Genomic DNA, 72,089 nt, shown 5'->3' with positions numbered 1-72,089 from the left:
GCTAACTAGATGTGCTAGGCCTCGCTCAATACAAGTGAAATTAGCAAAGCCGAGTACAATTAGTCGGAATGTGTACACAAGTACAGGGACACGTGTTGTCTGTAGGATGCCAGAGCGAGTGGGATCAGAAGCTCGCCCATGACTACCTTGCTTGGGCATCTTACACTGGGACAGATCCCATATATCAGTTAAACAATGAAGGCCAGGGGTCCTCTGGGAACTTTTAAAGGAAGTCTGTCAGTATAGAATGACTGTTCAAACCAAGTACAGTTGCTTGGTGCAGCCTTGCAGTGGCCAAACATTTAAGTGAACCTTCCCACTTACTTTTCCTCTATGTCCACCCCCACACCCAGATCTTTGATTGACAGCTGTGACTTCATAGAGCCAGACAAGGACCGAGATTAATGGAAAACAAGTAGATCGACAGGTGCACTTAAATGTTAAGCCACACCAAGGGTGCACCGAGCACATGTACTTGTTTTGAGCAGTCATTCTATACTGGCAGACTCTCTTTAACTGGAGTAGTTTGCACAAAGTCTCTCCATGAAAGCGACACTATTAGGAGCAGCAGGTCTCCATGCACAGTTTACCCTTACACAAAGAATATAATAGCTCTTTAAAAAGTGCTGCTTCACACCACTTATCTGTACTAACAATCATATGAGTAGACTGCTCACTGTCTGCAAAAAAACAGCATTCCAGATCATATTTTAAAGAATGGGTACAAAAAAAGCACAGATTTGTTAGCATTTTGGAAATTACTAAGCTTCTGTTTCCTCATATTTTAATAAATATAGAGCCTTTATTTAACTGGTGGCAAATTTGACACTTGCATAGGCCCCCAAATTCCTAAGGAGGCTCTGAGTGCGACACCAATGGGAGCTATCTCACTACTCTAAACTACATTAGCATTTGTCACCCTAGACCAGAGGTGGGGAACCTCAGGCCCCAGGGCCATTTAGGGCCCTTAATGACCTCTTATCCGGCCGCCGGGCAGATTCTCAGGGACTGCAGTGCTTTGGCAGGGAATTGTATTTTGACTGCCACCAGCTCATTAATTTCTTCTTGCTCTGTTAGCACACACGCAGCATTCACTACTGAACACTGAAGGGTATGCAATGAAAGATTACGTCCTGACACCAATGCCAGGGTCAGGATGTACTTTGTGGGCGGAGTTTGTACGGCCCCCGAAGGATGGTACAAATATCCAAATGGCCCTTGGCAGAAAAAGATTCCTCACCCCTGCCCTAGACAATCAAATATGGTCAGCTTTAAACCTAATACCCCTCTACATTAAACTTAACACCAAAACCAACTGTCGTTTAATGTAGGCTGCATTATTTCAGTCATATATGGTAGTATTATGCAGCCACTAAATAGAAGGCTTAGCTAGGAAATGTGTAGCTGTATTATTATATGTGCACACAAGACTTCTTAATTCCTAGCATAGAGCTGTCACCCAAAATGGGAAATTCTGATGTCAGGTTTCCTTTCCATATCTACAAAAGGCAGCCTCTGCAAAAGCAGCATTTGGCTCTTTGAACTGAACTCTAGTGCATCCCCAGCTAGTAAAGACAAGACATAGTGTCTAAAGTAGAATGTCGCACACAAAACAATTAAACAAAACCTCAGCAATTCCTTCTTGAATATATTTCCTTTGATCCTCTCCTGTGTTAGATTAGGAAACCAGCCCCTGGAACGATCAATTCAAACTCATGGGCGGCTTCAACAGAATGACTCTGGGACTTACGAGGGAAGCTATGACGCACCGATGACTTGGGGCAATAGATTTTTATACCAGTAAGCACATTTTAGATATGAATTTATTATAACGCAACAGCTAAACAAAATATAAATAAAAAAAAATCTCTATTATGGAAATTACATTGACAACAGGACCTTGGGGTCAGCTTAATAAGTGAAATTCTGATGTCAGGTTCCCTTTCAAACCAGATTGAAAGAAGTTAGGGTAATTGCGACACACAAATGTCTGTGCTTTATTCAGTGCTAAAAAGACGTATGAGACCTCATCTACATATCCTGGTCCATAAAAATCATACCTCTGAATTACAAACTAACCCAAGATCATAAGCATTAGTTTGTGTTATAACGTAGCAGACAGAAACATTCCATTTGATGAAAAAAAGAATGGACAGCACCTCCAAAACTTATACAACGATCTAATGCCGCTAGGCAATAATATATATGACTGAACATGAGGTTCTTAGTTTAGCATTCTGATCAGACTGTAGGAAACCCACTGCCATGTCACGGCGAACCTCTTAGTGGGTCCCTATCACCCTATCGGAGCAGAGCCATGCACCGACCACCGGCAATGCGGATGGCCTGGTGCCCCACAGCGCCCATGCTGCAAGACAAAGTCTCTATGACTCCAGACAGCGCCGCCCCACCAGTACAAAACCACAGCAACAATGGCCGCTACAAAACACTAACACTATATGAAAGGAGCATTGAAAATCACCTTCATTAAGCTCTCAAGAGAAAGCAAAACATTCCATTTCATGCTGGATTCGGTATAGAAAGCAATTCGTAGGTTTCCAGTTTAACAGAACTACATCAGATCTAATACTTATTTCAGAAAAACTTCCTCATTCTTACAGCTTAAAATAGTGCAATCTAAATATACCTAAGAGCTACAAAGACAGAAGGACACAAAGGGATACCAAGCTCATACACGGGGTAGCCTATTGTCTGGTAGCTGATGGCTGTTGTCCTAAAAGGTACAGTATGGCTGGAATAATGACAGCTATAGTGCTCCTTAAATAGACTAAACAAGTCCAAAAATGTGACACCAGCTCCACAGCACTTTTTATCTGTTGACATTTAGTTTGAGATAAAGACTTTCTGGCTCATCTCCAGAATATTTAAATAGGTTGAGATATGACAAGGTTAAATGAAAAAAACATTATAGTGTGTCATAAGGACCCTTTAAACAGTTTTTCTTGGTAATGAAAGCTGCATGACCATCAACCTAAATATGTTTAAATTGTCTTTTCCCTGAATTACATCAATGTAAGTAATTCTGCCATAATTTGTAACCTTTTCTCCTCAAATCAATTTTCAAACGGTAGATATAATATGGCCAGGGTTTACTGGAATGGAGCAATGTTTCAACTAGGCCGACAAATTTACAATAAGGCCTCATTCAGCCTTCCATTTTTCAGTATGTGTTCTAGCTGTGTTCTTCACAGATAGAACATGTTCACATTATTGCCTATGGAACACTCCCATGTCCATATTTTTTGAGGCCTATGTGACTGCAAAAAGAAAAAAATCCCTGACGTGTCCATTTTTGATCAAAATATCCCATACAAGTCTATGTGTCTGTGAAAATCATGACAGTTGCCATATCCAATTGGTGTGCTGTTCATTTTAAGCATTGCAATGAATCGGAAATGCTTTGTAATTCTATTTTGGATGGAGAAAATCACTGATGTAAAAACTGACACATTCACCAAACACTGATGAAACTTGGATCCAAAACACAGAATAAAACCCATTTATTTTGTCACATATGACATTTGAGTAAGGCCTTACTCAAAGCAGAAATGTAGGAAGATGAACCTGTATCAGATGCTATGAATATGCTTCAATAAGCCATAAATCTCAGATGAAAAGACACCTTTAAAGCACTACTTCGGCATTTTTCTTATTTCACAGCACCCGCAACACCTCCGTGCTATCGCTAATGCCTGTTCCCTGACTCCAGTTAGATACTTACCAGCTGCCGTATTCTGTTCTACCTGGCGCCACTCCGGTCCCATTGCGCCATCTTGTGATCACAGCTCCTGATTGGCCGGAAGTCAGAACTAACGGTCATAACCTCTCAGAATAAGTCTATGACAGCCTCATTCTAGCTCTCATAGACTTACATTGAGAAGTGACTTCCGTCTTGCCCAGCAAATTGCAGAAGACAAGCAGAGCTGCCCCGATAACAGAAGAAGATGGTAGGTGGTAAGTATTTTCCTTCAGGCAGGGAACATACATTAGTGTTTATGTGGCGCCCCTGAGGCTCAGTCGCCACAGAGGTACTGCACCTTCTCCTAAGGTGTAGTGCCCCACCATCCTGGTAAGTTGGGAACTCCTTTCCACGCTCCAACACCCGCACCCCACACACACTCAGGGTAGTTCTGCACAACCACGGTGCGCTTCCTCCTACATATTAGGAGCACCTTTGGTGGTTCCATGCATGGAACACTGGATGTGCTGGGAGGTGGGTGGAGTTTAGATTCATATAAAAGATTGGGAAGGTTTAGAATTACAGGTCAGTCCCTTAGGGGGCCATCTGACTGAAGGTCGGCGGAGTAGGAAGTCACTCAGAGAGAGAGGAGTGAGGATCCCTGGAAGAAGGGATGGAGGAAGGAGTGCTGCAGCTGCCTCAGTGACCTGAGCCAGCTGGCACGGGAAAGTAAGAAAGGTGGAGAGACGTAAACCTGTAACCTAAGCATCCATACGAAGGAGAGACAAGTACGGAACGAAGGAGTAGAGAACAGAGAGGAGTGGGTTGGATAGGAACCCTGCCTATAGGTTCTCAGCACAAGGCCGGGGCCCAGTCCCCAAGGTTGTATGGACACTTATGGTTCTGCAGCAGACACCGGTGGAGTAGTTGGCTGTAAATGCACTACTCCCATCTAAGACTTGGGACACAACAGCAACACAGATAGAGAGCCGGGATCCAGGAGAATCCCCGAGCAGGCTCCAGCTGTCTGTCATACAAGTAGAGTTCTAGGAACATCTAGAAAGGAGGCATTCCAGGGTAACTAAGTACTGGAGTGCTTCACACCACAAGGCGCACTGGAGGAGTCATTCAGGAAAGGTACATGTTGGCGGAGCGTTGGAGAGGAGAGCCCTGACTTGCCCGGGAGGTTGATTGAGTCTCTACCCCGGAGGACAAGGCATGGAGGCCGGCACCAGTGTGTACCACAAACTCTGAGTAAAGCTTTGAAACTGCAAGCTCTGGTGTCCTCCATTGATTTGTGCACTAACACCTTCAGCACCGCTACATCTGGGGACCAGCATCCACACTATCCTGCACTTCTCCAGATCCATTGCACCTACACTGCCCTGGGACTACAGCTCCACCTGTGGGGAGCTACACCATCTTTGCTGCATCACACCATCAGTCCCAGTGGATCTGCAAGCAGCGTTGGCTTAACATCTTACTTGCCAAACACCTCAGGTGGCGTCACGAACTATTCCATTAACTACATTCCCCATTACTTGGGTGCCCAGGGCCACGGACCGAGTCACCGCTGCCACGACACCTCCCCCTGACACCGGCCCGGTACCGAGTACCCCACAGCCCTGGGAGGGCGACCCATTAACACTCCGTATAGTTTACTTAATGCTGACTAAATCCTTACCTTTCTTCTAGAAATCTGTTTTGTTTTTTTTAGAGAAATCCAGAGTTGAAATTGTTTGCTAATGGAGTGGTTGGGCAATGTACGTACAGCTCTCCTCTTCTCTTCCTATTCCCAACCCTCTGCATGCCTCCTGTCTATGACTGACAGGTTAATGAAACATGAGTGAACTGTTAGTCAGAGAGAGGAGTCAAGCAGTTGGAGGGGAAAAGGGAGAGAGAGCAGGGAAAATGTACATGCATTGCCCACCCACTGCTCTTGCAACTCATTAGCATGCAGTTTCAACTATGAACTTCTCTAAACTAGCTAAAAGGATTTCTACAAGGAAGGTAAGGATTTAGTCAGCATTAAAGCACCTTTATGCTCAGCATAAAGGAGTACACCCCAAAAGATTTGTCAGAATACCTGTAGCTTCATTTCAGTATTAATATTTTCTATGGGATACCATACTACAAAATATTCCCAGAAATGTGGACCATTGGTTACAAACAAGATTTGCTATTTTACACAACCAAAAAGGTACAATAATTTTCCTAATTTTCCGGATCATGTTGCAAAAATGATTACACCTCAATGAAAATCTTAGGAGCAAAGCTAAACTTTAGATTAGAAAATTCTAATTAAAATGGTGCTACTTAACAAAGAAAATTCGTTCCCATTGTAAGGAGGAAGAGCAAGCTGCAGGTGCCTGCTTCATGCTGGGTCCAGAACTGCTGAGGCTGTGTCCCATGTTGCCTGGGGTAAAGAATGGCGGACAGGACAGGCCCCATGACCCAGGAAGAGGGGGTGTGGCTAAGCCAGGCAGTGATGAGAAAGTTCGGGGAGAAAGAGTCAGTTCCCTGCCGGCGGCGGCAGGTGTGCGGCGCACTCCACAGCGAGAGAGGCAGCGCGGAGCTATGCTCTAGCAGAACTTCAGAGGGTGCTCTGGTGAGACAGTGTGTGTGCAGAGCGCCATGTGCCCGGTTGTGCAGAGTGCGGTGCTCGCGTGGAGTCTCTCGCATGAAAACCGGCACTGCAGCTGGCACTTGGACTGGAGCGTGCGGCTGCATATAAATACATGTAGCCGCACGCTACGGTCCGAGTGCTGGCGGCAGTGCTAGGTTTTCATGCGAGAATCGTGCAAGTCTCTCGCAAGTGAGTATGAGCCCTAAAACCCATACACCAAAAGGCCTGCCTACAATTTGTCATGGCCCATGCTAAAAAATATGAAAACCACTTGGTCTTTATACTCTAGAGCAGGGGTGCACTACTAATGCTTATCTAACAGTTTAACTATAGGTAAGCACTGCACTAAATAGTCTAAGTTGGTGAAGTGAGAAAAATACAGGCATAAGTTAAATTTATTGGATCAAATAACTAAAAATTGGCTTGTGCATATATATTCAGCCCTTTTGCTATGAAGCCCCTAAAAATTTTTGGTGCAAGCAATTACCTTCATAAGTCACATGCTTAGTGAAAGTCCACCTGTGTACAATCTAAGTGTCACATGGTCTGTCAGTATATACACACCTAATCTGAACCACGGAGGCTGCAACTTTGTTAAGCTAGAGGTACCACTAACCAAACACCATGAAGACCAAGGAGATCTCCAAACAAGTCAGGGACAAAGATGTTGAGAATTACAAGTCAGGGTTGGGTTATAAAAAATATTCCAATTTCTGTTGAGCTCCCCTAGCAGCTTCAAATCCATTATCATCAAATGGAAAGAACATGGTACAAAAACAAACCTACCAAGAGAGGACCGCCCATCAAGAGTCTCAGTCTGGGCAAGGAGGGATTTAATCAGAGAAGCAGCACAGAGACCACAAATAACCCTGAAGGAGCTGCAGAATTCTCAGAGACTGGAATATTCTGGCCTTACGACCACAATAAGCCGTACACTCCAGAGGTGGCCTTCATAGAAGAGTGGGAAGAATAAAGACTTTACTTACACACAAAAATTGTAAGGCTTGCTTTGAGTTTGCCCAAAGACATTTGGGAGACTGTTCAAATGTATTGGGGAAGGTAGTGTGGTCAGATGAGACCAAAATGTAACTTTTTGGCCACAAAGTAACCTACAAAAAGATATATACCCGTAAATTTTTATAACCAAAAAAAAATAATTTTTGCAATCTTATAAATTACCTTTATTACATGAAAATGAAAATTACAAGGAAAAAAACACCACAAGAGGCATACATAAAAACATGCGAGGGTTATTTGTAAAATTATTGCATCATGCACATACCTAATAATGCCACAGATGGCACATGAGGTAAATTTAACAATCAAAAATCTAAATGTACTATATCTGCCCCAAATTAAATAGTGCTATGCTTGAATAAAGTGCATCCTTGTGTCAAAATACTGTCACGGTCACGCGCGGCTGGACACAGCGCCCCCAGCAGGGCAGATTTAGATGACACGCGTGACCCTGGATACACCGCCTCCAGTTGGGCGAATTTAACCCCTTTCTGCCAGCAGACATACTATCCCGCCCATGTGCCCTGGGACTTAATTCCCAGGGACGGGATAGTACGTCATAGCGATCAGCGGCGCCCAAGTGGTGAGTGCCGCTGATCGCGGCCGGATGTCAGCTGATTATTACAGCTGACACCTGGCACAATGTGTCAGGGGCAGTCACGGACACGTTAACCCCTTGTACACCGTGATCAAACACGATCGCGGTGTACCGGGGGTTAAAGGGAAGCTTCCCTGAGCCCCCCACGGCAGCGCAATGTGCAGCGCTGCTGCGGGGGGCTCTTTCCCTACAGGCCCCCGGATCCAACATGGCGACGGGGACCTTCGGGGGCCTGTAGGGAGCTGACTTCCTCACTGCCTGCAAAGCGCAGGCATGAGGAAGTCTGCAGCAGTGCCGGTGACAGATCGCTGATCTGTCACAGTGATCTGTGATGTGACAGACCAGCGATCTGTCACAGGACAGTGATGTCCCACCTGGGACAATGTAATAAAGTTAAAAAAAAAAGTGTAAAAATAATTTTAAAAAAATCGCTAAATAAATTAACCAAAAAAAAAAAATTATATTACCCAATAAATTCTTTTTTTGAAAATAAAAAAAAAACTATAAAAGTACACATATTTGGTATCGCCGCGTCCGTAACGACCCGCCCTATAAAACTGTCCCATTAGTTCACCCCTTTAACGAACCCCTTAAAAAATAAAAATAAAAAACGAAGCAAAAAATAATGATTTATTATCATACCACCGAACAAAAAGTGCAATAACGCACGATCAAAAAGACGCATATAAATATCCATGGTGCCGCTGAAAATGTCAGCTTGTCCCGCAAAAAACGAACTGCCACACAGCATCATCCGCAAAAAAATAAAAAAGTTATAGCTCGCAGAAAAAAGCGATGCAAAAATAATTATTTTTTATATAAAATAGTTTTCATTGCATAAAAGCGCCAAAACATAAAAAAAGACCTAAATGAGGTATCGCTGTAACCGTACTGACCCGAAGAATAAAAACGCTTTATCAATTTTACAGCACACGGAACGGTGTAAAAACCCCCCCCAAAAGAAATTCATGAAACGCTGGTTTTAGTTCATTCTGCGTCCCAAAAATCGGAATAAAAAGCGATAAAAAAATGTCACGTGCCCAAACATGGTACCAATAAAAACATCAACTCGTCCCGCAAAAAATAAGACATGAAATGATTCGGTGGGTCAAAATACGGAAAAATTATAGCTCTCAATATGTGGTGATGCAAAAACTATTTTTACAATAAAAAGCGTCTTTTAGCGTGTGACAGCTGCAAAACATAAAAACCACCATAAATAGTAAATCAAACCCCCCGTTATCACCCGCTTAGTTAGGGAAAAATAATAAAATAAAAAAAATGTATTTATTTCCATTTTCCCATTAGGGTTAGGGTTAGGGATAGGGTTAGGGTTAGGGCTAGGGTTAGGGCAGAGATTAGGGTTGGGGGTGTGTTGGGGTTAGGGTTGTAGTTATAATTGGGGGGTTTCCACTGTTTGGGCACATCAGGTGCTCTCCAAATGCAACATGGCGTCTGATCTCAAATCCAGCCAATTCTGCGTTGAAAAAGTCAAATGGTGCTCCTTCCCTTCCAAGCTCTGCTGTTATGATGTGTCACCGAAGGAGGAAAAAACAAAATACCAGCTAGGTCCAGAAAAACCAGAGAGGTTGGCAGCTATCGGATTGCAGACCCCTGAACCTATCCACAACAACTAGCAGTAGCCGTGGGGGGTTCCTACGGTGCCCTAGACCCCTCGATCACAGCCGGAGAGCTACATAGCCTAAATACAGAAAGGGGAAAAACTAAACTGCCCCAGAGCAGACCCCGAAGCAATAGGTAGCCCCCAACATATAATGACGGTGAAGCAAGATGAAAACACTAACACAGATAGAAAGATAGGTTGAGCAAATGATGGGGCCCAAGCTAACTACATAGGACAGGATAGGAAAGCTGCTGTCTGCCATCCGCAAAAGATCAGACAGAGCAAAAGATCAACAGATCAGAGACAAAAATGTAATTCAGCTCACCCCCGGCCGGGGATGGCAGAACTCCCAAAAAACAAGGCAAAACAAAAACAAAACTGAAGAGTACAAAGCAGAGCAGAAAAACTTAGCTTTGAGACGCAGGAATCAGACTGGTCTCCAAGAATCCAGCAGGAAAATCACCAGCCAGGAAGAAGGGCGTCGGCAGCCTTATATCCAGTCCTCAATTCCAGCCACCCAGTTATCATCTAGCTGCCCAGGTGTTTGGTAATCAGTCTCACTACCTTCCTTCACCAGAGGAGGGAGTTCATCAGACCTTAATGGTGAAGGGAAAAATGAACTCACAACACTCTGCCATGCGCCCAAACAGTGTTTTACCCCCACATATAGGGTATCAGCATACTCAGGACAAATTGAAAAACAACTTTTGGGGTCCAATTTCTCCTGTTACCCTTAGGAAAATAAAAAATTGTGGGCAAAAATATCATTTTTGTGGAAAAAAATGATTTTTTTATTTTCACGCCCAGGCGTTATAAACTTCTGTGAAGCACTTGGGGGTTCAAAGTGCTCACCACACATCTAGATAAGTTCCGTGGGGGGTCTAGTTTCCAAACTAGGGTCACTTGTGGGGAGTTTCAATAGTTTAGGTACATCAGGGGCTCTCCAAACGCACATGACACCCGCAGACCATTCCATCAAAGTCTGCATTCCAAAACGTCACTACTTCCCTTCCGAGCCCCGACGTGTGCCCATACAGTAGTTTTCTCCCACATATGAGGTATCAGCGTACTCAGGACAAATTGAACAACAACTTTTGCAGTCTAATTTCTCCTGTTACCCTTGGGAAAATAAAAAAATTGGAGACTAATTGATCATGTTTGTGGAAAAAATACGATTTTTTTATTTTCATGCCTGGGCATTATAAACTTCTGTGAAGCCCGTGGGGGTTCAAAGTGCTCACCACACATCTAGATAAGTTCCTTAGGGGGTCTAGTTTCCAAAATGGGATCATTTGTGGGGGGTTTCCACTGTTTAGGTACATTAGGGGCTCTCCAAAGGCAACATGACACACGCAGACCATTCCATCAAAGTCTGCATTCCTAAACGTCACTACTTCCCTTCCAAGCCCCGATGTGTGCCCATACAGTAGTTTTCTCCCACATATGGGGTGTCAGTGTACTCAGGACAAATTGGACAACAACTTTTGGGGTCCAATTTCTCCTGGTACCCTTGGGAAAATAAAAAAAATGTGGACTAAAAGATAATGTTTGTTGAAAAAATACGATATTTTTGTTTTCACGCCCGGTCATTATAAACTTCTGTGAAGCACTGGGGGGTTCAAAGTGCTCACCACACATCTAGATAAGTTCCTTGGGGGGTCTAGTTTCCAAAATGGTGTCATTTGTGGAGGGTGTCCACTGTTTTGGTACATCAGGGGTTTTCCAATCGCGACATGGTGTCCGATCTCAATTCCAGCCAAAAACGTCAAATGGCGCTGCTTCCCTTCCAAGCTCTGCCATGCACCCAAATAGTCATTTACACCCACATATGGGGTATCAGCGTACTCAGGACAAATTGCACAATAACTTTTAGGGTCCTGTTACCCTTGGCAAAATAAGAATTGGGGGTGAAAAGATCATTTTTGTGGAAAAAATATGATTTTTTTAATTGTACCGCTGTACGTTATAAACTTCTGTGGAGCCCTTGTGGGTTCAAAGTTCTCACCACATATCTAGATAAGTTCCTTGGGGGGGTCTAGTTTCCAAAATGGGGTCACTTGTGGGGGGTTTCCACTGTTTAGGTACATCAGGGGCTCTCCAAACGCGACATGGCGTCCGATCTGAATTCCAGCCTATTTTGCATTGAAAAAGTCAAACGGCGCTCCTTCCCTTCTGAGGTCTGCCATGCACCGAAACAGTGGTTCCCTCCCACATATCAGGTATCAGCGTACTCAGGACAAATTGCACAATAACTTTTGCAGTCCAATTTCTCCTGTTACCCTTGGTAAAATAAAAAAAATTGAACCTGAAGTATTTTTTTTGTGAAAAAAAGTTAAATGTTCATTTTTTTTTAAATATTCAAAAAATTCCTGTGATGCACCTAAAGGGTTAATAAACTTCTTGAATGTGGTTTTGAGCACCTTAAGGGGTGCAGTTTTTAGAATGGTGTCACTTTTGGGTATTTTCTATATATAGACCCCTCAAAGTTGCTTCAAATGTGATGTGGTCCGTAAAAATAAAGTGGTGATGCAAAAATGAGATATCGCTGGTCAATTTTTAACCCTTATAACTTCCTAACAAGAAAAAATTTTGGTTCCAAAATTGTGCTGATGTAAAGTAAACATGTGGGAAATGTTATTTATTAAGTTTTTTGTGTGCCGTATCTCTGTGATTTAAGGGCATAAAAATTCAAATTTGGAAAATTGCGAAATTTTCAAAATTTTTGCCAAATTTCCGTTTTTTTCACAAATAAACGCAAGTTATATGAATGAAATTTAACCACTAACATGAAGTACAATATGTCACGAGAAAACAATGTCAGAATCTCCGGGATCCATGTAAGCGTTTCAGAGTTATAACCTCATAAAGGGACAGTGGTCAGAATTGTAAAAATTGGACCGGTCATGAACGTGCCCTTGGGGCTTAAGGGGTTAAATAATAATAAAACGTGCAGCTGGATACGCCGCCTCCAACAGGCGAATTTAGGTAATACACGTAACATGTTAATCAGGAAACCCCGCCTCCAGTAAGGCGAATTTAAACAAAGGGAAAACCTGGGTAACAATAACAATGGTGGCCCTGCGATAGGGAAACGGGGAAGTGGAGACCTCCTGCACTCCGCTGAGACAGTGTCTCTACACTCCTAGCGTTCCCTAGGCTGGTTCCGCACTGGGCGCCGCTCAGGATACCTTTAAACCCTAGCTAGCCCTGCACATAAACCCTCACTAGGGAAATGGTCGGTGGGGAAACTAATCCCACCACTGCACTAAACACACATAAGGAAAAGTGACAAAACAGGGGAACACCACTTAGCTTTGCTCTGTTGCTTACGCTCCCAGCAATAGAGCCCACCACCTGCGTGCATCTTTTCCTCCGACCGGGTCCAACACCATAGTGCAGCATTGGAGCAAACAGAGTCCACCACCTCCGTGCAGCTGTCCAGAAAACAGACTCCAGCATAAGAGTCCAGCTTTCTGCCAAAGAGTCCAGCATGTTGAGTCCAGCTTTCCAGCAACTGAATCCAGCATCATGAGTGCAGCTCTACACCATAGCTTCCACTCCACCAAGCCATGCAAGAACTTTTTGCTGACACCATAGCTGCAACTCCACTAAACCATGCCAGCCCTCCTCACAGACACCATAGCTGCCACTCCAGGACTCTCACTGAGCTGCCCGGGACTCTCTTTCAGCTCCTTCCTTCACCCAGGCTTGCATGTAACTGAGGACTATCACCAACAGTGATTAACACACCTGATACTCTCTTATAGAGCAATCACACCTGTTACATAATTACGTGCACAAACTAAGGTAACCAGAGTGCAATGACCCTAATGGCCACCGGGGGGAAAACTACAGCTGAAATCACCACAGTGCAATGACACTAATGGCCACCGGGGGCAAAACCACCTTTGGCACACAGCCAAGGGAAAAAAAGGTTACTTTGTGCATTTACTCTGTCAGATCCAACCTGGATCATGACAAATACAATAATCATAAATCTTATGAAGGAAATTCACACTATAATATGACAAATATATGTAAGGTGTCCGGAACACCGCACTGCACTTGCTCACTGAACCAGTGCACGTGTCCTGAGTAAGACAAACTGTGCTCAGCGATACCTGTGGAGCGGGCAGCAGCAGAGAAGGTGCATGCTTCAGACCAGCAGGACCTAAAGCACGTGACTACTGGGGGGCGTGGCCTAAACCTCAGAGAGCTAGGAGCTGCAGGAGAACTCCTAGCAGGGTAACTACGGGACAAAGTTACCAAGGGGCATAGGCAGGCTAGGGTCAAAGCGCGAGATAGCACGACAAAACCAGAGGATAGACAAAACGGGGAGTCAGGACGTAGCCAATGAGTCAAACACGGAGATAGCTGCAAAGTACAAGAGAGGCGAGTAAAGAATAGTCAGGTCACAGGCAAGGAGTCATACACAGAGAGGGTAGCGCAATACAGAATCAACAGGCAAACTCACAATGGGGGACAGAACCAGGTCAGAACCATATAAGCAAGCTAGAAGACAACGAACAGGCACAGGCACACAGGGGTCAACACACTCGGCCAAAGGCAAAAGTATAACTGACAGGGATTGGAGTTTCTCAGGGCTATAAGAAGCTCTCCCTGAACCAATGAGAGGCCACAATAATTAACCCCAGGCATGCAGTTCAAGACATTAACCCCTGACGTGCCTGTCAAAACCTGCACTGGGATCATGACAGTACCCCCTTCTCAACGGGGGGCCTCGGGACCCCCAGGCTTCCCCAAGTATTTGGTATGGAAAGCCCGAACCAGGCGATCTGCACGTACAGACTGAGCAGGGACCCATGAGCGATCCTCTGGTCCATATCCCTTCCAGTGGACCAGGTACTGCAAAAAGCGGCGCACCCGCCGAGAGTCCACAATATGTCCGACCTCATACTCCAAGTGACCCTCCACCAACACTGGAGGGACAACAGAGTCTGGATCCTCCTTGACAGATCCTACGTGTTTCAACAGGGATTTATGGAACACATTGGATATTTTTAAGGAGGCGGGGAGACACAACCTATATGCCACTGGGTTGATTATCTCCATAATCTCGTATGGACCAATGAACTTTGGTCCCAATTTAGCTGATGGTACCTTCAAGTTGATGTAACGTGTGGAAAGCCAAACCTTCTCCCCCACTTGAAACATGTGTCCCGGGGCTCTCTTTTTGTCAGCAAAATAATTGTACCTCTCCTGGGCCCGAGAGATATTACGCTGGACTTCCGCCCAGAGGTCTTTTAACCGTTGAACGGACCCCTCTGCCTCTGGACAACCGGAATCCACCTGTGAAAATTCCCCAAAATGAGGATTAAATACATAATTAATCAGGAATGGGGACATGTTGGTGGACTGACTCACCCGGTTGTTAAAAACGAATTCCGCCAATGGTAATGCATCACACCAATCATCCTGTCTAGCGGAGGTCAGACACCTGAGAATCTGTTCTAGGGATTGATTGGTGTGTTCCGTCTGACCATTACTCTCCGGGTGATATGCCAACGAGAAGGAGAGTGAGATGCCCAATTTCATAAAGAATGCCCTCCAAAATTTGGACACAAACTGCACACCTCTGTCAGACCTCACATTCAGGGGTACCCATGCAATCGGACCACATGCTGCACAAACAACCTTGACAATGTTTCTGCTGAGGGTAATGCTGCCAAGGGAATGAAATGGGCCTGTTTTGAAAATCTATCCACCACCACCCAGATCACGGTATTGCCCCTGGAAGGTGGAAGGCCGGTAATGAAGTCCATGGAGAGATGAGTCCATGGCCTATCAGGAACCGGTAAAGGTATGAGTTCCCCAGCCGGCCGGTTATGAGAGCTTTTGGAACGAGCACACACACCACAAGCAGAAATGAATTTCTTGACATCGGACCTCAGTGAAGGCCACCAAAAAACCCTGGCTACTGCCTCTCTAGTGGCCGTGATAAGCACTCAGCCTAGACTGATGAAAATCCTGCAGAAGTCTAGGCCGCAAAAAATCTAGAACAAACAATTTATCCCCTGGCCTGGTTGCTGGAGATAGAAACTGAGCCATTAAAATTTCTTGTTCCAATTCCGATGAGACCCCGCCACTACCACCCCTGGGGGAAGAATGGAGGACGGTGGCTCGGGGGGGAGACACCGGGTCAAAACTTCTGGACAGGGCATCCGCTTTAACATTTTTGGACCCTGGTCGAAAAGTAATGGAGAATTGAAATCGTGAAAAAAAAGTGAGCAACGGGCTTGTCTAGGAGTAAGCCTCTTAGCAGATTCAAGGTATGCCAAATTTTTGTGATCCGTGATAACAGTGATAGGGTGAGCCGCCCCTTCCAAAAAGTGCCTCCATTCTTCGAATGCCAGCTTGACTGCAAGAAGTTCTCTATTGCCTACATCATAGTTTTTCTCGGCTGAAGAGAACTTCTTGGAGAAGAAGGCACAGGGTTTGAGATTAGTAAGGGTAGCTGGACCCTGGGACAGGGTCCACCCCCACTTCAAAAGCATCCACCTCCACAATGAATGGTTTGGACGGGTCTGGTTGGACCAACACCGGGGCGGACATGAAACATCTCTTAAGAGCTGAGAAGGACTCCTTAGTGAGTACAGACCAATTTTTTACATCAGCCTCCTTCTGGGTAAGATCCGTGAGTGGTTTAACCACTTGTGAGAAACCTTTAATGAATCTCCGGTAATAGTTCGCAAATCCTAAGAAGCGCTGGAGCCCCTTGAGATCTCTAGGCTGAACCCAGTCAGCGATCGCCAGCACCTTCTTAGGATCCATACGAAACCCTTCACAAGACACAATCAGCCCCAAAAAAGACAGTTCCTGTATGAAAAACGAACACTTTTCCAATTTAACAAACAACTGGTTCTCCCTGAGTCTCTGGAGAACTGTCGGTAGGTGTTGCAAGTGAGACTGACTGTCCTGGGAATACACCAAAATGTCATCCAAATAAATGATAACAAAATGGCCTATCAGGTCAGAAAACACAACATTGATGAAGTTCTGGAAGATAGCAGGTGCAATAGTTAACCCAAACGGCATTACCAGGTTTTCAAAGAGTCCTTCAGATGTGAGGAACGCAGTTTTCCACTCGTCCCCTTCCCGAACCCTTATCAGATTGTTGGCCCCCTGGAGATCTAACTTGGAGAACCATTGGGCCCCAGCTAGCTGGTTACATAAGTAGTGACACCCAGTACCTGGTATGAAGACGGTCAAAGCCTCCCACAGAAAACACACTGTTTTCGGCGGCCCCAATTAATAGGCAGGATACTTACATCTGATGCCAGCAATGATCTCTTTAACCCCATAAAGTATTCTTACATCAAGCATATTTATCACACTATTGCACCCAGCTTCAAGCACCTAACTGGCAGTATCATTCTGTCTCCAGCTTTCCATACATTTGTGGCCAAAAGTATTGACACCCCTGCAATTCTGTCAGATAATACTCAGTTTGTTCCTGAAAATGATTGCAAACACAAATTCTTGTAGCCTTGAGATTGCTCATGCTTCCTCACAATTTGGTTTCTCAAGTCCTCAGACAGTTCTTTGGTCTTCTTTCTTTTCTCCGTGCTCAATGTGGTACACACAAGGACACAGGACAGAGGTTGAGTCAACTTTAATCCATGTCAACTGGCTGCAAGTGTGATTTAGTTATTGCCAACACCTGTTAGGTGCCCCAGGTAAGTTACGGGTGCTGTTAATTACACAAATTAGAGAAGCATCACATGATTTTTCGAACAGTGCCAATACTTTTGTCCACCCTCTTTTTTATGTTTGGTGTGGAATTATATCCAATTTGGCTTTAGGACAATTCTGTTTGTGTTTTTTCATTTAAAACAAATTAAATGAAGATAATAATACCAAAGAATTTGTGTTTGCAATCATTTTCAGGAACAAACTGAGTATTATCTGACAGAATTGCAGGGGTGTCAATACTTTTGGCCACAACTGTATTTATTCCATTCACCCAATATAAGAATATCCAGATCTGCTCGTCTGTGTGGTGCTACTCAGAATAGTCACCATCTGGAGCCCTACTCTTCATAGCTGTTTGCTAGATCTGGTGGTAATACACCAAGCTGACAATCATGACCTCACATCAAGGGACTGCAATTCGCAGGTTGGTGACCACTGTTGTAGAGTAAAGCCTTTTTGTGGGGGTGAAGCCAGAAGAATATATGTCAATAATTTACGCTACAAAGTGCCCACTGCCATTATGTTGTCACCCTGTTGTCTCCGACACTAAATCTTTTCATTGTCTATAGGCAGCAACAGTGACATCACGTCAGCAGCGTCACGGTCAATAATTAGACTTAGCAGCAAATGCCATCTACTGCTGAAACCAGTGATTGGCTGCAGCGTTGCTTACATAATGTCACTGTTGCATTCTGTACACAATCGCTAGAGCAGCAGCAGAGCGTAGTGTGAGAAGTTTCTGAATTTGTGGCCACAACAAGATTGTTGAAATGAGTTGATATAGGAAAGGCCGGAGCAAAGCCGACCCCCCCTCCCACGGGGTGGGCGGAAGCAGGCATGGCAATGGGTTGGAGTTGGTGGGGAATAGTTAATTAAGAGGTTTGACTTTAGAGGGGTCATTTATAGGGCTGGGTTAGGGGTGGGATCCCCTCAGTTCCCGCTCTCTGGGGTCGAGCTTGGTCTCACCCGCCCTTTTATGTGTCTGGGGGTTGGTTTCCTCTTTTTGGAAAGTTCAATATGGTTTGGATCTGGTGAAATGTGGAGGGGAGTTTCGGCAAGGGTTGTCAGATCCCCATGAAGTTCAAGTGAACACTGAAACCCTTGTGGTTATGGTGCTCCCGAGCCAGTGGGGTAACGGATGAGAGTATTTGTTGGTATTTTTATGTTCACTTTATATTTTGGTAATCACCAGATTTTTCTGGGAGCTTCAAGGACTCCTTTCAGTGTGTAAAATGTTTTTATACTTTAATGTTTATTGTTTTATTTTTTTAATTAAATGCTGCTGTGACCATAATTATCCAAAATAATTTTGTTGTCACTGTTTATTTTAAGGGGTATTATCTTTGGGGTGGTAGGATGGTTTGGGAGGGGACAAATTTTAAATGTTTGTTCCCCACCGGACATTGGCAATACCAGTGTCCAAGGGAAAACCCTGTAACATAAGGTTAATGATCGCACAATTGGACTGCTGACCTCAGGAAATTAGAACCAGATGAAATGGAATCAAAAAACTATTGGACTCTAGCCTGTATGTGAAAGCCGAGATAAATAAAAGCAGACACATAGTAAGCTTTCATGTTTTGTTTTGCATTAAATCACAAGCATATTAAATTTTGGAGCATCTAATCAGTTTAAGACCAGGCCAAATAATCTCTTTCCTGACTAGGCAAATTTTCTGAGGGGGGGTTGTTTTGTTATTTTCTATGTATGTTCTCTTAACTACTCTAAAAAAAATTTCATGTTTGAATATTCCAAAAATGCTTTTAGCTTTATTTTCACAACACATACGGCTTAATTTTTCTGTCACTTTTATATATATATATTTTTTTGCTGATATCATGGGAATATTTAAAGAAAATTAGGAAATGTGTTTATTTTTTATTTTATTTTTGTGTTTTTTACAACAACAAAGAACCGATAAAAAATATTTTAAATTGTGTTCTCCTTTCCATAGATATTATTTTTATATATTGGCCAAGTCGTGTTCCATCCCTTGTGATGGAGAGTATTTGTCTGGTCAGGTTCTGAACAACATCCTGGACAAAGCTAGTGATAGAAAGAAGCGATTTTCCTGTCTGTCTATCCCAGAGTATTAGGGTATGTACACGCGATCAGGAATTGGCAGCGCTTTGGACGCAGCACATCTCCGCTGCGTCCAAAGCGCTGCCAGCTATTGAACGCAGGTGATTCCTCATGTGTTCATTGAAACGTGCAGATTCACCTCTTCCAATACATTGTACGGATGAAATTTATCTTCCGGAGGCTCACGTCTCAGCAAGATAAATAAAGATGCTGCGGTCAGGAGAGATGCGTCGCATGTCTGTCTCCGCGCGTGAGCCGTGGGCATCTCTGGATGCATTCTTGAAATCCCATCCACTATGCTGTAACATCTGGACGCTTCGGGTTGGATGCTGCACAAGTACGCAGCGTAAAACCCACAGCATTTACTGATCATGTGCACATACCCTAAAAGGTCCTTTTGGAGGAGATGGCATAGTCGGAAAAGACCTCCCAGGGATCATGAAAAACGGGAAGACAAAAGAGGAAAAACACAGGTTTGATGTTTGGGGATCCCTCCTCAGGAGGAAAAAAGTCTTCCCAGTGACGCTATTCCCTGCGTAGGGGGAAGACTACTCCTCTTCATTTCTGCATGGGCAAAAATTTTGTCCAGTGGCTGGATTCTAGGTATAATGGAATCAGGCCTGATGTTGAAATGTTGAGCTGTTTCTCTGCGAACATTTGCAGTAACATCCCCCCGTAAATCTTCGGAGCAGGGCCGCCATCAGGGCATTACTGCCTGGAGCAGGCCTCCTCTATTCTGCTCACCGGCCCCAAGCGACAGGATTCTGCTGGTTCACATCTCCCTAAAGCTGTCAAACTCATATCCTGTCGAACAATTGAAGAATGGTAGCTTATATACGTGATTGGGGAAACAAGATCTCGCTCCCTGAGCAACAGAGGAAATTTTCCAGATGGCAGAATTTCTTGTCATTAACAGTGTTGCACATAGAAAGGAAAGAAAATGATAGGGCAGACTTCCTAAGCCACAATCTACTAAAACAGGGGGAATCGGCCCCGAATCCAACAATCTTTCAGCAAATAATAAGCTTATGGGGCTTTCCAAGTACAGAGTTGTTCGCAAACAAAAAATTCTGCTTGCTAAGGCCTGTTTCACGCCTCCGTTTTTTGACGTCAGTCAAAATCCGCCAATTTTCGAAAAAAAACGAATCCGTCAAAAAAAGGGGCGAATCCATTTTTCCCCCCATAGACTTACATTAGCGGCGAGTCTTGACTGACGGTCGTCTGTCCCACCCGTTTTTTGGCGGATCCATCAAAATGTTAGCGTCTCCCGGGCAGTTGGGACGGACTCTGCAACGTTTTTTCCGAGCGACGGTCCACTAATTTCTATTGCGCATGCCTGGCAGATTCACTGGAGCAGGGCTTTTAACCCCTGAATGACGTTCCGGAACAGCCGTGCAAAGAAAAAAAATCTCTCTCCTTTCCAGGCCGCGGTTCCTTTAAATTTCCCCTCCAGCGGATCCGTACACAACACGGATCCTGTAGCATCCATTTAGCCCATGATGGAGGCGGACCCGTTTTTAACCGCTCTGGCAGATTTGCCTCCCGTCAAAATAATGGAAATGTGAAACAGGGCTAAATCCCAGGGAAAAACCTCATGTAGTAGATGCCTTCCAGATTGCATAGAACTTTGATTTAGCCTATGCCTTTCCTCCACTAATAATGACCCCAGCTGCAGTAAGATCAGACAGGACCAAGCGAAGATTATCCTGATAACCCTATTTTGGCCCATTTTGACCATGGTTTTCATGGATGAGGCTGATGTCTATAGCCGATCCATGGATCTTACCAGAGATCCCGGATCTACTTATCCAAGGTCCAGTCTGGCATCCACAAGCAGTGGGCCTTTACTTGACAGCCTGGAATTTGAAAGGTCACTGTTAATCTAAGAAGGGTTTTCATCAAGTTTAGTATCTACTTTATGTAAGAGCAGGTAGGACCTGGGAAAAGTTTCTGTCTAGTTCAGGGGAAAGTCTGAGAGAGGAAATTCCTATTAAGTCTGTCAGGAGGTAGCGGAGGACCTCGATGCTCTCTCTCCTTCCTGTGTGGCTCCTGTGCACTTTATGTAAATATGTTACCATTACCATGTACTAACAATGTATTGCCTTGCACTGTGTTTACGGTATATTGTGTAATATGGGGGGTTCCCCTTTAAGTGCCTATGTATTGCACTAAGTTAGGGACAGAGTTAAAAATGTGGGCTGGGCTAGCAGCCAGAAAAAGGCGACAGGAAGCTACTGCTAGTTCAGAAATTCCTGGTGCAGGTCTGCCCAGGGGAGACACGCAACCACGACCGGGACATTGCCAGACACCAGGAGGGGACAGATTCTGTTGTCTCGAGAGCCACGAACTGTGAGGTGGGCACAGGACTATGCGAGTGCCCCGCCGAAGGGATTATAAGCATCCAGATTCTGGCGAGTGAGTCATCACTACCTCTGATTATGGACTGTGGCTGATACTGAGATGGCCACAAATAAGAGTAGGGCTAGAGCAGGAAGTTTCTATTGTACTTTCTCCAGTCACCTTTTTCTACCTCATTCATCCTACAAAGAAAAATAAAAGTTATCCCTGTTGGATTACTCCTGTGACCCTGGACTGTGATTGCCTGGACTTCAGTAGCTGGGAAGAAGAGGTAAGCCGTGAGGGAGGCTGTGTTTATCCTGTGTTTCATGTACAAGGTGCCAAGATGTCTGTGGACTGTGTTTTGTGGGTAAACTCGGTCAGGACTACCACCCCGGTCGCCCTTGTTACATTTTGGCTTTGTTGGCAGGCTGAACCCCCGCAACCATGCAATCCTGAGAGTAATGGAAGAAATGCCTGAGACTTGTGATTTTCAACATGGGATTTGTGATAAAGAAGTACCTGAGAATTGTGATTTTGAATTTGGGACTTGTGTTTTGTCTCCCGCTGTGACAGAATTGCAGACTGCGGCAGACAGGGATTGCAAGATGGCGTTGATCGATGCTGAAAAGATGGCGGCCGTTGGCACAAAAAGTAAGGATGAGGCTGCCTGTTGTGGGCATCAAGGAAGCATTTTGGCGCTGAAAGGGAGAAAGCCACATCCCTTTGAGAAGAATGGGTGAGGGCGAAGAAAGAGTTCCCATCCATGCAGCAGAACTCAAGGAAACAGGTGGAACAGTGAAGTGTGGTCCCATCCATGAATGGGTGGAACCCAAAGAAGTCAGACAGCATGCTTGTCAGAGAGACGCCAATACCTGTTGACATGGAGAGGCGCAGTATGTCATATCGTGGCGGCATTGGCCGCCAAGATTGGAGGCGATCCAAGGCCCGGGCAGAGGCGGCCCTACGCTTCGAGGCCGGGTAGTTGGAAGAACTGGAGGAGCAGCCCTTGTTCCAGCGGACGTAGAAGTCAAGGAGCATGAGGAACGGAGGATGCCCCGATGGGAAGGAGTGAAGAGGACTCTGGAGGCGCCCCTGCGAGTGATCATGGCGGTCGCTCTGATCAAACCAGTTGGCCACATCGGAGGACTGTCGTCGGACACGGTGGTGAGTAAAGACCCCCCACAGTAGGGAGATGGGAGAAAGTTCCACAAAGTTAACTATCACTGCAGTCCTCCACCAGTTGGGTCTTTATGGCAGAGTGGCCTGACAGAAGCCTCTGCTCACTGCCAGATATATGAAAGCCCGCATAGAGTTTGCTAAAAAACACATGAAGGACTCCCAGACTATGAGAAATAAGATTCTCTGGTCTGATGAGACAAAGATAGAACTTTTTGGTGATAATTCTAAGAGGTATGTGTGGAGAAAACCAGGCACTGCTCATCACCTGCCCAATACAATCCCAACAGTGAAACATGGTGCTTCTACTGAATACTGAGCAAAGGGTCTGAATACATATGACCATGTGATATTTCAGTTTTTCATTTTTAATAAATTTGCAAACATTTCTACATTTCTTTTATCAATCAAGATGGTGTACAGAGTGTACATAAAAAAAATGAACTTTTTTGAATTTGCCAAATGGCTGCAATGAAACAAAGAGAACAAAGAGTGACAAAATTTAAAGAGTTCTGAATACTTTCTGTACCCACTGTACATTGTATAGAATATGCAGGAGACAATTCACAATATACTTTTAATAGGTCATATGCAATATACATGTGTATGTACATTATTAAAAGTGGCAATGATCTCACAAATTTGACAAATGTATTGCACTGACCCAAGGCCTAAAGACAAATTTAGTTTCTGCCCCCTTGCTTAAATTATGCACAACCACACAACAAACAAGTGAGATTGTTCCAATCACAAGTGCAATATAAATCCTAAAGGTTGTTAAATACTGTATTAAATGGTACTTATCCCATCAAGGGCACTGTCCCTGTGCCAATGCATTTCTCCCCACTGGTTGTTGGGGTTCATCAAGGGACTTCAAGTGATCCAAAATTCACGATTGTAGAGAAAGGTATCATCATTGTGGAATTCCTAGGACTGCAGAGTCAATGCCGCGAGCACAGAAATGGTCAAATTCTCTTAAATAGCTTCCACGTGGTAGCCATCAAACCCTCCCCTTTAAACACCTGTTAACAGGTGGAGTGAATTCCACCTGTTGCATGTGACCGGTTAATATGATAGTGTGAATTGTCTCCTGCTTTACAATTTAAAACATTAGTTAGGTGAGGGGACTGACATAGTTTTTCTGGACTTTTGACCACAGGCCTTAGGATATTGCAATATATCTATTACATTATTTCTTGTTTATGCACGTGTTAATTTGCATTTATTGATGGTAAGGTTTTAATATGGCTTAAGAAAGCCAGATGACTATGAGTGGGGGTGCCATTTCCCTTATTTAAGGTACCAATCTCCGAGGCAAGGTAGGGACATTTTTGAAGGATTAGTATAGGGATAGTTTCCTTGCCCTATACATACCTCCCAACTGTCGTGGACCAGCGGGACAGTCCCCATTTTGAGACTCTGTCCCGCTGTCCCAGCCAGGATCTTACTTTTCCCCGCGCTGCACCGAGAATCAGCAAACCTCCTCTTGATGCATCCATGCACCCTATCCTCACCCTCCCAGAGTCCCAACGCAGTCCCTCACTGCTAATAAATCCCAGCAATGACGTCGCTCCATTCCCCCCCAAAAGACAAACCCCCTGTTAGTCCCGAACCATGTGACCGGCACTGTCATGTGATCTCCTGATGTCAGGAGGTGATCAGCGAGTAGAACTGATGGAGCTGCCTGTGATAAATCTGCTTGTAACCGGGTGGTGTCTGTCAGCTCTGCAGATCGGAGGGGCTGGGAGTCTCCGCAGCGCACGGACAGGTGAGGAGCGAGCGAGGAAGCTCTGTGCACTGTTATGTGCCTGTGGCTCAGTGCTGACAGCAGCAAGCACTGTCTCCCACACCACAATGGGCAGCCCATTAAATGGGGGGTCACACTGAGCAGAGCTCATCCTGCTCATGTGGAGGTGCAGTGCCGAGCTGCAGTGTACTTGACATCGTGCAGGAGGAGCAGGTATGTGAAGTGCAGGGCACTACTGGTCCCAGAAATGCCACAGATGGGGATGGGTGTATGATTGTGTCTGTGCATCTGGACCCCAGTCATTGCAAAGGCTGTGAGACCTAATCATGTACAGAGGCAGGCTTAGGGGTGGCAGTCACAGAATATAGGTCCTGTCCAATGTGATGATGATGATGATGATGGCACAGAGCCCAGTTTCTGTCCAATATGATGATGATGGTTATTGCACAGGGCCTAGGTCCTGTCCAATGTGATTATGATGACTGCACAGAACCCAGGTCCTGTCCAATGTAATGATGATGACTGCACAGAACCCAGGTCCTGTCCAATGTGATGATGATGACTGCACAGAGCCCCAGGTCCCAACAGATGTGACGATGATGACTGCACAGAGCCCAGGTCCCAACAGATGTGATGATGATTGCACAGAGCCCCAGGTACCAACAGATGTGATGATGACTGCACAGAGCTCAGTGTGCAAAACAGAAGCCGCGGAGACACCATCACATGTTTCTCAACGCAAGCAATGACCAGGCAGGTCTTTCCCCGGGAAGGAACAACCACGGGAAGGGCAGTCTCCAATGAAGGAAACCACCTATGCCAAAACATGGTATCCATCCACAGACAGCTGTTTCGGGGTATTGCCCCTCATCAGTGTGGAGTAGGAAACTGGCTGGTAGGAGCAATGCCTAGTAAAAGACTGTGAAAAATGAGGATGAATGAACTCATGGAGATCAACATCCAACACTGCGGAGACACCATCACGTGTTTCTCAACGCTGTGATTCTAGAGCACTACCCCCATCCCTTATGGGAAATATGCAAAACATGCAAAACAGAAGCCACGGAGACACCATCACATGTTTCTCAACGCAAGCAATGACCAGGCAGGTCTTTCCCCGGGAAGGAACAACCACGGGAAGGGCAGTCTCCAATGAAGGAAACCACCTATGCCAAAACATGGTATCCATCCACAGACAGCTGTTTCGGGGTATTGCCCCCCATCAGTGTGGAGTAGGAAACTGGCTGGTAGGCGCAATGCCTAGTAAAAGACTATGAAAAATGAGGATGAATGAACTCATGGAGATCAACATCCAACACTGCGGAGACACCATCACGTGTTTCTCAACGCAGTGATTCTAGAGCACTGCCCCCATCCCTTATTATTATTATTATTATTATTATTTATTGTTATAGCCAGGGAAATATGGGAAATATGCAAAACAGAAGCCGCGGAGACACCATCACATGTTTCTCAACGCAAGCAATGACCAGCCAGGTCTTTCCCCGGGAAGGAACAACCACGGGAAGGGCAGTCTCCAATGAAGGAAACCACCTATGCCAAAACATGGTATCCATCCACGGACAGCTGTTTCGGGGTATTGCCCCTCATCAGTATGGAGTAGGAAACTGGCTGGTAGGAGCAATGCCTAGTAAAAGACTGTGACAAGTAAAAGACATGTTTTGCATATTTCCATAAGGGATGGGGGCAGTGCTCTAGAATCACTGCGTTGAGAAACACGTGATGGTGTCTCCGCAGTGTTGGATGTTGATCTCCATGAGTTCATTCATCCTCATTTTTCACAGTCTTTTACTAGGCATTGCTCCTACCAGCCAGTTTCCTACTCCACACTGATGAGGGGCAATACCCCGAAACAGCTGTCTGTGGATGGATACCATGTTTTGGCATAGGTGGTTTCCTTCATTGGAGACTGCCCTTCCCGTGGTTGTTCCTTCCCGGGGAAAGACCTGGGAATTGCTTTGCTTGCGTTGAGAAACATGTGATGGTGTCTCCGCGGCTTCTGTTTTGCATGTTTTGCATATTTCCCATAAGGGATGGGGGGCAGTGCTCTAGAATCACTGCGTTGAGAAACACGTGATGGTGTCTCCGCAGTGTTGGATGTTGATCTCCATGAGTACATTCATCCTCATTTTGCACAGAGCTCAGGTCATGTCCAATTTGCTGATGATGATGATGACTGCACAGAGCCCAGGTTCTGTCCAATATGATGATGATGACTGTACAGAGCCCAGGTCCTGTCCAATGTGATGATGACTGCACAGGGCCCAGGTCCCAACAGATGTGATGATGATGATGATGATACTGCACAGAACTCAGGTCGCAACCAATGTAATGATGACTGCATGGAATCCAGTCTTACTGGAAGATAAAGTCACAGTACCCGAGTCCCATCCAATTTGATGATCTCTGGTGTACAGAACGCAGTCCAGTCCAGTGTAAAGATAATAATGAATCTGACAATGAGTGCACAGAACCCAGTCCAGGATGATGATGACCACAACTGGTGCACAGAACCCAGTCTAGTGTGGTGTTGGTGGTGGTAATGATGATGACTGGTGGACAGAACCCAGTCCAGTTTGGTGACGACTGTTGTGTATCCTTTATCTCATGACTGTGTGAGAAGACAAGAGTTTAGCACCATACTATGTTCTGTGTGTGGCACCCGGGAAATCCTGATAATGCCATGTGCCTACGGTGCCCTGTGGTGCCTGGTATGATGTGTACATGGAGCCCATTTGCATTTGCCATTTTACAGCCAGACAAGGTTCTCTGTCTTCTATGCCAGTGAGACTCCTTTTCTGGAGCCTGACAGTACCAGGCAGAACCCTGTAAGCACACCACCCATCTGTACTTGATGTTGGGCAGTGGATTAGGAATCGGAAACCTGGCGCCATGTTGTGTTTCGCAGTGGGGCATATCCAGAGCCTGGTCATGATTCCCTATGGTGCGCTGGATGGTATTTTTTCGGTGCAGAGCCCAACTGCCAATGAGTGGTCAATTATTGAAAACTAGATAACCTTGTTTGGAATGAGCTCTGGTTTGAAGCCACTAGTGATGAGTGAGCATGCTCAGGTAAGGCGTTATCCACAGCTGCATGTCTCTTGGCTGTTAGACAGCAGCAACACATTGCCTATCAAACAGGAATCCCTGCATATGCGCTGCTGTCTAACAGCTGTAAACATGTAGCCGCAGGGACTGAACATACCATTTGAGCATGCCCGATATACTTGGGATAGCGCCTTACCTGAGCATGTTTGCTTATCACTAGAAGCCACTTTATGGGTCGTTCAGTACAGGGCATAAAACAAATGTAGAAAATCTGTGACTAAAATTCTGCAAAATCTGCATGAGAATCTGCACTGGAGAGCAATTTGTGTTTAGATGCTATGTGGAATTTTTTTGCAGCACGTGGGTGAGATTTGATACAATCACATCCACTTTGTTTTTGTTACAACCCGTGGACTTTCTCTCTAGAATATCAGATGTAAACAGTGTACAGATCAGAACCGCAGAATATCGGGCACTGCATAGAGCTGCTCCGCTTTACTGAAGTGAATTGGAGCTGATCTACAGTACCTGAGAACGACCACTACACAGTGTGAGGCACTGTGCTGTTCGGCCTCTGCCCACTGTTTACGAACTGATTGGTGGGAGTGTCGGCTTTTGGATCACCACCGATCTTATACTGATGACCTACCCACAAGATAACCGTTATATCTGAGTAACGAAAAACCCCTTTATTAAAAGAAGAATCAAAATACTGTCTTTATATATCACTCACTATGGAAAAAAATCCAAAAGTGAACTTTGCTTCTGAAATGTGTCCATCCGAGTATTGTATTAGGATCATTACCTGTTACAAGCAGGATTCAGGAGTAAATCTGAGCAACGATTGGAAAAGCAAAATACATCCGCCATGTCCTGCCTTCTGTAATCTGTCCCCTCAATGTTGCTGTATATTGTTCTTCCCACCGAATCTAACCTTCACCTTAAGGGCAAGTTCAGACGTCTGTATGTGGTGCGCAATACAGCAATACAAGGAGTAACCGCGGATCTCCTGGCCAGAATGTGACATCCATGATGTTGTTGTGTTCAGGTCAGGTCCATTTGGTCAGTCTGTGCATCATAGTCCATCATCTTTCTATTCTATCATCTTTCTATGCTATCTTCTATCTATCTTATCATCTATCGCAAACTCAATATAACGCAATGCTGCAGATTTGTACAAATCTGTAGCATGATGTTATATTGCGTTTGCTTGCTAAACGGACATAAAAAAAACTGCAGTCAGCGTTTGCCTGTGCATTTCATGCCTATTTTGGCATGCGTTTGTTGAATGCAAGCCTATTGAGGTGTTAACGTCTCCGTTACATTGCGTTTTTGCTGCTGTCAAACGGATGCGTTAAATGGACAATGTGAACCTACCTTTAAAGTGACCGGTATTATCTCCTTTAAGGACAAAAATAGTACAAATAATAATGTGATCTTGGCTAATTGGGGTTATCAATCCAGGACCTTAGTATTTTTTTTTCTTAAGGGGCTTAGAATTCACAGGCAAGTAGTTAACTACCTGCCTGTTCTGCCCAGTGCTGATTTGTGGTCACAGACGCTCCTGCCGGTCATTCTGATTAATTTGACCTCACTGTTGAGAGAGGTGAGGGTAATGCTTCTCATGATTTCAGCAGATAAGTCACCTAGTCTCTAATTCCTTCCATTAACCAAAAGCACAATATTGTTAAAGATATTTTATCTAATAGAGTGGATCTGTTATGTACTGTGCAGCTTTTACATTCTAATGTAAAAGAAATATTATTACCAAGTTTGCATTAATACTTTAATTCATTACTTGTAAATAAATTTATTCTTTTCTGATTATGATTATTGTTTATGAAACAATGTGATCAGCAGTGCTAAATCGTTGTGGTTGGGGCGTGTATATGGGTGTGACTAGTTGTGAAATGGGTGTGGTCATGGGCGTGACCTAAAATTTGCCGTAGTGCATCACAAACTTCGTCCCTCTTTCCCTTCTTCAAAAGTTCAGAGGTATGCCTATATCTGTATTGTATTGTTTTTGGGATCCCTACTCTCACATTTAACAGAGTGCGACACAGCACCATTTCTTAATTGGGAATGTATACTCTATAGGATTTTAGAACTTTACCGATAAAGTATTATTGATTTTATTTTATTTTTTTCTTTTGGGTTTTGAGTTTTGTTGGACCCCTGTCCTCTATATACAACTTTGGTGTTTCCAAAAACCTGAAGCACCATCACTCGCTCAAATTATCAGCCAAATCAGTGCTACCAAGAGAAGAATATCGCCTTAAATTTAAATATGTTCTCCAAGTTCTTATTTAGTTGGGATGTAAAGCTTGCTTCGCTTTATAACAATACTGCTCCTCTATAATATTAATCCATATTTGGAAATGTGTTATTATAATTCAGAAAGGTTTTCTAGTCCTTTCCTTTGTATGCCACTGACTTTTGTTTTAATATTTTGTTACCAAATTATATATATTAATTTTATATATTATATAAATGCAATAAAAATAATATGAGAGTAAATAATTGATGGATAAAAATAATATGAGAGTAAATAATTGATGGATATTTACAAATTGAAGCATGAGTTTCTGGAAAACTTAACCAGTTACAAAACTTCTTTAATACAAATCAATTTTGGTCTGAAACTTATTTGCATAATATTTAAGAACTAGAGTTGAGCGACTTTTGTTTTTTTAGGGTCGAGTTTCGTTTCGTGAAACCCGACTTTTCCAAAAGTCGGGTCGAGCAAGATCGGCTGATTATAGGGAAAAGTCGGGGTCGTCCCGAAACACGAAACCCAATGTAAGTCAATGGGGAATAAAAGTCGGCAGTGAGAGGAGGACAGGAAACACACCTACAGTGCCCATTTGAATGCCAAAAGCATCAATTCTTCTTACTTAAGCTTGTCAACCTTAATTAACTTCATAATACAAGTTACACACTGAAAAATGGGGGTTATTTGGCTAAAGTTGTGGGGGGGTAGGGCTGGCTCCAGGTTTTCATGTGCCCTGGGCGAAAGAACGCCCCTTTAACACATACCACAACTCATCATGCTCCGATACGGCAGAGAAATAGCGGTATAGTACAATGAAAAATACTTCACTTTTTACATCTCATGACGAGGCCCATCTATTTCTCCATACAGAATCATTGGTCCCATATAATGTTTGAAACAGTATATGATGAGCTCCACATAATGCTACAGTATATGTTGGTCCCCATGGATGAAGCTCCACTGTCTTATGGGCCCAAATAATGCTCCAAACATAATGGGCCCCATTTCTAATGCTCTAGTGTATAATGGGCCCTGTAAATGCTGCTCCAGTGTCTGATGTCCACCTTTGGAATGTTCCAGTGTATGGTGGGCCCCATCTATCATTCTCCAGAGTATAGTGCTCCCCAAAAATTGCTGTCCCAACATTGAAAACAATGAAATAAGTCTCCTCGCTAGGGAATCCCTGTACTAGTCTGGACTCCTCGTCGTCCCCATCTTCCATCTCACTGCACAGTATTTCAACCTTGCAAGTGCTGTGATCCTGAGCAAGCAGGGGGGGCCCACTCGTTGGCGACGGCACTGGCACAGGGCCCCTGATAGTACAGTGGTGTGTCTGATGGCGGGTGGGCCGAACCTGCACTTTCATCTGCAGCTTCCTCTTTGTCACCGTGTAAGATGGAACTGTATATGGGAAGGGTAACCTGAGTTTCATCAGGGTCAGATTCAGGCCGTGTAGCGTGCGAGGGGAATGTAGTGGTCTGGGTCAATGTACCAGCAGATTCATCGAGCAGTGGCTGGGCATCAGTGCACTTGTGTCGCCCCCAGGAGTACGGTCGCCACAGTGGCATTACCTTCTTCCTAGGGAGTGTGATGTCATGCTTGGGAGCAACGAACGATCTCTCTAGCAGGTTAACTGATTGGGCGGCGTTATTCCCACGAGTCATGACCCTCCAAACAGCGTTCAGAAGGCAAAGTGTTTGTTTTACGTGGGCAGTATGGTTGCAAAGCTGAACCTTAAAGGAATGTCCAGAAGGGCACCACCAGGAGTGGAGCCTACGGTTAAATTCGACTCCACCTGGGAAACCTCAACCATGCCAGCTACAGAACAGATGCACACATTGCAAGCTTAATTCCGTTAGCGAACGAGACTCCGTCATGCCCCGCGGTCCAAGTCCGGCTTACTAGAGGGACACGTGAGGCTCTGGCACATGAGATTGGCCAATAACTGGTGTGTCATGCCCTTACATGTCCGTGGCTGCATGTGCGCTACACTGAAAAGGCCAGCGTTTGTCGCTTACAGGTGCAGATAACCCGCTGAACAACGTTAGTGATGGGGATCACTGATTACAATTATTACTCGCGAACGATGATTTCCCAGTAAGTGCAGGTCAACCGCAGTTGCGGAATTAGGCCTAACCGTCATTCCGGAAAAAATGAAAAACTTACGTGTGCAAACCACAGGTGCTGTAGCTTGCTTAACAGCTCGCCAGCCATTCTCACGCCCAGTATGGATTACACGTGATTGCACAAAGGTGAGAAAGGGTACCGTATCCCCGGATAACATGTATGGATAGCGTACACATTCAAAATATGTCTATACATCAGGAGGCAGGCTCAGACGGTGTTAGGCCCAGTATGGCTTGCACGTGATTGCACAAAGGTGAGAAAGGGTACCGTATCCCCGGATAACATGTATGGATAGCGTACACATTCAAAATATATGTCTATACATCAGGAGGCAGGCTCAGACGGTGTTAGGCCCAGTATGGCTTGCACGTGATTGCACAAAGGTGAGAAAGGGTACCGTATCCCCGGATAACATGTATGGATAGCGTACACATTCAAAATATATGTCTATACATCAGGAGGCAGGCTCAGATGGTGTTAGGCCCAGTATGGCTTGCACGTGATTGCACAAAGGTGAGAAAGGGTACCGTATCCCCGGATAACATGTATGGATAGCGTACACATTCAAAATATATGTCTATACATCAGGAGGCAGGCTCAGACGGTGTTAGGCCCAGTATGGCTTGCACGTGATTGCACAAAGGTGAGAAAGGGTACCGTATCCCCGGATAACATGTATGGATAGCGTACACATTCAAAATATATGTCTATACATCAGGAGGCAGGCTCAGATGGTGTTAGGCCTAGTATGGCTTGCACGTGATTGCACAAAGGTGAGAAAGGGTACCGTATCCCCGGATAACATGTATGGATAGCGTACACATTCAAAATATGTCTATACATCAGGAGGCAGGCTCAGACGGTGTTAGGCCCAGTATGGATTTGACGGCCCAGACTACACAGCGGAGGAGCAGGGAGAGGTAAAGATTGCAAATGATGGGGCCCTGCCTAAGCAAGGGGGGCCCACTCGTGGGTGTCGGTACTGGCACTGGGCCTCATAGTACGGCGGTGTGTCTGACGGCGGGTGTGCACCACCACCGTCAGAGACACTTGATTGCACTATGAGGGACCCTGTGCCAGAGCCCGCGCCCAAGAGTCGGCCTACCCACCTGTCCAGGGCAACGGCACTCGCACGGTGTCGTGCGCTAGGTGGTGACCCCGGCCATGGGGGGGGGCAGAACAGTTAGGGAGTTTTAGAAAGTGGCATATGTTGATGTTGGACATTCAGCTGATGCAAAAGGCGAAATAGGTCAAGTCCAAGGAAGAGGTGGACCAAAGCAAGCCATTTTTCTGTCACCCTATGTGTCATCAGGGGAAGGTGGGACAAAATCCTTGGAAACCCATGCATGGTTCATTTTAATGAAGGTTAGATCATCCACATTTTGGGTTGACAGACGGGTCCTTTTTTCTGTCAGGATTGATCCAGCTGCACTGAAGACTCTTTCCGATAGCACACTTGCAGCTGGGCAAGCGAGCTCCTGTAAGGCATATTGTGCCAATTCAGGCCAGGTGTCCAGTTTAGCGGCCCAATAGTCAAAGGGGAATGACCTGTGTGGGAGAACATCGATATGGAAGGAAAAGTAGTTTGTAACCATAGTTGACAACTGCTGTCTCCTGTCACTTTCCATCGATGCAGTATTACCAGTTGTGTGAGCGGTACTTGAAAAATCAGTCCACAACATTGTCATGAAACCCCTGTCTCCAACGCCACTTCTGCTGTGTGCACCATGAACACCTCTGCCAAGCTGCCCCCGGCCCGTACGGCTCGTGTGAGAAACATCACCGCTGCTGTGTGCTGGTAATGCCTCAAGCAACCGATTTACCAGAGTTGCTTGTTTATTAGCCAATATTAGGTCAAGGTTCTCCTGTGGCATGATGTTTTGTAATTTGCCTTTATAGCATGGATCCAGGATGCTGGCCAACCAGTAGTCGTCATCGTTCATCATTTTGGCAATGCGGGGGTCCCTTTTTAGGATCTGCAAGGCATAATCTGACATGTGGGCCAATGTTCCCGGTGTAAATGATGCACTGCGAGTGCTGGTTGGAGGAGCACTTTCTGGCAAATCCACATCCCTCCAGTCACGCACAAACCCTGTACCAGACCTTGCCACGCCAACATTTTCACTTGCCCCACGAGATGCATCCTCTTCCCCTAAGTAATCATCCCCATCATCATCCTCCTCCTCCTCTTCTTCCTCCACCTCGTCCAGGAGAGGTCCCTGAGCAGAAAATGGCTGAATGTCATCAAGGATTCCCTCCTCCTCTTCCTCCTCATCAACATTGGCTGCAGACGCCTGCTCCTTAAGGTGCGTCAAAGTTTGCATGAGCAGACGCATAAGTGGGATGCTCATGCTTAGGATGGCGTCGTCTGCGCTTACCAGCCGTGTGCATTCCTCAAAACACTGAAGGACTTTACAGAGGTCTTTCAGCTTCGACCACTGCACACCTGTCAACTCCATGTCTGCTCTCAAAGTGCCTGGCCGTGTATCCTCCCACAAATGCATTATGGCTTGCCTCTGCTCGCACAGCCGCTCCACCATGTGCAGGGTGGAGATCCACCTTGTTGCAATGTCGATAATGAGGCGGTGGTCGGGAAGGTGGAGCAATCGCTGCAGCTTCTGCATACGAACGGAGTGTACAGGCGACCGGCGGATGTGCGCGCACAGTCTTCGAACCTTCTGGAGCAGGGCTGTTAACTCCGGATAATTTTTGAGGAAGCACTGCACCACCAGGTTCAAGGTGTGAGCCAAGCAAGGTATGTGTCTGAGTTTTGAAAAGGCTATGGCTGCCACAAAATTACGGCCGTTATCACTAACTACCTTGCCTGCCTCAAGATGTACACTGCCCAGCCATGACTCAGTTTGTCGCTTCAAGTACTCGGCCAGCACCTCGGCGGTCTGTCTGTCGCCCAAACACATCATCTGCAACACAGCCTGCTGATGCTTTCCACTAGCTGCTCGATAGGTGGACACCTCGTGTGCAACAGTGGCAGCTGCAGATGGAGTGCTCGTACGACTGCGCTCTGTGGACGAGCTTTCGCTTCTGGAGGAGGGGGAGGAGGAGGAGGGTCGAACGCCTACAGCCAACTGTTTCCTATACCGTGGGCTAGGCAGCACTGTCCCACCACCGCTGTCCCCTGTGGACCCTGCATCCACCACATTAACCCAGTGTGCAGTGATGGACACGTAACGGCCCTGGCCATGCAGACTGGACCATGCATCAGTTGTGAGGTGCACCTTTCCACTCACTGACTGCTTGAGTGCATGGACAATGCGGTCTTTTACATGATGGTGGAGGGCTGGGATAGCTTTGCGAGAGAAGTGGCGACTGGGTAGGTCATAGCGTGGTACTGCATAGGCCATGAGTTCGTGGAAAGCTGCGCTTTCCACTAACCGATAGGGCATCATCTCAAACGAGATTAGTTTGGCAATGTGGGCGTTCAAACCCAGTGTACGCGGATGAGAGACTGAGTACTTTCTTGACCTACTCAGTGTCTGGGAGGGTGAGCTGGACTTGAGAGCTGCATATGGTGGAAGTAGTGGTGGACAGGGCGGACTGAGAGAGGGTTGATGATGGTGATGGAGTTGGTGTTCTTTCTGATGGCCTAGATTCAGTATTTCGTTGATATAACAGTGGGATTCCCTGACTGCTGTGGCCTTGCAACGACACCTCAACATTTGCTGCTGTGCTAACCGGTGGGCTTACAGTGGGGGAAACAATGTAGCGTTGCTGACTACCTTCTTTGTGATCAGTTGCACATGTGGCACTTGAGGTTTGGTGTTGTGTCCACGCTTGCAAGTGCATGCTGGTTAAATGTCTAAGCATGCAACTGGTATTCAAATTTTTCAGATTTTTCCCTCGGCTAAAGGTCTTTGCGCACTTCTTACAGATAACCTTGGCCTGATCATGAGGATTTTGTTCAAAAAAGTGCCACACTGCACTCTTCCTACTTTGGCAGACATTTTGCGGCCTAGCACGCTGTGATATTTTGACCCTCTGGACAAGCTGTCCAGCAACTCTTGATTTTTGGAACCTGTCTTTGGAGTGCTCCGGGCCTGCCAGATAACAGCTGTTGCGATGTCGATGTCTGCTGTGGATGCTCCTCATCTGAGCTATTGGAAGCAGCACCCTCTTCCCCCAATGGATGCCAATCTGGGTCAACAACTGGGTCATCCATCACCTCCTCTTCAATGTCATGTGCACCTTCCTCTGTGTCACTGTGTATGGTGGTATAGTGTGCGGGAAGGGGCACCTGAGTCTCATCAGGGTCAGAATCTGGCTCTGTACACTGCGAGGACAATGTAGTGCTCTGAGTGAATGTACCAGCAGAATCATCTCTCAGCGGCTGTGCATCAGTGCACTCCATGTCAGATTCATCTTGGCCTGGGTAATTCACCATTTCACTTGATAATCCAGGCATGGTATGTGAAAACAGCTCCATGGAGTAATCAGTAGTATGGCCTGCGTCATCCTTCAATCTTGGTTGGGGTGAAGGACACAAGGAAAGGTGTGGTTCATGAACATGAGCCTCCAATGACGACTCAGTGCTTTTATTTTTTACAACTTCAGAAGAGGAGGCGATAGAGCTGGAGGCTGAGTCAGCAATGTAAGACAAAACTTTTTCCTGAAGCTCTGGCTTTAAAAGCGGTTTGCCAACTCCTAGAAAACTAAGCCTTCGAGGCCTTGTGGAGCCAGACGATGACGCAGGATCAACACCTCCTGCATTCGGTCCTATTTTGCTTTTGCCACTACCATCAGATCCACCACCAACACCATCATTACCAGCTGCCAACCCCCGCCCAATTCCACGGCCTCTTCCACCAGCCTTCCTCATTTTTGGTAGAAATGTAGACAAAATCCAACAAACTATATAGTAATGTAAAACAAGGTACAAGGTGTCTATAGGACAGGGGAGATTTTGAATTTCTGCAGACACTAGTGGACACTGGACACTTTTGGATTGTGTGAGGCCCACTGAATATCAGAGCGCTATGTCACAGGCTCGATGGCACAGGTGTGAAAAAAGTGACTACAGGATCACAGAGATTTTGAATGTCTGCACACACTAGTGGACACTGGACACTTTTGGATTGTGTGAGGCCCACTGAATATCAGAGCGCTATGTCACAGGCTCGATGGCACAGGTGTGAAAAAAGTGACTACAGGATCACAGAGATTTTGAATTTCTGCACACACTAGTGGACACTGGACACTTTTGGATTGTGTGAGGCCCACTGAATATCAGAGCGCTATGTCACAGGCAGAAATTGGCTAGTGTATCACAAACTACAAGGTGTATGTAGAATTGGGCAGAATAGGAATCTCCCTAGAGTGTAGGTCTGTAAGAACGGAACAAGTCCTCCACTTATCCTTCCACAGTGACACACAGATAGCTTCACTGTGGCCGTGATAACAGCCGTTACACGGTACTGAGAGGAGCGTGCACGTACACGGCTGTCCGGAGTACGTAAAATTGTCAAGCTCCGTGTTTTTTAAGTATACGGACTGATACACGCTGTCTCTCTATAGTTTTGAATGTGATCAAACAGACAAAAGCTAGACAAAACTAGTAGGTGCAGGTCTGTAAGAACGGAACATGTCCTCGACTTATTCTCACAGAGTGACACACAGATAGCTTCACTGTGGCTGTGATAACAGCCGTTACACGGTACTGTGTGAGGAGCGTACACCGCTGTATGGTGTGAAAAAATGCACGCTCAGTACCTCAGCAGGACAAAAAAAAAAATTGGGATTGCTTTTAAAAAAGCAGTTTGCAGAGCAGTGGGTAAACAGCAATGCAGCTGTCAGGAAGCCTTAGAAGGCAGCCTAACAACCAACACCGCTGATCCACCACAATATAGCCTCCCCTTGCACTGCACACACAGTGACTGGTGTGTTGTACAGGCAAAATCCCTAGCAGCAGAAGCAGTTTTTTTTTCTTCTTCCCTGCCTAACGCTCTCCCTAAAGAATCAGCAGCAGCAACCTCTCCCTATGCTAAGATCGGCAGAAGTAAGATGGCTGTCGGCGTGCACGCCCTTTTATAACCCCTGTGATGCCCACCAAAGCAAGCCAATCACTTGCATGCCCTTCTGAAAGATGGTGGTGACCCCTGCCTATGTCATCACGTTGCCCACAGTGTCCGTGGATCCTGATTGGCTGAAAAAGAGCGCAAAAAAAACTTTTGAAACGCGACTTTGGCGCGTAAGTCGCCGACCTCGTGGCCGACCTCATCCTAGGGTCGGGTTTCGTTTCATGAAACCCGACTTTGCCAAAAGTCGGCGACTTTTGAAATTTTTCGACCCGTTAACTCTATTAAGAACTACTTCATCTGTGTATACTTTGCATACAACAATACAGTCACTAAATCTTTATACATTGCTACACAGAAATACTTCCACTTTTGTATTGGATTTGCTCAGGATTTTTATTTCATGCAATTAAAATATTCTGCAAAGTGATCATTGCTGTATAAGAAGAGACGGCTTCTGAAGCTCTCCAAGGTGTAACAGGAGCACATCAGCATTCGCCTTTAAATTTAACTTGAACTTTCAGTCCATTGTTTCTGTGGAGAAAACAAACAAGTTTCACAATATTATCCATTTAGTGCCAGTATAATATTGACTTGTCATTAAATACTCATGTGGCGCCCCCCCCCAGGAGTATGGTCGCCACAGTGGCATTGCCTTCCTCCAGGGAGGGTGATGTCAGGCTTGGAAGCAAAGAAGGGTCTCTCTAGCAGTTAACCATAACATGCAACACAGTTCCCACTCCAGGCCAGCAGAGGGAGCTCTGAACCAGAATTGGGGGAGGAGTGCTCTCTGAGGGCCAGGAAGGGAAATGAGTCAGCTAGTGTGAGGAGGCCGAAGTGTGTAGACGTGGAGAGAGAAGCTGGGAGACTGAGCAGAGTTGAGAGCTCGTTCTCAGCTGGAGCGCATGATCTGGAGCCTGGTCTCCACGGTTGTATGGATACTGAAGGTCCTGCAACAGAAACCAGAGGAATAGGAAGCTGTAAATGCTCTGTTCCCTTCTAAGACTCGGAGGCACAACAGCGACGTGTGAGCCAAAAGGAGATAGAAGGCTACAGCTGTCTGCCATATGAGGTAGATCCAAAAGGGAAGAAGAAGGAGGAACGTCAGTGTAACACAGTACTGCATGTACCTCAAGTAAGCGCTAGAGAGGAGACTACACAACCTATCTGCACAGAGAGATTCCTGAGTTGCTTCCAGGCTAATCAGCTCGTGTGCCATCTGTAATCTGGACCTTGGACTGCACTTATAAAGTAAAGGTAAAGAAACTACATTCCGCTGTGTCCTTGCCTTCTTTCTGCAACTTCTCCAGCACTGCTACATCTCTGTGCCAGACACTGCACCCTCTTCCCCAACACCGATCTACACTGCCCTGGGACTACAGCCCTGCCTGTGGAGGGCTACACCATCATTGCTGCACCACACCATCTGTCCCAGAGGATCTGTCTGCAGCGTAGGCTTAACATCTTCATTGCCGAATACCACAGGTGGCGTCACGAATCAATCATAAACTTTATTCCACCACTCTACCCCTTTTACATGGGAGCCCAGGGCCACCGGCCCGGTACCGAGTACCCCACAGCCCTAGGAGGGCGACCCACTCAGATGTCCAAAATATTGACATTGTTACCAAGCACTGCCAAGACCGGAAACGCTGCCCACTTGAATGCAATCCATTGCTACCGACATACCACTAAGTAATTGCTTGTGTCAATATAAAGTTGTCGTAGTACATTTTTCTTCATTTGAGATGCAAAGCTGCTTTATAATGGTCACTTTTGAGGTTCTGTTTTAGACCACATGTAAAGGACTTATGAGAAGAAGAGCACCTAATTTAAAGGACTGAAGGCTTAGCGTAGGGCCAGACTTGTGCGCCTGGTTGCGTGCAGATGGAACGCTGCCCACTGCGATAGCCTATAGCTGCCTGATGTTGTGTCACAACAATACAGTCATTGGCCTGTTGTGGATTGGTGGAGCTTCGGTCGTGCTGGAACCACAACGGAGCTTCGGTATTAGATGCTACCCTTACTTTACCCATGACCCCTACCAGTCAGATACCGCAAAGTAATCGTGTAAACTTATTACTACTACCTTACTGTAACAGTTGCTTGGAGCAGCAACACCTTGAATGTAGCTAATATAGTTGGACATTATATAAATATACCAGACAGTCTCGGGCTTCAGTAAGCCCACCATAGACTGCATCACTGTGTGCATGAAGACGTCAAGCATTAAAAGCGCATGATCTAACATGTTTTCCAGCAAGTAAAGAAGGCCAAACACAACATTTTGAGGGGCCACAATGTGTCCAAACAATCAACAAACACAAATCATGCCGTACACTTGTATTTTCGGCCAGCCATGGTGAGAGAAACAATACAAGCTGCCAGATCACATTATTGGCAGACACTAGTCGCCATCGTGAATTCTAATTTATGTATGATCATCATATAATAAATGACGTGTGTAGCTAGCTTATCTCTGCAATGATTGACTGGGGTATTCAGGTAGACAGATCAATTCAGTACAAATGAGCTGAACTCTCCAGCCTGTAGGCACTCTGTATGCCAATATATGATGCCTCCGTGTGTATTCTGATTAAGCACACATGCCTCAATTCATTAAGGGGATTGTGCACTCTAAAGCTACAAGTCTGCAGTCACTCTATGTGACAGCAGACTTGTGAATCCTCACATTGCGCTGTGAGGATTTTCCGGTGCCAATGCTGGAAGCAGCGGTCAAGCGACCACAATTGTGAATTTGGCACATCTCATCAGAAATGTTACTCTAGTCAAAGACTGGAGTAACATTATTGTCATAAGAAATACTACCATTTTTAATTCATTTAATTGGCAGACGTAACCACCTTCCATCCTTGCTCCTCCCCTACATTTTGGCAGGGCTGCCCGAAACTGGCATGAAAATGCCAAATCACAGTGTTTTATGCCACTTTGAGGAATCAAGGCCGTGTTCTGTCCTATGAGCAATAATCATAGCGGACCTTACAGCCACAATACAGCAGCTGATGGGCTATGCTAGTTTCCACCCTCGGAAAGAAACAGAAAATAACTCTAGAAATAAGAGACATAAGGAAGTACAGTAGGCTAATTAGACAGCTATGGGTACTGTATTATGATTCAGAACTACATTTAGATTGCCCTGCCATAATATGCCTACATGCATTAGCACCGGGTTGGCAACTTGTCAGTTACTGACGGAAGATTGCATAGGTTCAGTTATTACTGAATTACTTTTTTTTACTGACTTGAAAGTATCTAGTAATGTTTGATTTATCAGTGACCATAAAGGTCCGTGCTCTGGCATCTGTGAGCTTCACTCATCACTGAACACCATTAATGAAGGGAATAAAATATTGATCCATCTCCAGATGACAGGTGAGGTGGCTAGCGGGTGCCCTGCACTATTAATAGTAGGTGTGCTTGGGTGTTATGTCCAAGTTTAGTGCCCCCCAAAAAGCTTGATGCAACTTCCTTAAGGTTGTTGCACCAAAACCCGATACCTGCATTTTTTGCTGCGTTTTTGCACTTACCCATTATTTCCTATGAGTGAAAAAAAGGCTGCAAATACACGGAAAACACACTGAAAGAAGTGACACCACCGCAGCAATTTTCCAATTCAGCCAGGAAAATAAGACCAAGGCGTGTGCATGAGATTTCTGAAATCTCAGAGGCTTTGCTGGCACTGTAAAACACAGCTTAACATTTACATAAAAATATGCAGCAAAAACGCAATGTGTGAACAGGGCAGCACAGTGGCTCAGTGGTTAGCACTGGAGTCCTGGGGTCAAATCCCACCAAGGACAACATCTGCAAGGAGTTTGTATGTTCTCCCCGTGTTTGTGCGGGTTTCCTCCGGCTTCTCCAGTTTCCTCCCACACTCCAAAAACTTACTGATAGGGAATTTAGATTGTGAGCCCCAATGGGGCAAATGTGTGCAAACTGTAAAGCACTGCATAATATGTTAGCGCTATATAAAAATAAAGATTATTATTATAAGCCTTAGCAATTACCTGTTTGAGAAGCACAGCACACACTCGTTGGAATAGGTCTGTCCATCTGTTCCACAGACGGGGTCAAACTCTTTCGTGCATCCCGGCATCTTTTCATATCGGTAACAATTTGTCTAAAATCAAATTACAAATCAGATTACAAAGGACAGTGATGAAATGCATTTACTGAAAGCTTTTCTCAGCGGTTGCCTATAATTATTTGAACGGTAACAAGTAATCACTCAACACAGAGGAGGGATATTTATTATGTGTCTAAAAATGTCTTTCGTGCCCTACACCACATTTATCATAAGTTTTAAAACACTTTCTGTGCCCTGTCCTGTAAGGCTGCATGGCCTGGCTGACCAAGGTGTGTTCTAGCAGAAAGGGGATGACTTACTTTTTGTTGTAAATTTCTGGCATATAGAATGCCAAATTATATGGGATGTAAAAGATGCTCTGAATTTATCAAACATACCTAACTTGTGCAGCCTAAAAATAAACAGAATTGATAAATGTGCCCCATAGTCTTTGGGTTCAGGCGAGTGTATGAATAACCTTCGATTTCTCATCCGCAAAGTGTTCTATATATACGTTTTACACATCCGCATGTCTGTAAGCAGGTGACTGGATGCAATGCACAGACAAAGCACAAGGCAGAAATAACCACTGAAACTTTATTTCCCTGATATGGCAGAAATTGTAGTAACTATAGCAATGGTAATTAATGCTAAACAGGTAATTACAGCATGAAATATACAATAACAAATGTACAAAGAATCCTTAACTTACTATAGCAGTCTCTGGTTATATGTTCTTATAACTTCTGACAAAGGGGATGAGTCAAAGGAGAAGGTATTATCGCTTCTACTAACACAGGCCCTAGCGGGGGTCTCCGGTTCTTCCCGTTAGGCCGCACGTCCTCCTGACAAAGTTTAACAAAGCTCGCTGGACCTCCTTTGCTTCAAGAGGACCCCACTCTGTCTGTTGTACTAGCCAAGGCCAACTCCTGTACCATACATCGGTGCTAGAAGCTCACTGGCACCTCCCGTTTTTCACCCTGGGTGTCTACCGCTGAGCAGATTCTTCTCCCAGATCTTCATTGCTTGACAGACGGCGGCTGTCTCTTGTTCCCGGTGAGATGAGGGTTGGCCCTCAGCATTTGACGGGTGTAGTCTGGACATCAGGTCTTTACCGGCACAGGTCGGGTTTTCAAGCCTGGACCGGCTGTGTCTAGATTCCAGAACTCGCTTGGTGCTGCCAGGGTTCTACTTACAGGTGCACCACAGCCCACTTCGACCTCAGCGTCTTCCATGATACACGTCCTGGCCATTCCTTCACTTGGCGTGAAATCTCTTCCCGTTTTGGCACACTTGTCTTTTATATCGAGGGAACTGCATCATTAAGGTCACCTGAACCGGCACTCCATTGAAACTCTTTCTGCCTGAAACTCTTCCTCTCCTGCTTGGTTCCACAGGGTCTCGTTTGGACAGTAGATGGCAGTCTTCTTGCACAAATGCCACCCAGCGCTGGGTGAATACCAATTGTCTCTTATGAATTTACAACAAAAAGAATTGTCTCTTATGTCACACCTTCTTACATGTCATCGTTTTAGGCTTTTCTGATACCCTTATGACAGCTGTTTTTTCATCCTCGATTAACACAATGGAATAAGATGTGTAGAATTCAATAGGAGGTGGTCTCCACTTAATAAATGATTACTGCAATGGATTTATTAAAATCATATGACATATCGATGCATTCATTTTCTTAGGCACACATTGAGTTCTAAGGGCAAACCTCATCCGAAAAATGGAAGACTAGCAAATGCTGTGTCCAGTCGGGATGATAAAATATTCATCTGAAACTAGCCCATTAAGTTACATTGGTCAGTACTAAATCAATTTTGGGGGCAGTGCTCTAGAATCACTGCGTTGAGAAACACGTGATGGTGTCTCCGCAGTGTCGGATGTTGATCTCCATGAGTTCATTCATCCTCCTCTTCTAAATCAATTTTGCACATAAACAGAACATGGGCCAAAAATACTTACGTTTGATCTTGGCCTTGGATGCATGCACATGACCATATTTTACAGCTAGTGATTGAGTTGGTCTTTGTCCAACTGTGGCTCTGAACTAACAGCCGCTTATGCATGTATGAGGCTGTTAGTACAAGTCAATAGACCTGTGGTTGCATGGCCATTATGAACCATATATGAGACTAATAGGTTGGATCAGGAGACCTGTGGTCCAGACAGATCTTACAGACATGTACACAGATGTACATTACATACGGTAATATATGATTGTGTGAATGCACCCCATTTTCTGTCCGTATGCTGTCCCGTTGACATTGTGACAGGTGGACTAAACAGATCAAAGATAGCAAATGGGGTAGTTCAATAGTCCGCATGTAAAATATCACAGCATGCGCTACTCTGATCCATTTTTTGGATCAAATTCGCTTAATAAACGCAATGGTTTTGGAAAAAAACATATCTTTTACAATTATTAATATTGAAAATGTATTTGGCATTGTATAATTTTTTAACTGTTAATTTATAAAAAGAATGCTATACAGCGGTCAAAAAAATGGACATACGGATGAAAAATCTCCAAACCTATCAGACACCTACAACAATTGTACTTAATTGTGGGAAAAATGAGCTTGTAATTTATGAGAGCACAAGTTTGCATGGTGCATACAACTGCATAGGCCCATCATGGCATGACTCCCTGACGAAGGCAGACGTCGAAACACACGTTGGGGTGGATGTATTCAGGGACATTTGTATCTATACTGACACTCAGCAAATGTAACAACAATTACACTTATCCCCAGCATGTTTGTATCTTTACAGTGGGTATGGAAAGAATTCAGACCTCTTTAAATTTTTCACTCTTTGCTTCATTGCAGCCATTTGGTAAATTCAAAAAAGTTATTTTTTCTCATTAATGTACACTCTGCACCCCATCTTGACTGAAAAAACCCCCAGAAATGTAGAAATTTTTGCAAATGTATTAAAAAAGAAAACCTGAAATATCACAAAGTCATAAGTATTCAAACCCTTTGCTCAGACACTCATATTTAAGTCACATGCTGTCCATTCCTTGTGATCCTCCTTGAGATGGTTCTACTCCTTCATTGGAGTCCAGCTGTGTTTAATTAAACTGATAGGACTTGATTTGTAAAGGCACACGCCGGTCTATATTAGGCCTCACAGCTCACAGTGCATGTCAGACCAAATGAGAATCATGAGGTCAAAGGAACTGGCCAAGGAGCTCGGAGACAGAACTGTGGCAAGGCACAGATCTGGCAAAGGTTACAAAAGAATTTGGACCACCAGAAGTCTTCCTAGACCTGACCATCCAGCCAAACTGAGCAATCGTGGGAGAAGAGGTAAAGAAGAACCCCAAGATCACTGTGGCTGAGCTCCACAGATACAGTAGGGAGATGGGAGAAAGTTCCAGAAAGTTAACTATCACTGCAGCCCTCCATCAGTTGGGCCTTTTTGGCAGAGTGGCCCAAAGGAAGCCTCTCTTCAGACATATGAAAGCCCGGATAGAGTTTGCTAAAAAAAACACATGAAGGACTCCCAGACTACGAGAAATAAGATTCTCTGGTCTGATGAGATGAAGATAGAACTTTTTGGTGATAATTTTAAGCGGTATGTGTGGAGAAAACCAGGCACTGCTCACCACCTGCCCAATACAATCCCAACGGTGAAACATGGTGGTGGCAGCATCATGCTATGGGGGTGCTTTTCAGCTTCAGGGACAGGATGACTGGTTGCAATTGAAGGAAACATGAATGCAGCCAAGTACAGAGATATCCTGGATGAAAACCTCTTCCAGAGTGCTCTGGACCTCAGATTTGGCCGAAGGTTCACCTTTCAACAAGACAATGACCCTAAGCACACAGCTAAAATAACAAAGGAGTGGCTTCAGAACAACTCTGTGACCATTCTTGACTGACCCAGCCAGAGCCCTGACCTAAACCCAATTGAGCATCTCTGGAGAGACCTGAAAATGGCTGTCCACCAACATTCACCATCCAACCTGACGGAACTGGAGAGGACCTGCAAGGAAGAATTGCAGAGGATCCTAAAATCCAGGTGTGAAAAACTTGTTGCATCATTCCCAAGAAGACTCATGGCTGTACTAGCTCCAAAGGGTGCTTCTACTCAATACTGAGCAAAGGGTCTGAATACTTATGACCATCTGATATTTCAGTTTTTCTTTTTTAATAAATTTGCAAAAATTTCTACATTTGTTTTTTTTCAGTCAAGATGGGGTGCAGAGTGTACATTGAGAAAAAATGAACTTTTTTGAATTTACCAAATGGCTGCAATAAAACAAAGAGTGAAAAATTTAAAAGGGTCTGAATACTTTATGTACCACTGTATATAAATATATACACACACATATATATATATATACACTGTATATATATACTCTGAACAGGAGAAGAAACTATTTTGTGCATCTCACAAAATTAGAATATCATCAAAAAGTTTATTTATTTCAGTCCTCCATACACCACTTGGTGATAAATAGATAAAGCTGTCTGCATACACATGCACCAGACTGTATCTTTGATACCTATTGTATGCACATACACTTTATTCACTGTCTATCCTAACTTACCTGTGGTATGCTATACAACTAGATACATCTTACTATACTGCCTGTTTGCAGTTTTCCATCTAGGAATTTGAACCAATTAGCCACTGTTATGCACCTATGCACTTTATGCTTATATTTATTATCTACTAGATGGTGGCCCGATTCTATCTCATCGGGTATTCTAGAATATGTAAAGGGAGTCTGTCACCCCATTTTTGCCCCATTAGCTGGGGCCACCGCCATCAGGGGCTTATCTACAGCATTTTGTAATGCTGTAGATAAGCCCCTGATGAAACCTGAAAAATAAGAAAAACACATTAGATTGGCACGGTCGGGTGCAGTGGGTGTCGCGGTCCGGCGCCTCCTATCTTCATACGATGATGTTCTCCTCCTTGCTTCTCCCTCGGCTTCTGCGCACGCGTACTTTATCTGGCTTGTTGAGGGCAGAGTAAAGTACTGCAGTGTACAGGTGCCGGGAAAGGTCAGGAGCCGAGGGAGAAGCAAGGAGGAGGACGTCATCGTATGAAGATGGGAGGCGCCGGACGGGACGTCGGGGTGAGTATAATCTCTCAATCTCTCTCTCTTTCCGCGCAAATTCGCGGCCGGATTGCGCCTAGCCGCTGAATGGTTGCGCCTAGCCGGCCACGACCAAACAGCGACGTGGGATTTCCGTTACAGACAGACAGACAGAATTAGACGATTAAATAGTAGATTTGATTTCATCCTCATTTGCCTTATCACTGCAAATGAATTCCTAACATTATTATGCTATATATATGTATGCAGTTTATACCATGTAATTGTTTGTGGATATTACGTCTGCTTTCCATCTGGTTACTTTTTCCCACCCCATCCATTTTTATCGTTATGTAATTCATAAAGTTATACCTTTTTCTATCATAGACTCTTGCATTCAGTTTGTGTTTCCTTCTTTTTATATCCAACATGGCATGAGCAGGGACTAGCATGTCAATACGGCTCGTTATTACCATCTGCTGGGCAAATTCATGTACTACGCTTTTGTGCCCAAAGTTAAAAAGTTTTAAGATCTGCCACCAACTAAATTTGTTGTGTTTTTAACTTTACGCTTATAATAACAAATATATATACATTTTACCAATTATATAAGAAATGTCTTCTCTTATTAACTATTAACTGACTAATAGCCATTCATTGTTTGCTGTCCTGAATGAAAAGAATAAGATTAACCAGTGTGGATTGTTAAGGGCATACTGAAAAACATGTATTTTATTTATTTATTTTACTCACCTATAGAGCATTGTACTAGTACTGCATTTCCGCAAACAGCAGTAGTGTAAGCTATATGTGACTGCTGACACCACGTAGCAATGCCCACGATCAGTGCTAGCACCGATCGTGAGCATTTAACCACTCTGATGCCGCTGTCAGTAGTGACATAAACACACAAACGGGTATTGGTGTCATGAAATAACAGACCCAAACAAGGAGATCCAAGAAAAAATGCATATATTCAAAATTGTAAATTTTCATTTATATCATATAAAAATATGCACAAAGAATATTATGGCACAAAATATCTGCAAAGTACAACCAGAAGGGGGCACTAGTATCACTCTATCTCCAAAATACAATCAGTTTCAATGTGACAATGAATCACAAAAATATATAAAGAGGCACATCAATATATATCCATAAGATTATTGAATCACGTATTACATTGGGTCCATAATTGAACACATAAGCAGGGAAATTATTATGGCAAGCTGATTCAATTATACTAATTGAATTGGCACTACGATTTCTCAAACAGATATTAACTAGCCCAAAAACATATGTGTAAAATCAGACTCCCTTAATAGTATAACAGTTAATTAGACCGCCATGAAATATACCTGAGAAAGGTTGCCAAAGGTCCAAAAGAGTGAGACGAGCGTGCCCCCTCACCCTGATGCGCGTTTCGCCCGCAGCTTCTTCCGGGGACGTGACAGCGGCATAGAGAAGCATCTCGCAAGGAGGGGACTCCCTGTGCGCTCCCACCGGAACAACGCGATGCGATCCTGTTGTTACGATGGTCTCCATGGAGACCCCCTGCTCCAAAATTGCTGCGGAGTCCTTCCAGGTCCTTCAGTGAGGTGGCTTGTGAGCACCTGCTGAGAACAGGCACCGGCAAGCCTCCTTCACTGCCTATCAGATAGCTGATCTGACACTGTGCTGTGCAAAGTGTCAGATCAGCGATCTGATGTAATATAGTGATGTCCCATACTGGGACAATGTAAAAAACTAAAAAAAAAAAAAATATAGTGTGTAAAAATATTTTTTTTTAAAATTCCTAAATAAAGAAAAAATATAAATAAATATCTTCCCAATAAATACATTAATTTTTGTAAAGAAAAAAAACAATAAAAGTACACATATTTGGTTTTGCCGCATCCATAACGACCTGTTCTATAAAACTATCCCACTAGTTAACCCCTTAAGTGAACACCGTAAAAAAAAATAAAAAACAAGGCAAAAAACAATGCTTTATCATCATTCCGCCGAACAAAAAGTGCAATAAAACGCAATCAAAAATACAGATGTAAATAAAAATGGTACCGCTGAATACGTCATCTTGCCCTGCAAAAACAAGCTGCCATACAGCTCCTTCAGCAGAAAAATAAAAAAAGTTATAGCTCTCAGAATAAAGTGATGCAAAAATAATTATTTTTTCTATAAAATAGTTTTTATTGTGTAAAAGCGCCAAAACATAACAAAATGATACAAATGAGGTATCGCTGTAAGCGTACTGACCCAAAGAATAAAGCTGCCTTACCAATTTTACCACACATGGAACGGTATTAAAAAAAAAAAAAAAAAAGCAATTCCTGAATTGTTGTTTTTTGATCACTATCCCCTGAAAATCGGAATAGAAAGCGATCAAAAAGTGTCATGTGCCTGAAAATGGTACCAATAAAAAAGTCAGCTAGTCTGGCAAAAAACAAGCCATCACATGACTCTGTTGACTGAAATATGAAAAAATTATAGCTCTCAAAATATGGTGATGCTAAAATTAGTTTTCGCAATAAAAAACGTCTTTTAGTGTGACAGCTGTTAAGCATAAAAAACGGTATAAACCTGGTATCGCTGTAATCGCACCGACCCGAACAATATAGTTGCCTAATCACTTATACCGTACGAGGAACGGCATAAAAAATAAAAAAAATGGCCAGCAATTTTTCATTTTTCTAACAAAATTGACAAAACCATTTTTTTTAGGGATAACCTCACATTTTAAGGCTGGTTTCACATTTGCGTTTTTTAGCGCTGGAAAAAAACGCATATGTGCGCATGCGTTTTTTCCCCTAAATTTAACATGGGTGCGCATACCTGCGCGCTTGTAAGCGCATGTATGCGATTTTCATGCGCTGCGTTTTATTGGGGTGTGCGTTTGTATTTTCCAGACGCAGCATGTTGCATTTTTTGGCCCTGCAAAAAAGCGCATGCGCACATATGCGCACGTTTTGCGCTAAAAATGGCCATTATAGCCTATGGATGCGCATATGTGCGCACTGGCATGCTCATGTATGCGTTTTTTTGCATATGCGTTTTTTTTTTTAACCATGGAATTTAGGGGTTTGGGTTAGAGTTAGGGTTAGTTAAGGGGGTTTAGGGTTAGGGTCAGGGTTAGGGTTGGGGTTTGGGTCAGGGTTAGGGTTAAGTATGGTTTGGTTAAGGGTTAGGGTCAGGGTTAGGGTCAGGATTAGGGTTAAGTATGGTTTTGTTAAGGGTTAGGGTCAGGGTTAGGGTTAGGGTTAGGGTCAGGGTTAGGGTTGGGGTCAGGGTTAGGGTCAGGGTTAGGGTTAAGTATGGTTTTGTTAAGGGTTAGGGTCAGGGTTAGGGTCAGGATTAGGGTTAAGTATGGTTTTGTTAAGGGTTAGGGTCAGGGTTAGGGTTAGGGTTAGGGTCAGGGTTAGGGTTAGGGTCAGGGTTAGGGTTAGGGTCAGGGTTAGGGTTAAGTATGGTTTTGTTAAGGATTATGGTCAGGGTTAGGGTCAGGATTAGGGTTAAGTATGGTTTTGTTAAGGGTTAGGGTCAGGGTTAGGGTTAGGGTTAGGGTCAGGGTTAGGGTCAGGATTAGGGTTAAGTATGGTTTGGTTAAGGGTTAGGGTCAGGGTTAGGGTTAGGGTTAGGGTCAGGGTTAGGGTTAAGTATGGTTTTGTTAAGGGTTAGGGTCAGGGTTAGGGTTAGGGTCAGGGTTAGGGTTAGGGTCAGGGTTAGGGTTTAGGGTTTGGGTTAGGGTTAAGTATGATTTGGTTAAGGGTTAGGGTCAGGGTTAGGGTTAGTAAAGTCATGGTTTGGGTAGTGTGAGGGGCCACCTAAAAATGTTGGAAAAAAACGCAAACGCGGTAAAAACGCATACAAACGCATAAAAACGCTGCGTTTTTTTCATGCATGCTCATAAAAATGCTTGAAAAAAACGCAGCAGTTGTATGCTTATGTATGCGTTTTTTCAATGCGTTTTTTTGCGGGAAAAACGCGCTGCAAAAAAAAGCAAGTGTGAAACTAGCCTAAGTCACTCAAAATCACATTCAATAAATCAATTAACCCTTTAGATGCTTCACAAGAATTTTTTAAAAAGAAAAAAATATTAACATTTTACTTTTTTTTTCGCAAAAAATTGACTTCAGATCCAATTTTTTTATATTGACAAGGGTGACAGGAAAAAATGGACCCCAAAACTTGTTGTGTAATTTCTCCTGAGCATGTCGATACCCCATATGAAGAAGAAAACCACTGGGGCGCACGGCAGAGCTCGGAAGGGAAGAGCGCCATTTGACTTTTTGAATGCAAAATTGCTGGAACAATAGGCAGATGCCATGTCGTATTTGGAGAGCCCCTGATGAGCCCCTGACGAAGCCACCTTGCGGTAGCGACATGCGTCGGGCACTCCACAAGCTCCCCCACATGTGAGCGATACCACTCTTAGATGATCTAGGCAGGATTTATTTGTTGTATCTGCATGCTTCAGTTTTCTTTGGCGTATACATTGGTCATGACCTCATTTATAGGTTATGGCATTCTCCTGCCTCATTGAGTGTGTTTCATTATTGTTTCCAGTACGGCTCCTACATGGCACAGTTGTGCAGGGTGCTAACATGCATTGTTTCTTCATACATTTCCATCATTTTTAGGCCTTTTTCATTGGCATTTTTTCTGGCCTAATTTATTTTGGTGTATATTTATTTCTTATTATTTTCTTTAGGAACAGCTTTGGACCATATGACCCTGCGGTTAATATTGCTGCACATGTAACATGTATTATGTCCTGTACCTATGCATTAGCTCTCATGTTCTGGGGTGAGCTTTGTTGGTCCTATTATGGGCCTTGTGTGTTTTTTGGTATATCATTGTATGACTTTTTAATGTTTTTATAAATGGTGTGTTTTTTCTGCAATAAAATTTGAAATTTTTTGTTGTGATCCCTGTGTTAGTGATCAGTAGCTTTCCTCTACTTATTCTACACCATTTTGGAAACTAAACCCCTCAAGTGACACCATTTTGGAAACTAAACCCCTCAGGGAACTGATCTAGATGTGTGGTGAGCGCATTGAACCCTCAGATGCTTGTAATTAGGAAATATTTTTCAGGCACAGTGCAAAGCTCAGAAGGCAAGGAGCGCCAAATTTTACTGTTATGGTTTGAAGGTTCCATGACCCACTGGGAGAGCCCATGAGGTGCCAAAACAGCAGAGCTCCCCAAAAGTGACCCTATTTTACAAACTACACCTCTCAATGAATTCATTTAGGAGTGCAGTGATCATATTGATGCCACTGGTGTGTCAAAGAAGTTTATACCACTGGGCAGTGAAGAAAAAATAATTACATTTTTTCCCACCAAAATTTTGTTTTAGCCTCAGATTTTACATTTTCATACAAAAAGTGGGTAAAAATGGCACAAAAGTTTGTCCCACGATTTCTACTGAACGTGGCAATAAGTCCTATGTGTCTGTACAGTACTACTTAGCCATACTTGGCCATATGGAGAGACTCAGGAGGAATGGAGCATTATTTGCCTCCTGGAGTACAGATTTTCCTAAAAGTTTGCAGACTCTATATACAGAGCCCCTAATTGCTAGTAGAGCAGAATCTCCCCCCAAGTGACCCCATTTTGGAAACTATACCCATTGGGGAATTTAACTACAGGTGTAGTGACTATTTTGACTCCACGGGTAAACAAGCAGCAATGAATGTTGCCAAGTGAAAATTGCAAACTGTTGTTGTAGTGACCAGTATGCTGTAGTGAATAGTACGTTGCAGTCACCATTACATTATGCCCAGCCTGTGCTTCTGGAGGCATGCACCCGTATGTTAGGCGGGCTCTCATCACTTTAGAAATGCCAAATGTGGACACAATATGTTGTTTAGGTACACTGTGGGACTCAGAAGGGAGGGGCATTTAGATTTGGGACTGCAGGATTTGCTAAATTTCTTTTGGCGGGTGAGGAGCCATTTTGCTTTTCCAGAGCCTTTGGACTACCAGTAACGTAGAAGCCCCCTATATTTCCATGAAAAGATGACAGACCTGAGTGGGGACCTGCTTTTTTGTGGATTGAATTGAAGCTTTTATTGGGTTTTACATAACGTTTTGGATCACAGTTATCCGGTGCTTTACACTGACTGCTTATTTTGGGGTTTCCATCTAAATCTCTGAGTGACATGATTCAGATGAAACTCTAATGAGGCAGAAGAGTTACTCTGGACTCCGTCTGGACTCTGTTCAATGGTGTCCTTCATTTCAGAAGTGCACAAAACTGTGGCCAACGGCACTTTTATGCAATCCTAAAAAGATGGACACTACAGGATCATCGGGAAGAAGGCATCTACAGTGCCTCCATCTGCCTTATTATAGGGAATCTTCCTCCAGAGGTTCCATCTGAATCACATATTTCAGAGATTTACACGGAAACCTCGATGCAAGCACACAGCGCAGAGCGCAAGATAAATGTGCGCCGAGCCTTACTGCAATCTTTGGGAGCCAGAATGAAAAAATCAACAACAGGTGAAAAATTGGTTTTATTTATTTTTTTTACGCCATTTACGACTTTATTATTCTGGTCGGTGCGATTACAGCGATACCAGATTTATAATGTGTTTCTATGTTTGGCTATTGTCACACACTAAGAGACGCTTTTCATTGGAAAAAATTGTTTTTTTCTCACCATATGTTGGCCCACAGAGTCATGTGATGGCTTGTTTTTTGTGAGACGAAGTTGACGTTTTTATTGGTACCATTTTAGGGCACATGAAATTTTTTGATTGTTTTCTATTCCGATTTTTTGGGAGGTAGAATAAACAAAAAACAGCAATTCAGGATTTTTTTTGGGGGGGGTTTATGTCGTTCCATGTGGTAAAATTGATAACAGAGATACCCAATTTATATTGTTTTTTTATGCTTTGGCACTTTTATGCAATAAAAACTGTTTTATGGACAAAATAATTATTTTTGCATCGCTTTATTCTGAGAGCTATAATTTTTTTATTTTTCCACTATTGGAGCTGTATGGGGCCTTGTTTTTTGTGGGACAAGATGACATTTTCAGTGGTACCATGTTTATTTATATCCGTTCGATGATATGATGATAAAGCATTGTTTTTTGCCCTGTTTTTTATTTTTTATGGTGTTTACGAAAGGGGTTAACTAGTGGGACAGTTTTATTGGCCCGGTCGTTGCGGATGTGGAGATACCAAATATGTGTACTTTTATTGTTTCTAAATTTTTTTTCATTCAAATATTTATTTATAGATACAATATATTTTGATTTTTTATTACTATTTTTGAAAAAATATTTTTAAAATTATTTAAAAAAAATTTTTTTAAACTTTTTTTTACTTTTTTCCTTAGTCCCTCTATGGGACCATCATTTTTTGCAGGCTAATCGCTTCTATAGAATCAGCTAACACTCACGTGCGTCGGCGATCGTGCAGACATAAATATCCATCCCTGGACAGATAGACCCAGGTCACATCTAATGTCAGAAAGGGTTTAGTAGACAGTGAAAAGTGTGATTATAAAAAACTCCACTTATGTCTAATGCTGCTAAGGTAGGTAGACAACAGTACATACTGTCTATTTATTGGTGTAGTGTATGAAAAAGTAGTCATTAACCTACTTGTCTGTTCAGGTATACACATTTTAATAGATATTTAATGAAAGTTCATTTTAATAGAATTTGCTGTAGAAATTAATTATTTGCTGAGACTTATATCCTACTGCAATTGCTATTTCAAACCCCCTAAAATTTAGTTGTAGAATGGGCCCTCGGAGTCAATTCTATTGGCAGGCCCTGTGCAACCCGTTATCATGCAATAACAGCAATAGATTTGAGACAAAGTGCTGAAACAAAATTATAGTCCATAAAATCCATACAAATACTATACCTAATATGTTACATAATAAGAAAATGAATTATTAGAAATCATAGTGTGTGGTTTGTGACAAGGAGAACCACAGATAAGGTTGACTAGAGAAATCTCTATTTGCTTTATACGGCAAGGAAAGACCACAAAATCTAGAATAAGTCAATACATTCGTTTTTTAGTTTGAATCACTATATTATGTGACTGCCAAAATCAAACCATGCTGCTACATTCTTGTTTCAAGCTAGAAGGTTGGAGAATGCCACCTCTGCTGGGATTACAAATTGGAAGTACTGTACACTTGCAACCTAATAGATGTGAAAGCAGCCGGTGCTCTCAGATAGCGGCAGAACAATGGTCACAAGGGTCAGAGAGTAGGTGAGCACAGTGTGGGAATGAGGTGCACCCTTGCCTTAACAAAGGAAACTAGAACCCATAATTGAGCAACGTAGAGAATACAGTACTAAGGGGATGAAAAGAGGGTTTTTTTAGACTTCTGTTTTTAAACTTCTGACCTTTACTGCAATGTAGAAAACCTGTAGCTAAAAACATCTTATTGTATACCACCTTCATAAACCACAAGCCTGTCACTAATTTTGCATGGACAAGTTTATTTTACCTACTGACTAATGTAATTAAACCACAAATAATAATCTAGTTATATATTCAGTAACACTTTCAATTTAAGTGCAATGTGTCACTAAGTTTTTGCTACCCCATCCAGCAATGTATCACTTACTGGGCTGCTTGCTGTTATTTTGATAAAATCAGCTTCATCTGCTGCAGATCTAGCAGTTCTCTGAATGCTGAGCTCTATATAACCCCGCCCACACCACTAATTGGCAGCTTTCTGCCCAGGTACAGCCTACATAGAAAGCCGCCAATCAGTGGTGGGGGCGGGGTTATACAGAGCTCACGAATATGCTTGACTACTTGGCAGCAGGTTTACTAGTCCTCTAGTGATAATCTCCTGCTAATAAAACACAGTGACAGATTGCCTTTAAGGGAACTAATAAGTGCCAAATGTAATAAAAATCAGTGACAATAAAAATTAAAAACAGAGAACCTTTCTGTGCTAATAACGCTATTGGCACGTGACTAGGGCACAAGTATATGATTGGTCCCTGAGGGAGCCATCGCGTGAAAGGAGTAACTCTGCTCTTGACAAACGCCCATTGACTTCAACGCACAACATACATCACTCAGTTTTACTTCTCTCTTTGAAATGATAGTAAATAAAATAGAACAACAGTATATGAAGAGAGTTGCCATTTAAACCTTTTCCTATGCCAGCTACAGATTGCTGACCATTTTTTGCCTAATGGCCCTCCAACTAGAGACTAAGGGGGAGCTTGAAACATGAAAGCCATATCCTAATATTTAGTAGAACACTTTGCTCCAACCAGTTTCCCATCTCATGGAATACAGGCTGTGTAGTGCTGATTTTATTATATTATGGGTAGTTCTGTAAGCAGAACAAGAAAACATTGGGGTTTCTTTTGTCTGTTTAGTATAGAAATAAAGTCATGCTTACCAATTTTGCACCTTCTGTTTCAGGAACTGGCCACAAAGCTGTAAAAGCAAGTTAAGAGTTCATTCAAATGGGAGTTGACGTACAGTACCCAAGAACGTCTACTACTCAGTGTACAGAGCTGTGGTGTTTTTGCTCCATACACTATATACTTCCAGGGGTCGTGGCCCCAGCTATCAGCTAATAGTAGTGGTGCCTTGGGTGGAACACACACCAATTTGATATAGATGATCTGGCCCGAGGAAAGGTCATCAATAGTTCATTCCCGGACAAGCCCTTTAAGGTGCTCGATTGCAATAGACAAAAGTTGATGAAAGTGTATGATCCTAACAATAACAAATGTTCATAGATAAAATTTAACAACAGATGGTTTAGCCAAATGATGACATACAGTAACCATGTGAAAAGAAGTCGGTTGTGTTAAAAATATTCATCTGATTGTTGGACATTACTGTAGAAGATCCACCAACAATCATTCCTCAGAAGAGCATTCCCAGAAGAATCTTTTGCTCAAAGCTATTGAACATTTATGACCAGGCTGATCAACTGCAATGACAAATATTGACTAAACCGTGTATTGCTGCATGGAGGAAGCAATCATTCAGCAGACAATTATTCACCAGACAACCTACAAACCCAATTCCAAAATCGTCTGGACACTGTGTAGCATAAAAAGAAAACAACGATGCAATGGGAAAATCTCTTATTGTGATATTTTATTCACAACTGAACATATCAGAAGTGGAGAGACAATTTTCCATTTAATTTGCAATAAAAAAAATTCTAATTTAGAAACTGATGGCAGCAACACATCTCAAAAAGGTTTGGACACGCTTGACAAAAGGCTGGAAAAGTGGTACTAAAAATAACACTTGGAGGGTCCATTTTCAACTAAATCACAAAACTGTATATAAAAAGAGCACATTAGAGAACCAGTGTCTCTCAGAAGCAAAGATAGCAATAGGGTCACAAATTTGGAATCAACTGCCTCTCAAATTTGTGGACCAATTCCAAAAAATGTTTCAACATAAAATTGCAAATCCTTTGATTATCCCACCATCTACAATACATATCATCATCAAAAGATTCAGAGATTCTGGAGAAGTCCATGTACACTAAGAAAAAGACCCATGGTAAATATTGCATGCGCCTGATCTATGGGCCTTCAGTTGGCACTGCATTAAAAATAGGCATAAAACCTCTTTCATGCAAATAAGAAGCCAGATATTAGCCTAGTTCAGAAATAATGTCATCGTCTCTGGGCCAGGCTCATTTAAAATTGACTGAGACAAACTGGAAAACTGTTCTTTGGTTAGGAGAATCAAAATGTTACATTTTTTATGGAAATCACATATGCCATATCCTGAGAATGTTAGAGGAGAGGGAACATCCATCTTGTTATCACCACACAGTTCAAAATTCTGCATCCCTGACGGTAACTATTGGCGATAATCGAGCACTAAAATGCTTGAGCGCTCAGTACTCAAATCAAGCTGGTTGGAAGCTCCGATGGGTTTGATTTGAGTAACGAGTATTATGTAAAACTCAAGCATTTTTCTGGAAGACCCTAACAGGAGGGCTGGGGGGAGGGGAGGAAAATCGCTGAAATGGATGGAAACAGGTCTGAAATGGAATGGGAACAGCATGGGGAAGACACCTGGATGCATTTCTGACTTCAAGATCAATGCTGGTAACTAAATAAATAAATAATTAAAAAAATTATGTGGGGTCCCCCCTATTCTTGATGACCAGTCAAGGTACAGCAGACAGCTGGGGGCTGATTTTAGCAGGCTAGGATGGTTCAATCTTCCCAATTGCCCTGGTGCGGTGGAAATCGGGGTAATATTTTTTAGGTTTATGTAAGCTATGTAATGTCAGCCGTCATCAAGCCCTGTCATTAGTAATAGAGAGGTGTCTATCAGACATCAAGCCCTGTGGTTAGATGTGTCTATCAGACACCCCCATTACTAACCCAGTAATAGAAAATAAAAACAACAGAAAGAAATACTTTATTTGAATGAAGACTACTCCTCACTTTCCCACGTTCACCAATTTATTATCAAAAATCTTCCCCCCAAAGCTCCTGCAATATAGTTCACCTTCGCCGATGTTTCTGCCATCTGTGAATAGCAGTAAAGTATTGCTATTCACAGACGCTGGGTAGTGACAACTCTCATCAGAGCCACAGGCTCAACGCTGTGATCAGCTAGAGGCAGTGAGTCTGATGAGAGTTGTCGTCACTACCTGACGCCTGTGAATAGCAGTAGTACTTTACTGCTATTCACAGTCGCCGGAAACGTCGGGGAACGTGGACTACATTGGAGGAGCTTCCTGGGAACATTTTTAATAATAAATTGTTGAATAAAGGAGTTTGGGGTAGTCTTTATTCAAATACAGTGTTTTTTCTGTGTGTATTTTTCTATTACTGGATTAGTAATGAGGGTGTCTGATAGATACCTCTCTATTACTATCCCCAGGTGTTGATGTCATCTGACATTACAAAGCCGACATCAACCCCCAAAAATATTACCCCAATTGCCACTGCACAAGGGCAAATCGGCAAGAGCCTAGGGAAAGCTGCAGAACTGGCGCGCCTAATGTGATGTGCCAATTCTGGGGTGGGTGCGGGCTGGTATTTTTACCCTGAGAAGAGGCCAATATCCATGGACCTTCCCAGCCTGATATCAGCCCCCCACCCCAAATGTCTGCTTTACTGCTTGACTGGTTATCAAAAATAGGGGGACCCCACTTAATTTTTTTCAAATTAATTATTTAATTGGTTTAAAAAGGTTAAAAACACCCATTAGTGCCAGATGAAATTCACTAAAGGGTGCAACTTTATAATATTTACGGGGCAGACATTAATCTAAGTTCTCCCTCCCTCATATAACAACTCTCCCTGAACTGCTTCCAGACGACAGAGTGCTGAGCATCACATCTATAAAATCCGTTGATGCGATTCGAACAGCCAACAACAGTGATGCCAGTAGCCAACATAGCTACAGGACTACTGTGCATGGAGGGCAACAGCTGCAAAACATGCAGGCCAGGCACTTGAACATGGCGCTGGAGCACCCGCAATACTCGATTAAGTAACGAGCCTGCCCGAACACCCCGATGCTGAATCGAGAAGTGGCGAACATGCTCGCTCATCAGTAGTATCTGTCAATATTTAGCATTAAATAGAGGTTTTATAATAAAATATACTACCATCCAGATAGCCTATTTCAGGGAAAGCATTTCATATTTCAGCAATGTGATGCTAAACCATACACCATGTTTTACGCATAATGAGACACACTTTTTTCCCCTCAAATTTGGGGGGGGGAAATGGGGGTGCGTCTTATAATGCGTATATACTTTACTGGTACAGTTGCTGCAGGCTAGGATGAGGGGGTGCCCGGCGGCGCTGCTGCCTGGTGCTGCGGGGGCCTTGCTGACATTTCGTGAAAAGCCATAGCCCCCGCAGTTCCGTGCTGAAATCTCATCTCCTGAGATCTTGATGCCGAGATCTCCATTTGAGCATGCACCAACCCCCGGCGGCCATTTTCCCCAGAGTGCACTGTACAGGAAACGACGGAACTACGGGGGGCTCTGACCTTTCACGAAATGTCGGCAGAGCCTCCCACAGCACCGGCCACCAGCGCCAGACACCTTGAGCAGCAGCGCCGGACACCCCGGGCAGCAGCACCGGGCACCCCAGCAGCACCGACGGGGACACCCACAGCTCCGGAACCCCGCAGCGGCGCAGTGCACATCGGACACCCCCTCATCTCATTCTGCGGCGTGCAGCATCACCCCACTCCTGCCACATTCAGCAGCAACCCTGGGACCCTGCTTCGCCACAGCCACCACCCCCAGCAAGCAATAAGACGCATGGATAATAAGAACCACCACCATTTTAGTAAAAAGAAAATTTCCTATTTTTCTCCTCAAAATTTGGGGTGCATCTTATAATCCGGAGCGCCTTATAATCACAACAGCATGCTTCACAGAAGACGAGTTTGGGTAATGAATTGGCTGCCTGCAGTTCAGACCTTTCATCAATAGAAAACATTTGGTACATCATGAAATTAAGAATCCAGCAAAGACCCTGGACCATTGAGCAGCTAGAATCCTACATCAGACAATAATGCCAACATTCCTCTCCCAAAACTTCAGCAATTGGTCTTTCACATCCTAGAACTTTACAAACTGCTGTATGGTAAAAAGAAGAGGGAATGCTACACAACGGAAGACATGGCCCTGTCCCAACATTTGTGAAATGTGTTGCTGCCAACAATTTCTATATAAAGTGCAAAAATGTCTAATTTTCAACTTCTGACATGTGTTCTACATTTTTTGGTGAATGAGCTATGCCTATAAGAGATTTTCATATCATTGCATTATTGTTTCCTATACATTTTGCACAGCGTCTCAACTTTTTTGGAATTATGGTTGTACTTTTGTCTACACTGTATGTAAACCTGTTTTAAACACATTATTTTGAGCATTTATTTCAAGGCATGGACAAAACACTACAGGATTTCTTTCTACAGATAGCCTGAGAAGCCTCCACTCAATGGGTCCCCACAAATACCACAAAGCTTCAAAAATTAGCGGAACACTAAAATGTAACCATTAATCAAAAGTGCTTCAGAAAGTAGTAGTTAGTACTGCATAGATCTGTAGAATTGCACATACCAAAGTTTATTGAAAAATGGGTCCTTTGACTCTTTGGCGAAATAGCGGTGCTACTGGTTCCACCACCAAATCAATGTAACGCTGAGTTGTTATTGTACTTGTATTAAAGGCTAAACGGGTTCTGCTACTGTATATTATGCTAGCCTAGGTCATAATACTGGGAGTAGGACGGTGAGACGTTCCCTCATAAAGGCCTTTTCACGGCGTTGCCCATGTGGTCTCCAATCCAATTTCTATCTATCATTGTGTCCAAGACAAGAGCATGACTCATCGATGAAAAGGATAGAACGCTATTCAAGCCTCCATTGCCTCTTCCTTGCACCATGGCAGTCTAGAGGCATGAAGTAAATGAAAAAAACTGGGATTATGGCGTGGGGTGGCCTAATGTATGGTATGTTAACAGCTCAGTGTTACCTTGATTCAGTTGTTGAAATAGCAGTAAGGCCGTTTCTTCCCAGTATCCTAGTAGCTGTTTTTCATAAGGACAATGGCAGACAGCATGTTGCTCATGTTACTGTGAGCAGCCTTCATGGCTGGAAAGTACTACCATGGCCTGCAGTGTCTCCAGATCTATGTCCCATTGATTGCATCTGGGACATTATTTGTTGGCAATTGCAGAGGGAGCTGCCTTAGAAAACATTCCTTAAGCTAGTTTCACACTAGCGTTGTTGGGCGCAGCGCCGTCGCTAAGCCCCGCCCCTGGCCGCACCCCCTACGGTCAGTTCCTCCTCTGATTGCATGAGGCTGCATGCGGTCAGCGTATCCTATATTTAGCGTTGGATACGCTGATCGTGCGCTGGTCTGATTTTGCTGGTGCTGCGCCCAGCACACAAACGCGTTGTGTTGCATTTTTGTGCTCTGGGCGCAGCGCCAGCAAAATCGGACCAGCGCACGATCAGTGTATCCAACGTTAAATATAGGATACGCTGATTGCATGCAGCCTTTGCTATTCCTGATGACTTCATTAATAAATTGTATGAATCATTGTTGAACCGCATGGATGCAGTCCTTCAAGCTCATGGAAGTCACACAAAATATTAATTATGACTCTAATAGCACCACAATTTAATTCCCCAATGTTATGCAACATATATTGGTATTTTAAGTTAATTATTTGTTTGAATATCACATTACTTTCTGTGGCCGACAAAACTTTTGTCTTGCCAAAATCTGACCATTCTGTGTCCATTAAATGATCAATATTTCTGCATTGATGGCAATTTATTTTCTTAACCTAAACCACATTTCGGAGGGTTTCAGCTTTCAAAAGAATAATTTATAAAAGCAATGGATGAATTTAACATCAGGTTATAAGCTTTTATTTACATAACATGGATAAGCGACATAAATATACAGTCCCTGACAGAAGTTATCATTAACAGATTTGCTCCAGTGAATATAAAGTACATTTTTCATCATCCAATCACTTATGAAAGGCTCAAATCACATTGACATTTGTACATACATAGTAATGAGAACAGTAAAGTATTACTACAGGGATTCTGTAAAAAAGTGAATCCATGCAAATTTTATACCATTAAATTAATTGGTAAAAGTAAATGTATGCTGCCTGGTTCCTAAATTTATTAACAAAGCTGGTAACTGTTCAGTTGGTACTTGGAAGCCACATAAAAAGGCATGCAATAAATCACTATAATAATATATTATGATAATTTAAAGTCTTTCTTTTTTATCTCTTACGGGTGAGAACAATACCTCTGCATACCTGCTGCCAGTATGTAGAAAAGCAAGGCGGAGAATATCAGAGTCTTCATGGTTTCTGCTCTCATCTGACTTCCAAGCTGATTGCTCAGGACAGCACTGTGTTCCAGAATAGAACTCCCCAGTGCCTGCCTTTGTCAGCTTCATTAGAACAAGCCTGTGATGTCACAAAACAACAGTAAGCGCAGCCTTTGTAGCATGTCCATCAATTCAGTAAGCAACACCATACTTTACTAAATAACTAACTCAGATAGCAAGTCAGTGTCTCTATCAGGGGGTATATAGAAATGATGGGGCCCGAGAGCAGAAGTTCGAATCATGCCCCACTCAAACAAAATAAATAAATAAAATAAATAAAAAAATACCCATGGTGAATTCCTCCACATGCACAGTATAATGACTCTACTGTACCCCACCTCAAACTGCCAAGACAAAGTATGCTCACCCCAACCCAGTATGATCCCTCAACTGTGACTCCCACACAGCCCTCTATGCAGAATAATGGACCTACATACAGTATAAAGGCCTCACACCTCTACTACTCACTCACTACTACTCACGCCTGCACTAGCCCTCCATATAGTATAATGGCCCCCACATAGTATGATAAACATCACATAACCCTTCTCACTTTATAATTGCTTACATACAGTATAATTGCCCCAATACAGCCCTCAAAATATTATAATGGCCCCACATAGCCTTTTTTATAGTATAATGGGCCCCAAATAGTCCTCAATATAGTATAATCCTCCATATAATATTCTGCACTCCCCATAGTCCTCCTTAGGCCGGGGTCACACTGGCGAGGAATACGGACGAGTGACAGGCGTAAAAAGTACGCATTACATACGGACAAATTATTCTCTATGAGTTTGCTCCCAACAGCCGTATATTTCTCGGGCGTATTCTATGGACCGTGCCAATCGCAGCATGCTGCGATTGTCAGCGTACTACACCCGGAATACGCCAATGCAAGTCTATGGGTGCGCTAAAAATACGCATTACACACGGACCACACATGTGACTTGCGAGAAATACGCACCAGGTGTCTTTTAGAAAAGCCGACAATTCAGTGCGCTATACAGTAAACTCACACTGACAGGTTTAACAAAGAAACGAAAGAATAGATATATACACATAGAATACATATATATATATGTACATACATGTCACTGTGACACACATATATATATATTTATATTTCACAGAGTTCTTCATAGCAGAATAGCCGCTAATTAAATTGCCGGCTTCTATCAAATAATTCCCCAACCCGACATGAAATGACACTTGGTTTACATTCAGTAAAGCATTTCATTTCATGTTTTTTTATATGTCCTTACTTCCGTACTTCCGGTAATATCAGGTAAGGGGCATGAACACGTGGTCGGCGTGCATTCCAGGGTGGAACGTGGAAGTAAAGGGTGAGACAGGTAATAAAGCTGTTACCTAGGTCATGGTGGCACAGGACTTCCAGGAGGCACTACGGAGGATCCGGGCAAAACCAACCAGGACTGCAGGGTAAGTGCGCTGTGCACAGTCCCGTCCCCATTACAGGGTCCCTGACTATTCCCATTTTCTCTACAAGATACAGGATAAGGGAACCCCATCTATGCCCCTGCCAATGCCCAAATGGTCTGGAAAAGCCTCTGCAAAAAACAGATGATGCCCTATATGCCATGTAAAGTTACCAGAGGCATATGGCAGAATGCTTTGTGTCACCTGCACCACCAGAGTTGTGAGAGAAAAACTGCCATCACTGCTGTCTGAGATGAGGTCTCTCATTCGGGAAGAGGGTCCAGGCATCCATATCTAGTCAAAATGTCCTTATCTAGCCTTCCCCATCTGCAACCTCCCAGTCCGGGTTCGTGTGCTAAGAGACCTCGGTGGGAGATAGAACTGAGCTCAGAGTAGGAATCCCATCCCCAGGGGTCAAACCAGGAGGAAGAGGGTGAAGTAGTATCGGAGGATGTGGAACGGGGCAGGAGATATTTGTTTGCCTCAGAAGATAACGATGACTTAGTCCAGGCTATCAGAGATACGATGCAGGTGGAAGAGGTCCCAAAGCCGTAGTCCAAACAGGATGTGATGTTCAGGGGTCTCAGAAGCAGCGTGTGTTCCCAGTGAATGACCACATCTGTGCTATGGTCCTGGAGGAGTGGGAGGATGCTGAGAGACGCTTGGTGATACCATGGAATTTTAAGAATCGTCTACCTTTCGATCCTGAGGACATTAAGATTTGGGAAGAGGTCCACAAGATTGATGTACCAGTCGCCAGGAAGACTTCCATCCCCTTTGAGGACTCTTCAAGCCTAAAATACCCTATGGACAGAAAGGCGCATAATGTCCCGAAACGAGCTTGGTAGACATCCGCGGCTTTGATCAAAACCAACATAGTCGCAACTTCAGGTGCCAGGTCTATGTTTTTATGGATGGTGCAACTGGAGGAGCATTTGATCAACAAAACTCCAAGGGAGGAAATCATAGCCTTCCTCCCTATGATGAATTCTGCTACGGCTTTTTTGGCAGATACATCTGCTGAATTAGTGACTTTCTCTGCTAGAAATAGCCCTTTGTCTAATGCGGTCCGTAGAGCTATTTGGATGAAAACCTGGTAGGGGGACGTGTTGAAAAATAAGTTATGCTCTATTCCCTTCTCAGGGTTAAGGGTGTTCAGACCTGCATTAGATGACATCTTACAGAAAGCTTCTGATAAAAAGAAGGGGTTTCCTGAAGATAGGTTTAAAAGGGACCAGTCCTTTCGTAAACCAGACCCTTCTCAGAGGCAATTCAATTACAGTAGCTAAGGGAAGTCCAGTAGAGGAACCTACAACAAAGGAGGGAAGAGTAAAGGGTCCCTATTTGGGTCGAGTTCAAGATCAAGGAGGCAATGACGCCATCCTGATCGGGGGGGGGGGGCGACTCAAGCGCTTTGAGGCAAATTCATTCCAGATTACCCAGGATCAGTGGGTGCTCAGAACCATAGCAGAGGGTTGTGCGGTAGAGTTTACTGCACCTCCCCTCCGAAAGGTTTATCGCTCCCAGTATCTTATCAACAGAGTCTCCCATGTTAGCAGACTTCAGGGAGCTGGTTGACTCGGCTGTTATAATCCTGGTTCCCCAGGCAGAAGAGGGCGGGGGTCACTCCTCCTCCCTCATAAAACCATCAGGAGAGTCCCGCACCATAATAAACTTGAGGTTCTTAAACTGTTGGGTCAAATACAAAAGATTCAGAATGGAGTCGGTAAAAATCTACAGTTTCCCCTTATAGACAGGGATGCATTTATGCCCACCCTCAACCTTAAAAAGTGCATATTACCATGTCCCTATTCACCCAGCACCCCAAACATTTTTGAGATTTGCAGTAAAGATTCTGACTCGAACCTGACACTTTCAGTTTCAGTGCTTTCCATTCGGCCTGGCATCGACTCCCCGAGTATTTACCAAATTGGTGTCAGAGATGGTAGCCTACCTAAGGAATCAAGGGATTATCACAGTGCCGTATTTGGACTTTCTCCTGGTGGCAAATTCGGCGGAAGAACTCTGACATCATAGGGAGAAAACCATATCCACCATAGAGTACCTCGGATTGATCATCAACAGGCAGAAATCGGAACTTGTGCCAGAAAACAGGAAGATTTTCCTGGGTGTGCTACTGGACTCTAGATGCAGAACATCCTTCCTACTACAGGAGACAGTGTGAAACAGAGTCAAACAGTTACTGAGAAGTCGCGCTTCTATCAGGTCAGCAATGAAGATCTTAGGCCTCTTGATGGCTTGCATATCTTGTGTCCGGGGGGCCCAATTCCACTCGAGAGCCTTGCAGCGGGAAGTCTTGCCTGTCTGGGATCAATGTCAATCATCAATAGAATAATGTCTTTATCCCTGGCAGTGAGAAGATCACTACAAGTGGGCAACAAATGGGGATGGGGAGCACACTTGGAGGGAAGGATTCTCCAGGGCAGATGGCCATCAGAGATCCTGTCCAAGTCATCCAACTACAGGGAGCTCTACGCCACGTGGGAAGCCCTAAGACGAAATCAGGCAGCGCTAAATTACCAGCGGGTAAAGATCCTGTCAGACAATGACAGTATCTTTCCTGTGACACCAAGGGGGCCCCAGACACCAAGCACTCTAGGACCTGGCATTCAAAATTTTTTCCTGGGCTTTCGGTGGTGGCAGTTCATCTCAAAGGGACCCAAAACCTTGTGGCAGATTACTTGAGCAGACAGATCTGGCTGACGGAATGGGAACTGAAGGATGTAGTGTTCCAGTACTTGTGTCATCTCTGGGGTACACCTCAAAGATTTATTTGCGACCAGGAAAAATACAAAAATTGCCAGATTTTTCTTCCTAAATCCATCAGACAATTTAAAGGCCATTAATGCATTGAGAAGTGGAGCATGTCTCTTTCTTATGCCTTCCCCCTGATGGCGCTTATTCCAGGGGTTCTCAGGAAGATCAAGGAGGATCAGGCAAAGGTACTTCTGATCACACTGTGTTGGCCAAAGAGACGTTGGTTCCCACTGCTAAAGGCTACGGCTTTGGAGGAATCACTTCTGGTTCCACAGAGGGAGGATATAATCCACCAGGGACCAGTCTTTCATTAGAACCCAGGAAGGCTTCATGTAGCAGCTTAGATCCTGAGCGGGACATCCTGAGAGCTCAGGGGTTATTGGACCAGGACAGCACAGCACAAAAAGAGGACTTGAAAATCCTCCAATAATAGAAAACAGCAAAGGAACAACAAGGTTTACCCGTCCAGGCCTCCAAACAAATGCACTATCAGGGTGCAGCGGACTCATATAATAAAGATGGCAACACAGGTGCAAAAATACCAATAAAACAACTGCTCGCAGCCTACCAATACATGGAGGGGGTGGTTGCCTGGTATATTGATGCACAAAACAACTTGTATGCGGCGCTGTTCACATTAAGGCCATGCACAGCATCCAGGTCAGCCTAGTAACCGCACCCTTCTATTAGTTCAGGCGGGCTGCCCAGCGCTATCAAAATGCATGCCATGTGAACAGACACCGCAGTTTACAAGACCAAATGGGCCCAGCTGCACCCCGAATGAAAAGTGCAAAAAACACATTTAAAAAAAATGTGGAGTATTAGCTGATATTTTGGCCAAAATACGTGAGCCCGTAATCTACGTCAAAGATCTCCACGTTTACGGGTACCTAACACTAAATACTAACACCAATACAGCACAGCACAAAAAGACGACTTGAAAATCCTCCAATAATAGAAAACAGCAAAAGAACAACAAGGTTTACCCGTCCAGGCCTCCAAACAAATGCACTATCACTATCATGTATTGGTAGGCTGCAAGCAGTTGTTTTATTGGTATTTTTGCACCTGTGTTGCCATCTTTATTATATGAGTCCGCTGCACCCTGATAGTGTATTTGTTTGGAGGCCTGGACGGGTAAACCTTGTTGTTCTTTTGCTGTTACTGGACCAGGTCAAAACCACAATTCAGGCTAATAATAATAATAAATTTTATTTCTATAGCGCCGACATATTCCGCAGCACTTTACATTTTGGAGGGGATTTGTACAGACAATAGACATTACAGCATAACAATAATCACATAGATTATAACAAATACCAAGAGGAACGAGGGCCATGCTCGCAAGCTTACAATCTATGAGGAAAAAAAGGGAGACACGAAAAGGTGGGTGGTAACAGTTGCCCTGATTGTATGGACCAGCCATAATGTTAAGTGTATATCAGTACAGACACAGAGGGCTAATGGATGCATAAAGCATGTGGGAACATGATGCGGGGAACCTGGTTATGGTGAAACTTTTGGCTGTGCCACACAGGGATAGCTTAGGTTAATGTGTTGAGGCGATAGGCCAGTCTGAATAAATGCATTTTCAGGGCACGATTAAAATTGTGGGGATTGGGGACTAATCGTATTGACCTGGGAAGTGCATTCCAAAGAATTGGCGCAGCACGTGTAAAGTCTTGGAGATGGGAGTGGGAGGTTCTGATTATTGAGGATGCTAACCTCAGGTCATCAGCAGAACAGAGGGCGCGGGTAGGGTGGAATACTGAAACAAGTGAGGAGATGTAGGGTGGTGCTGAGCCATGGAGGGCTTTGTGGGTGAGGGTAATAAGTTTATACTGAATTCTGGAGTGGATGGGTAGCCAGTGTAATGACTGGCACAAGGTAGAGGCATCGGTGTAACAAGTGGTGAGAAATATGATCCTGGCTGCAGCATTCAAGACAGATTGGAGAGGGGAGAGTTTGGTAAGAGGGAGACCGATTAGAAGAGAGTTACAATACTCGAGACGAGAATGAATAAGAGAAACAGTAAGAGTTTTTGCAGACTCAAAAGTAAGAAAAGGTCGAATTCTAGAAATGTTTTTGAGGTGCAGATGACAAGAGCGAGCCAGTGATCGAATGTGGAGGGCAAAGGAAAGCTCGGAGTCAAGTATGACCCCAAGACAGCGGGCATGTTGCTGGAGAGTAATCGTGGAACCACACACAGAAATGGCAATGTCGGGTATAGGTACATTAGTAGAGGGAGGAAACACAAGGAGTTCAGTCTTCGACAGGTTCAGTTTCAGATATAGTGAGGACATGTTTGTCTAAACGCTGTGTCTATCGCCGTTGTTTTCTAGAAAGGCTGGCGTGATGTCAGGAGAAGAAGCGTATAATTGGGTGTCATCAGCATAGAGATGGTACTGGAAACCAAATCTACTGTTTGACCAATAGGGGCAGTGTACAAGGAGAAGAGGAGGGGGACTAGGACTGATCCTTGAGGAACCCCAACAGTAAGGGGAAGGTGAGAGGAGGAGGAACCGGCAAAAGATACAGTAAAGGAGCGGTCAGAGAGATAGGAGAACCAGGAGAGAACGGTGTCCATGAGGCCAATGGAACAGAGCATAGTGAGGAGGAGCTGATGATCCACAGTGTCGAATTATCCCTTCTGACTGGTAGGCTAGGGAGATTGCTGAGGTAATCCATCTTGCATTGGTGGTTTTAAATGCTTTTGTTCCCCTTAGTTTTACCCCCAAATAAGACAAAGAAGTTAGGATCCTGTCTCCAACTACGAGTGGCCTCTAGATATTCAATGACTGTCTGTCTAACATCCAACACGTGTAGGGCCTGTTCTTTCTGATTTGAAGGGTTTTCACAAAAGGAGGGTAAGCTAAACCAGGAGATTATATTTTGACAGGACAATACCTTTGGTAAGAAAGCGGGGTCTAATTTGTGATCCTCACATATCCTAAGATACAGATCCCGAAAGGACATGGCCTGAATTTCCCCTACTCTCTTTGCAGTAGTAGCCACAAGAAACGCCGTTTGATGGTCTGGTATCATGAGATGGAAATCTTTTTTCCCCTGGTAAATAAGGCTCTTTGCAGAGGACTCTAAGAACCAGATTCAAATCCCAAGGGGGCACCCACCGCCTAATAGTAGGATGTAACCTCTGAATCGCCCTGACAAATCTTGCTACCTATGGGTGAGTGGCCAGTGAATAGTCAAAAAATGTACTTAAAGCCGATATCTGGACTTTTAGGGTGCTAGGTCTAAGCCCTTTATTAAAACCTGCTTGGAGGAAACCAAGACCCCTGGAATATCGGGTCTGCCTGCCACAATGGTTGGACCTGCCACCTTCCAAACAAAACTTTTTCCATATTTTGTTTTACGTTGCAGAGGTTACCGGCTTTCTACTAGCCTCTCTTCTCGACCCTCTCCAATCCTACTTCCGCTCCTTACACTCTACTGAAACTGCCCTCACTAAAGTCTCTAATGATCTACTAACAGCTAAATCTAATGGTCATTACTCCATGCTAATTCTCTTGGATCTCTCTGCAGCATTCACTTGGATCGCTAGTAAGTCGCTATGTGATCGCTGGTGAGCTGTCACACAGACAGCTTCACCAGCGATCAGCACAGCGATGCCGAGCGCCCGGCATCGCTGGCCATCCTGTAAAAAATAGAATCAAAATAAAAAATATAGTTATTCTCACCATCCGATGGCCCGCGCAGTCTTCCGGCCTCTCTCCACGCTCCGGTCCCATTGATCCTTTGCATGAATGACCGCGAGATGTCACGGTCTCGCGGGATAACAAAGTCTCGCGGTCATTCGTGCAAAGGATCACTGGGACCGGAGCGTGGAGAGAGGCGGGATGGCTGAACGGGACGTCGGAAGGTGAGAATAACTATATTTTTTTTATTATTTTTTACACCTGATCGCTGGTCTCACACAGCGATGCGTGCTGGCCAGCGGGAGACCAGCGACCAAAGAAATGTCCAGAGATTTCTTGCAGCAATCAGCGATACCGGCAGGGGGGCCGCTCGCTGATCGCTGTCACACACAGCAATCTCGCTGGTGAGATCGCCGTTACGTCACAAAAGTTGTGACTCAGCAGCGATCTCGCTACCGAGATTGCTTAGTGAGACGGGGCCTTTAGATATGTTAACTAGTCAACAAACCGCCTTTGGGAGAAAGGTTCTCCAGGCAGTTATCCCACCCTGAGGAGGTACTTTGGTATTCTGAAGGGTGCTGTCAAAAGGGACATCCTGAAAAATAGGTATTAGACCTACAGGTAATTATGTTTCCAGGAGTCCATCCTGACAGCACTGTTAGTTCCCTCCGTTTGTGTTGTTTCATGATATCTTGATATCGGTTGAAATAAATTTGTTAAGTTGCATTTATTCAGACTGGCCTATCGCCTCAACACATTAACCTAATCTATCCCTGTGTGGCACAGCCAAAAGTTTCACCATAACCAGGTTCATTCAATGACTGTCTGTCTAACATCCAGACTGGAAAGTAACACTCTTTCCACTCAAAACTGGACAGTAAATGCAAGATGTGAAAAGGCTTACTTTTTTCCTCTGTGAAGCCATACCTTTTCTAATGAACTTTTTGGCTTTTAGCAAATTGTCCTTGAGTCTTTCATCAATATTCTATTTAGGGTCTAAAGTAGCACATTTTGCCCCAAAATGTATATGACTACACTGGTCAGCAAACAACTCATTTTCCTTTTCACCT

At 44.0% G+C, this 72,089-nt stretch overlaps 1 protein-coding gene across 1 annotated transcript; it reads right to left on the bottom strand.

The window, feature by feature from the left end:
* Positions 1–38,490: 38,490 nt before the first annotated feature.
* On the bottom strand, positions 38,491–71,093 carry LOC141054155 (trypsin inhibitor ClTI-1-like). Its single transcript, XM_073551344.1, has 4 exons — positions 63,072–71,093; positions 56,666–56,703; positions 42,149–42,261; positions 38,491–38,654 (listed from the first exon to the last, which is right to left on the bottom strand). The coding sequence occupies exons 1-4, from the start codon at positions 63,133–63,135 to the stop codon at positions 38,609–38,611; spliced, it is 261 nt and encodes an 86-aa protein (XP_073407445.1). The 5' UTR covers positions 63,136–71,093; the 3' UTR covers positions 38,491–38,608.
* Between the last annotated feature and the right edge of the window lie 996 nt (positions 71,094–72,089).

Source organism: Dendrobates tinctorius, unplaced genomic scaffold (assembly GCF_039654945.1).
Source record: "Dendrobates tinctorius isolate UK_male_01 unplaced genomic scaffold, ASM3965494v1 ptg000175l, whole genome shotgun sequence".
NCBI classification, from domain to species: Eukaryota; Metazoa; Chordata; class Amphibia; order Anura; family Dendrobatidae; genus Dendrobates; species Dendrobates tinctorius.
The sequence above is the reverse complement of the archived record's forward strand: the minus strand, read 5'-3'. Positions and strand labels throughout refer to the sequence as shown.

Bases quoted from the DNA above. Each gene is read 5' to 3' on its own strand.
- LOC141054155 (XM_073551344.1), bottom strand. From the start codon at position 63,135: ATGAGAGCAGAAACCATGAAGACTCTGATATTCTCCGCCTTGCTTTTC. The intron at 42,262-56,665 runs GTAAGCATGACT...ATTTGATTTTAG, and splicing joins AAACAGAAGGTGCAAAATTG to ACAAATTGTTACCGATATGA. The intron at 38,655-42,148 runs GTAATTGCTAAG...TTTTCTCCACAG, and splicing joins GTGCTGTGCTTCTCAAACAG to AAACAATGGACTGAAAGTTC.